Source organism: Tamandua tetradactyla, chromosome 6, assembly GCF_023851605.1.
Source record: "Tamandua tetradactyla isolate mTamTet1 chromosome 6, mTamTet1.pri, whole genome shotgun sequence".
Classification (NCBI taxonomy): Eukaryota; Metazoa; Chordata; class Mammalia; order Pilosa; family Myrmecophagidae; genus Tamandua; species Tamandua tetradactyla.
This window is the reverse complement of record NC_135332.1, coordinates 26136032-26208120: the sequence shown is the minus strand read 5'-3', so window position 1 is coordinate 26208120 and position 72089 is coordinate 26136032. Positions and strand designations below refer to the sequence as shown.

At 39.3% G+C, this 72089-nt stretch overlaps 1 non-coding gene across 1 annotated transcript; it reads right to left on the bottom strand.

The window, feature by feature from the left end:
* Positions 1-45301: 45301 nt before the first annotated feature.
* On the bottom strand, positions 45302-45420 carry LOC143689096 (U5 spliceosomal RNA). The gene has a single exon (XR_013178569.1). It is a non-coding gene; the product is annotated as a U5 spliceosomal RNA (small nuclear RNA).
* Between the last annotated feature and the right edge of the window lie 26669 nt (positions 45421-72089).

Genomic DNA, 72089 nt, shown 5'->3' with positions numbered 1-72089 from the left:
CGGGTTCGAGTCCCAGTGCCTGCCCATGCAAAATAAATAAATAAATAAGAATTTCAAATGCCTGGACTGGAAAGCCCAAATAAAGCTCTTTGTACATGTACACTCTACATTGGGTTAAGCATAAAAAATATATGCTTGGAAAAAACAAGGCAGGAAAAATTAAATAAAAAATCAATCAGGTACTATTTTTTTTTTTATCATAACCAGAGCTGTTGAGGATAACTGAACAGAAACTGAAACTGAAAAGTTTATTAATGTACAATGAGAGTACAAATTGATGCCATCTTTTTGGAAGGTGAGTTGGCAATACTTGTTAATGTTATAAAGGCATATCTGTGACTGAATAATCTCACCTTAAGATTCTAAAGTCTGTACTTTCCTATGTTCCTTTGATGTAGCTTCAATTCTCTTCACTTCTAAATGTTGAAATCTATGCTGGGTCTGTCCTTTGCCCTCTTTTCCCCTTTACTTACCTATACATTCTTCCTGTGTGGCCTTGGACAGCCCTGTAATTGTCAAGAATCCCACATTTATACCTCCATCCCCAACCTTTTCACTGAACTGGAGACTTCCTACTTGATATCTCCATTTGGGTGACAAATATACATATCCAGCTTGACATGGCCAAAACAACTCTTTGTCTCTCTCTTCCTCAGATTTATTCCTCCTTTAATCTTCCCTCATATCAGTAAATGGCGCTATACTAGAATTAATTTTTACTGCTTAGATGCTAGATGACCCACGATTACTCTCTTTCTCTCAGCCCCCATGTCTAGGCCATCAATAAGTGCTGTCCACTGTGTCTCCAAAACATTTCCCAATACATTCACTTCTCTCCACTCCATGACTGCTATTGTTATCACATCTCTTTTTTCCTTCACTCATCTATAATCTATTCCCCAGAATCAGCAACAGTTATGTTTTTAATGCACAAATCAAAACATGTCATTATTCCCCTTAAGATCTTTCAAGGGCTTACTTTGAATTCAGGAAATACGACCTCAAGTTCTCACCTTGACCTACAATGCCCACCTAAACCGGCCCCCACACTCCTCTCCAGGCTCATCACTTACAAGCCTGACCCTCACTCACACTGGTGGCCTTTTTGTCACTGGAACATGCCAAGGTTCTTCAAACCGTAGGGCGATAGCACCTGATGTTTCCTAATCCTAAAGGTATGGCCTCCGTATCATCACCCCTGGCTTCCCAGCATCACTCAAGTCTCGACTCAAATGTTTCTCTCAGAGAAGCTACCACCATCCTCTCGACCTCAAGAACCTCCCCAGACTCTCCCATAACATTGCACTTTTTGTTTTCCAATTGTTTACCTGACATCTTTATTTGAAATTGCCTTGTTCATTGAATTGTGTTTTTATTTGAAATTGCCTTGTTCATTCTTGTGTATTGCTTTCTAGAATGTAAACTCTTATTCGGTGCTGTATGCTCAGTTGTTTGAACGGTATATGATATATAGTAGGCACTCAATAAATACTTGAATAAAAGAATAGATGTGCCACATTATCCCATTTTGGAGGAGAAAAGTATGATGTGTTTGTATAAATATTTACACAGAGATGTATTTGTATAAGCCTAGGAAAAAGTCAGGACTGATATCCATCTAGGGATGGAAGGAAGGTCATCAGGAAGACTTTACTTCTTAATTTATATGAGTTTTTTAGTTGTTGGGATTATTGGAGAGTCTGGAATACAGCCTCGGGCAGGGCCTTAAGAGAAAAGGTATCTGCCACACTGTTGACTTCCCAGGCCCCTTAGTATATAGGTCAAATTCCTTAACATGACATCAGTACCCTTCACACAGCCTTTTCAAGCCCATCTCCTAACTCCCCCATCTCCCTCATCACACTAAGTTCTATGCTGTAGTTTCCAGGCACTGCCCACGGCAATTCTGTACAAATCCCTGGAGAACTATTCCTTAATTCTAGGTAGCAAAACCCCAGGTTTTGGGTGGGCCACAGTGACTCAGCAGGCGGAGTTCTCTCCTGCCATGCCGGAGACCCGGGTGATTCCTGGTTTCTGCCCACGCAAAAAAAAAAAAAAAAGTAACCAAAAAAACAAAAACCCCAGGTTTTGTCATTCTTTTAGTTCTCTTACTCCTTCAGAACACCTTGTAGGACACCTTATCTTACTCTTTCAAGAAGTTATTTGGTAGGAATGTAAAATGATGCAGCCACGATAGAAAGCACCATGGCAGTTCCTCATAAAGTTAAAAATAGAATTACCACATGACCCAGAAACTCCACTCCTAGGTACATACCCAACAGAAAACAGGAATTCAGGCAGATACTTGCACACCAATGTTCACAGCAGCATTATTCAAAGGAGCCAAAAGCTGGAAACAACCCAAGTGTCCATCAGCAGATGAACGGGTAAACAAAACCGTGGTATGTATACACGAGGGAAGACGTGTGTGGAATAGGAAGGAATGAAATTCTGAGACATGCTGCAGCATTATACTGAATGAAATAAGTCAGGTACATAAAGGCACATACTGTATGACTTCACTTATTTGAAATAGTAAATTCGGAAAAACAGAAAATAAATGAAAGGTTACCAGGGAATAAGAGGAAAGGGAAAGGGGGAGTTATTGCTCGGTGGGTATGGAGTGTTTGCATTACACTGAGCTTAAAAAAGAAGTTATTTGGCATAATTAAGACTCATAGCTTAAGAAAGTTCCTAAGTGTTGAGTTTCAAGACTTAGATTCAGAATGCTATGATTCACTTATAATTAATGCTAAGTTGATGCACATTGAGTTAAATATATCTTCTGTAATTATATTTACCATCTCAGTTTGCCTTACAGACAATTATTTTGTGGAACATGACAAATTTCACTTGAGTGCAGGCCAGGGAAAATTAGCTGCACATGTCCCCAGTGGGTCTGGTCCATGTTACTGAGATTAAATGGTGGTAACATCATAGGAAGAGCTTTAAGGGGGCATGGTGGTCATTCAGGCTGTTGTAATCCTCTTCTGGAGGTTCAGGTAATCTGTCAACCTAGAAGTGGATTATCGCCCCAACACTCAATATGCTGCAGAATATATAGTACCCTCAAAATCACTCTCTTGAGAGCAAAAGTGAGTCACTGATGCCACAGTTTTCACATTTGAGAACATACATAGGGTCATATGGAGGTTGATTTGGTGCCAAAAGACTCCTGAGTGACTCATAATTGGGATCACAATAGCAGACCCACGTGCGCAGACAAGCATTATATTGTTGAGGACTATTCTTCATGGAAGGCCTTTTTGGAATTGGGTAGAATAATAACACTGGAGTCCGATTGAGCTTTAGGGTGTCACTCATCCATTCAACAGCTGGTGGTTGAGAGCTCCCCTGTTCTGTCCCAGGCACTAGGCAGGAAGCTCCATACTAGCTCTCTGAGACTTAGGTACCATCACCTCCCGCATCATCCTTCCTCATACTCTCCTCTCAAACATCTCTCCCTGAGTTGGCCATCATCTCATATCCTGGGAGCATGCTCCTTATGTGCTTAATATTGTTTCTTCATTACTTTTCCAGAGCTCCTTAAGAAAAGGTACTAATGGGTCTTTCTTATTACCCCCGTGCTTGCTTAATGACATGGCTAACAGCTGGCTCTATATTCATGTTTGTTGAATGGATAATGTGGATAGTGTAGTTCCTATCCTTGAGAAACTCAGTGTGGGAAGGGAAAGAGATGAATAAGTAGAATATAAAGAAAAATTCTAACTAGAGAATTGAGGGCTGTGGACTCCCTAATGGTTGGAGGAATAACTATCTATCTGAAAGTGGTGCAGAAAATGGATGTTATACATAAGCCTTGAGAAACAAGAAGGGGACAGGTGTCGAAAGCAAATGCCCTCCAGAGAGACTGGCACACACACACAAAGGGACAGAAGCATGGAAGGGGTGGTATGGTCTTGGAGTGATCAGTGATTTTATAGAGCTGGAGTTTGCAGAGGTCCACTATAAAAGTTGTCTTTGGTAACTTTGTTATGATGCTAAACTCATGGCCTGACATTCAAAGATTGTGATGTAGAAAATCTTGGACAGGCCCCAGGAATTTGCATTTTAATAAAGGCCTCCAGATATTGCTTATGCTTATGGTGCCAGGACCTAGTTTAGGATTTATGTGGAAAGTGGTACCAGAAGGGTCAGATTGCGATGAGCTGTTTTTTAATTTTGTTTTATTTTTTTACAATGAGTTTTAATCCTCATTTCAGCTGAACTAAATGAAAACCCATAGACTTGGGAAGAATTGAGGATTTTTTTTCCATTTAGGTATACTCTTTGTACTGGCACATTAAATATAACATTTCTTGTCTACTTATTTTTTCCATTTTCACCCTTACATTTCATCTTTTTCTAGAATTTCTTTTCATTGGGTGGTAGACCTTCCAAATTGAGTTGCTATATCATTTTATTTTTTTTAATGTTGACCATTTCTTTGATTTCTCATTCTAGTTTATAGACCAAGGATTTTACTGAACATTTGTTTTTCTAATTTTATCTATCAAATTTTAAATCTCAGCATTTTGTTCTGATTCTTCAACTACTCCTTTTTCAGGGCATCATGCTCTTATTTCACAGGTGCAATTTCATAAACTCTTGGAGCATAGTATACATATTTTTTGTTTCTGTAAACTTTTTTGCTCTAGTCTGTTCTCTGTCATTTCTATTTCTGCCAAATTCATTTTTATCCTTTAGCTTGTTTTTGTTTGGTCTCAGTCTGTGAGGCTGGAGACATTTCTCAAATATCTACTACATATGTAAAAATAGGACACTAAAAAGCCAATGGGGAGTTTTGTGTGGACAGCAGAGCTTAGCAGTTGATGAACTTCACTAGTTGATCCCTCTATCTTCCCCTTTCTCCCTCCTCCAAAAGAAGTCAAGATTTACAGGCCTTCTCTTTGGGTTACTTCAGTTCCTTGTAAGAAGGATTTTTCAAAATCCTGTTTGGAAAGTTATGCCTGGCCATCAGAGTCCTGGATGCTGAGCACAATTTCAGGTTTTCACTTAATCACCTTGTTTTCAGTCTCATACTTTACCTTTGTCCTCTGCAGTGTCTCCCAAAATGAGAGCCTCTTATTGAATACATTAGAGAAAAACCTCTTGCCTTCTGATGGGAAGTGGGAGAGGGCTGTTGACCTGACTCTGCAGGGTGGAAGAGGTGTCCTGCGAAGCCAACAGCCTCTTGTCTTGCCCTGAGTTCGATATTCTCTGGTCCTTCTGGGTCCTGATCTTTTCTTAAGCCTCAGGACAAATCACCTTTATCCTCAGTGGCATTCTGCTTGTGTCCGCTCACGTGGTAGTTCCTTTTGCCCTGTTGTTAGTTACCACTTCTCTCTTCAACAATGTTTTCTCATTACTTATCTATTATTGCCTCCTGTCCTAAGAGAATAGAATTCATGTCTCTGGTTTTTCACCCTCCTCATTGTTTATTGGTGGTGAATTCTCCAAGGACAGGAGAACATAAACAGTTTATATCTGACATCTTAACAACCTACTACTTCTAAGCTTCTAAAGTAAAACTTAACCCTTCCATATATACACTCCTCCTTAAAGTTTTGTCTGCAGTTATGTATGCCCCCAGCTGCTAGTGAGAGTCTCTTTCTCTATTTCCGTAACATGTTAGATTGTAATGCATGGTAAATTTATTTTTTAAATGCTTTATTCACATCTAAAGTGTTTTGAAAGGAAAAGTGTGTGGTTCAATAATTTTAAATCCATACAATCTATTGGTCATGAATAAGGACAATGAAAGATGTGCAAAGACTTAAGACTTATAACCTTCCTTTAAAATTACTTTAAAAAGTACTCCAATCAACTGAGAAATAAATTAAAATAAAGAATTCCATTACAGAGTAGATGTGGTAGACAAAAAATGGTACAGAGAGAGATGAAGCTGGTAAAATTTAAAGAGATTTAAATATACTCTAAAGTTAGTAGAGGATAAAAGAACAGCAAAGAAAACTTAAATATGGATGTATGAGAGAAATTCAAAAGTGATAGAAAATGCAAAAACCAAAGCTGGGATAACAATATTTATATTTCATGGTGATAAAGGGGGAAATATTAAAATTAAGATAAAATATTCATAAATGTTTATGTGCCATATAATATAACATAGAAAGTAACAAGACAAAAGCAATTTTAAAATACAGAGATGATGCAGCAGACCTAATAGTTTGAGGCTCTAACACATTTCTCTCAGGTCTGGGCACTTGAGGAATTCTGAGGTAAGAAAGGCCCTTAGAATAAATCTAGGAGTGAAACCCAGTGCCAAGGGTATGATTCTTGCATCACATTACCATACTCATTTCTGAATATGTTTTAGTTTTAGGCTTCTTTATTTCCCCATTTATTTTCTGTGCCAACAATAAGTTTTGCCTAGAGCTAAAATGCTCTGGGCTTGAGCTTATTGATTTTATTTGGATATGGAAGGAAAATTCTTGAAAAGACATAGGAAATCCAACTTAAACCAAGCACCCAGAAAAAAAGAGAATTTCAAAGTGATAGAGCAAATATAGGCAGCTGGCTGACTTCATGCCCGCTCATTTTGAGTAGGACCCCAAATCTTTGCATGTGTCATAGTGGAAGTGCATACAAACTCTGCAACTGCAACTTTCTTTAATCGCACATGGGTGAATGTCATCAATGTGCCAACCAGACCCCTCAAAAATATAATTCAACCAGCATCTTCAACTTAACTTCCATATTTCTCTTCCTATAAGGATATGTTTCCCCCATCATACTCTGATTCTTCAAGGCATCTTTGCCTACTACCTGAAATCTGGCTCTTATCATCTCATAGGTTCCATCATAATTAGTCTTACTCCATTTATTAATCCTGAAATATCCCTTTCCTTCACTTAACAATGTTTTGTTGGGGACTTTATTAAATAATAATTACCTTCATAAGAGCATAAATACCTTGCGTCATTCGATCCCCTCCTTCACTTTGTCTTGTTTAATGCGTTTACGATCTATACATATTCCCCTGAATTTACAGACTTGGCACATTTTATTGTTACAAATCAGTCCTTATATGCTACTCTTCTCCAGTTGAATATTCCTCTTTTTTAACAATTTACTAATACACTTACCTAATATATTCCTTCCTCTTAAATCCAAGAGTTCTTGGTGAGTTAATGGAAGGGAACTGAGTCTCTTTCATCCTCCACAGCCCAAAAGTACAGGAATTTGCCAGGTGGTCTGTGGTAGTTAGATTCAGTTGTCAACTTGGCTAAGTGAACGTACCTAGTTCTGTTGCTGCGGACATGAGTCAATGGTACATGAACCTCATCTGTTGCTGATTACACCTGCAGTTGGCTAAGAGGTGTGCCTGCTGCAATGAATGATGTTTGACTTAATTGGCTGGTGCTTAAATGAGAGAGCGCAATGTAGCACAGCTGAAGCAGCTCAGCATACCTCATCTCAGCACTCGCAGCTCAGCCCAGGCCTTTGAGATGCAGAAAGAAGACACCCCAGGGAAAGTTGTTGGAACCCAAAGGCCTGGAGAGAGGGCCAGCAGAGACCATCCTATGCCTTCCCACATAAGAAAGAACCTCAGTGGAAAGTTGGCTGCCTTTCCTCTGAAGAACTAACAAAATAAACCCCCTTTTATTAAAAGCCAATCTGTCTCTGATGTGTTGCATGCCAGCAGCTAGCAAACTAGAATATGGTCCATAATTAAATTATGAATGCATTTAGTAATTTATAAATAAATAAATAAAACAACAAGATTCCTATTTTCTCTCAGTAAATTGATAGCAAGTATATTAGTTTCTTAAATGCTGCCAGAAAGCAGTATGACAGAATTGGAATGGCTTTTATAAAGGGAATTAAATAAGTTAGAAGTTTGCAGTTCTAAGTAAGTGAAAGTGTCCAAATTAAGGCACCAACAAGAGGTTACCTTCACTCAAGAAAGGCCGATTGGTCAGGAACACCTCTGTCAGCTGGGAAGTCACATGGCTGGCATCTGCTGGTCCCTTACTCCTGGGTTCCATTGCCTCACATCTCTCTTCCTATGGGGGTTCCTCACTTTGCTTCTATAAGGCTGGCTTTCATCTCTTGGCTTCCCTTGGCTCTCTCTAGGTTCTGGCTTGTTTAGCATCTCGTGGTGATGTCTTCCAGGCTCCAAGAATCTCCAAACATCTGTGTCTCTGTTCTCTGAAGCAACTGCTCTCCAAGTGTCTACATTTGCTCTCTCTGTCAGCTCTGAGGCTTCCCTCATTTCTGTAGACTCTGAATCTCTCCAAAATGTTTCCTTTTTAAAAGGATTCCAGTAAACTAATCAAGACCCACCTAGCATGGGTGGAGTCACATCTCCATCTAATCAGAAGGTCACACCCAGAATTGAGTGTGTCACATCTCTGTGAAGAGAATCTAATGAAAAGATTCCACTGTACATTATTGGATTAGGATTAAAATAAATGGCTGCCTCCACAAGATTGAATCAGGATTAGAACATGACTTTTCTGGGGCATGTAATATTTTCAAATCAGCGCAGCAAGTAAGCTGAGCAATATGGTTTGGGGAAAAATGAATTATTTGGTATTTTCCTGATTATAGGCTTTGGTTGATATTTGCAACTTTGTTTTCTTTGTTCATATGACAGAAACCCAAACTTGTCTTCAAATGAATAATCAACACAAAAAAATAATTAAGGACCACAAACGTTTCTGAATCCAAGAAAGTAAGTATTTATTGAGACATAGTTGCGATATTACACATAATTCATTGTGAAGGTCAAGCCATTCACAGCAATCATAGAATTAGGAAGCTATTCCAATTCAGTAGTGTAGACATTTGGCCATCCAGCTGAATGCCAGGGTAAAGGGGATATAATTTGGAGGTTTTGTGTGGCATTTAGGTTAAATTGTTGCCTTTTGAAATTGTTGCTTGGTGGCATGATCATGGGGATGGATAAACACAGTGACAGCTTAGAACAAGGTCAGGTTCTTTGGACAAATGAAATATGAATAACACTGATAAATTGGCATCAAGGTGGTAGACTTAGGGCTGGTAGCAAGGAAGGAGGCTCAACAAGAGGATCCACAGCAGTTTGGGCGACAGCATGTGGTTCGGCAGCAGGTAGTTTGGCAGCAGGTTGGACGGCAGCAGCTGGGGTGGCAGCAGCTAGAGATGCAGCAGCTGGGGCGACAGCAGGTGGTTCTGCAGCAGGTGGTCTGGCAGCAGCTGGGACGGCAGCAGCTGGACCCACAGCAGCTGGGGCGGCAGCAGCTGGAACCACCGCAGCTGGATCCACAGCAAGAGGGGCGGCAGCAGCTGGAGATGCAGCAGCTGGGGCGGCAGCAGGTGGTCTGGCAGCAGCTGGGACGGCAGCAGCTGGACCCACAGCAGCTGGACCCACAGCAGCTGGGGCGGCAGCAGGTGGTCCTGCAGCAGGTGGTCTGGCAGCAGCTGGGACGGCAGCAGCTGGAACCACCGCAGCTGGACCCACAGCAAGAGGGGCGGCAGCAGCTGGAGATGCAGCAGCTGGGGCGGCAGCAGCTGGGACCACAGCAGCTAGAACCACCACAGCTGGACCCACAGCAAGAGGGGCGGCAGCAGCTGGACACACAGCAGCTGGGGCGGCAGCAGGTGGTCCTGCAGCAGGTGGTCTGGCAGCAGCTGGGGCGGCAGCAGGTGTTCTGGCAGCAGCCTTGGCCACAGCCCTGGTCAGAGCAGATGGAACCACAACAGGAGTTGACCATGGTGTCAGAGGGTGGAGGTTCTGGGTTAATTTCCAAGAGAGTGAGTTTCCTGAGTTTGGGAATCTCCTTCTCCCAGGGCTCCTTTTATACCCTGCTGAGGGAATTTCTTCCTTATTATTGTTTATCACAATAGGTAAGCAATTATCAAATTAGATACTTGTAGGCATTTTTTGCAGAAATTAGATAGAATGCATTTTTTCTTTCAATGATGTATACTTTTTCCTTTCAGACTAATTCTTTCATTTCTTCCTGATGTGTATCATTTAATTTTCAAGACTGCCTCTGTGTCCTCCAATTAGCTGTCATCTGACTGACAAATTGTTACAAGATATCCATATGTCCCTCTTTCACTCATATGAGTCCCATAAGTCCAAGACAAATCAGATGGTATGGCAGTTGGGGAAAATCAATGGCAATGAAATGATTCCAACTTCAGAATGAAGGAATGATGGCCCAGGAAGAGGAGGGAAGTGCCATCACTGTGGGTCACTGTTCTAGTTTGCTAGCTGCCGGAATGCAACACACCAGAGACGGATTGGCTTTTAATAAAAGGGGATTTATTTTGTTGGTTCTTCAGAGGAAAGGCAGCTAACTTTCCACTGAGGTTCTTTCTTACGTGGAAGGCACAGGATGGTCTCTGCTGGTCTTCTCTCCAGGCCCCTGGGTTCCAACAACTTTCCCCGGGGCGACTTCTTTCTGCATCTCCAAAGGCCTGGGCTGAGCTGTGATTGCTGAGATGAGGAACGCCGAGCTGCTTAGCTGTGCTACGTTGGGATCTCTCATTTAAGCACCAGCCAATTAAGTCAAACATCACTCATTGCAGCAGACATGCCTCCTAGCCAACTGCAGATGTAATTGGCAACAGATGAGGTTCATGTACCATTGGCTTATGTCCGCAGCAACAAGATTAGGTATGCTCACCTGGCCAAGTTGAAAACTGAATCTAACTAACACAGTCACTCTTGAACAATGAGGAAAGGTGTGGCTCTGTGTGTGATCTGGTCATTAGTGAGTTGTGGAAAGAAATACCAAGCAGTGCATTGAGTGTATTTCCTCATGTCATTAGATTATTCTTATTGGCAGCATCACTCCTTTTTTTAGGAATCAAAATTAAATATGAAATTATCGCACCATTTTGTTTTAACTTTTTATTATTATTATTATTTTTAATAATTCACAATATCATCATATAGCTGTGCATTTATTATCCCAATTGACTTTTTTCTTTTTGTGTATGAAAAATAACATATACACAAAAAAGCAATGAATTTCAAAGCACATTGCTACAAATCAGTTGTAGAACAGATCTCAGAGTTTGATATAGGTCGCAATTCCACAATCTTAGGTTTTTATTTCCAGCTACTCTAAGACACTGGAGACTAAAAGAAACATAAATCTAATGATTCAGCAATCATGCTCATTTGTTAAATCTGAAATTCTCTGTGTTACTACACCATCCCCTTTGATCTTTCTCTCACTTTTTAGGGGTATTTGGGCTATGCCCATTCTAACTTTTTCATGTTGGAAGGGCTGTCGATAATATTGGATAGGGGGATGGAACTAATCAATGCTCTGGAGAGGCTGCCCCGCTGCATTTCAGGACTTATCTGGTCCAGGGAACCATCTGGAGGTTGTAACAACTCTTTGTTTTTGAAATAACCAATTGACACAGAATCCCCAGTAGGCAATCTAGAAATCTACATATTTTTTAAGCTATCTAGGACCTTCTGGGAAGGTGGCTAGAAGAGTCTATGGCTGTGACTTTTTCTTTTAATTCTTTGCTGGCACATTTCAACCAATAAGAACTGGGTGTAAAGTGAACTATACCTAAGACTGTTTTCTAAAGAAGATGGAACAGGAGTAGGGCATTAATAAGCCCTACAAGAGTGTGACATAAATAAGCCCTATAAATTGGGCATAAATAAGCCCTACAGAAGTGTGGCATAAATAAGCCGTTGTTGTTTTTTGTTTTTACAAGGGGGTAGGAAAGACCAAAGACTTAGTGACCTGGTTTCTGGTGGAGTTTGTGTGGGTCAAAGACCATTGACCTCGCAGTGAAATGAGGGTGTTTATTTACGTGAGCCACATGGAGACCCAGCATGTGGAGGGAAGTGATTTACCACTTGAAATCTGCAATCCTTGGAGATTTCACTGATTTAGACCACCCTTGAAGAGAAGTGCACTAATGGTTACATGGCTTCACTTCCATACAAATTAGGAAGGACTAAGTCTCCTTGATCACACTCAACAAAGCCTATCTTCTCTTTGTGAAAAAATCCTCACTTCTTTCGTTCTCTACCTTACACCACTTCCAGAGAGACCTCAGCATCAAGTCTTGGTGAGTGCTGAGGGAATCCACATTCACTGACATGAAAGACAATGAAGGAAATTAGGCCCATTGATGGGAGAGAAGCTGAATGCAAAAAGAAGTGTCTTTTACCAAGAAGATTCAAGGGAAGAAAATAGAAGTGAGTTTCAAGAAATGTTTCATGAGAATTCTTCAGGAAGTGCAAGAAGCAAATGGAAAGGAATATTTGCAGGGGGAATAAAGAATGTTAGAAATACAAGACATTTCTAAATTTAAGAACTCAAAACAGAGGGACTGAAGTATAATTTATCTTATATTACAAATTATAAATTCATACATACTCAATATAATTCATATTATAAATTTTGAGATATAATTTATCTTGAACTTAGTGATCTAGAAGAAAAACCAATAAAACTACTGTACAAGATGGAACAAAGGCCAAGTAATAGAAAATATGGGCAAGAACAAAAAAGCACGTTAATTAAATCTGGAGTTCTAATGTACTAATTATAACTTAGGAGAAGAGCATTAAACAAATGGTGGCATCCCAACAATAATAGAAATTATGGAAGAAAATGTTCTTGAGCTAAAGACAGACTTAGATTTCATGAAGCAATGGTTAGGATCAGTGAAAAAAGAGCTACACATTTAGCAAGGTCAAGATAAATTTTCTGAGGGGGTGCGAGATTAGTTCAGTGGTAGAATTCTCCCCTGCTATGCGGGAGACCTGGGCTCTATTTCTAGTCCCTGCTCTTCCCAAACAAACATACAAAGAAACCAACAAAAACAAGCAAACAAACGAAAAAAATATTCAATAAATAGTGCTGCAATAATGGGACATTCACACGGAAAAAAAGAGTGAAATGTGACCCTGCCATACAGCATACAAAAAAATGAATTTTCTGCACTTTAGGGGATAAATCCTACAACCTCCTAGGGAAAGAGAAGTATTTCTGAGAACAATGAGGGGAGGAGCAGACTTTGTTTGGACTTTTCTGGTAAAACACTAAGTTCTAAAATATAGACTTTTTGGCAAAAGGGAATGACTGCCAGGAGACAATTGACCAGAGGCGGGGAGAATACTAGTTCAAATTAGCTATAAGAAGGAATCTTCAAAATACCTAATGACTTGGGAAAAGTTAGAAAAGGGACAGGAGGGCGACTGAGGTGGCAATTTGGGAGTGTGGCTGACCTGGGAGAGCCTTCTGCACCACATGCGGCCACCCTGGTTGCAGAGGCTGAGGAACTGAGAGACAGGAAGTTGGAGCCTGGCGCGGAGGCGCAGAGGTATGGAGCCCACGGGAGTGCACGGATGGAGCCCAGGACTAGGAAGTACCCAGACAGCGTTCCTCGGGCCTGCTACCCTCAACAGTGCAGCCCCGTGACCGGGTGACACCCCAGACAGCTGATTCCTGTCACCTGCTCCCATTCCCTGCACTCCAGTTGCCCCCACCCCACCAGTCCCCTGTGTACGTACCTGCCTCATACCCCCACCCCAAGTGCAGCCCAACCTACTTCTCCTGCACCACCACCCCCAGACTACCTCCCCCTCTCTGTTCCCAGCAGGCTGTTGCCAGTGCAGAAAAGCTGTGGGCACTAACCTCCATTCCCAGGTTAACCCCACCCCCTGCCCATAGTGTCACACAGTCTCATGCTGCCCCCCACCAGTTCTGCACATCAGCATCCATTTAAGACACTCCCAGGCCCCCAATCACATCATTCAGCTCTGGGAACTGCACTTTACAAAAGTCCTAGAACCGCACAGGCATACAGCCCTCAGCCTTACTTGCCAGCTTGAGAAAGTGCTGACTTGTGCAGCTGAGTCACATCTGCCCGCAATCCACAAAGACATAATGCTAGCTGCTGCCACAGCTCTATGCATGTGATCAAAGTGCCCCATGCCTTAGACCAGCACACACCAGGGTTATGTACCCCAGACCAGTGAACCCACACAGCTACATTCTCCCTGGCCGCTAGGCTACCACACCCGCAAGCATCAGCATAACATCCCCAACCTGCACCTATGCCTGCCTTGAAATAAATCACCATACTGAGTGCTGCACTGCATGCCCTGCTTCCTGCTATACAATCATTCTGCAAACATAAGGCCTTACACTACTGAAAGAAATCAACTCCCAAAGTAAACCAATCAAGATATTCACATGTCACGAAGACAGCAGAATTCTAAGCATATCACAACGCAGACAGATATAGCCTGCTTAATGACCAAATGAAAATACTTGAGGAGACACAGACATTGGAACAACTAATCAAAGATGTTCATACAACTCTACTTAATAAATAAGTGGGATAGCAAAGACATAAAGGAGATCAAGAAGGCAGTAGAAGAGCATAAAGAGGAATTTGAAAGAATAAATAGAAAAAATAACAGATATCACAGAGATTAAAAATTCTGTTGACCTAATAAAAAACATGTAGAGGCACACAATACCAGATTTGAAGAGACAGAAGAAAGAATAAGTAATGTAGAGGATAGTATAATTGACTTTGAAGACTCAAAACAGCAAGTGGCAAAAAAAGATGGAAAAAATTGAATTGGAACTCAGAGAAATGATAGGCAAAACAAAGCATACAAATAGAAGAATCATTGGTGTCCCAGAAGGAGAAGAGAGGAGTAGAGGGCTAGGAAGAGTAGTTAAGGATATAATGGGGGAACACTTCCCAACCTTCATAAAGGACATAAATATACAAGTCAAAGAGACCCAATGAACTCCAAACAGAATAAATACAAATAGGCCTTCCCCAAGGCACATACTAATTAGTCTTTCAAATGTTGAAGATAAACAGAAAATCCTGAAAGTGGCAAGAGAAAAACAATTTATTACATACAAGGGCAACTAAAAAAGCCTGAGTTCAGACTATGCAACTAACACCCTGGAGGTGAGAAGGCAGTGGTATGATATATTCAAGATCCTGAAAGAGAAAGACTTACAAGAATTCTGTAACCAGCCAAACTGTCCTTCAAAATTGAGGGAGAGATTAAAGTTTTCACAGACAAACAAGTCTTGAAAGAATTTGTCAACAAATGACTGGCCCTACAAGAAATAGTAAAAGGAGTTCTGTAGGCTGAAAAAAGACAGGAGAAGGAGGTCTGGAGGAAGGCACAGAATTGAAGACTACCACTAAGGGTAATTTAAAGAATACAAAGAGAAAGAGGGAAAGGATATATAGATCTAACAAATAAAATGAAGAAGATAAGATGATGGAATCAAGAAATGCCTTTTCAGTAATAACTTTGAATGTTAAGAGACTAAATTTACCAATTGACTACACAGATTGGCAGAATGAATTAAAAAACATAATCCAGATATATGATGCTTACAAGAGACTCATCTTAGACACAAGGATGCAAATAGATTGAAAGTGAAAGAATGGAAAAAGATTTCCCACACAAGTTGTGACCAAGAGAAAGGAGCAGCAATACTAATATCGGACAAAATAGACTTTAAACACAAAGGCATCATAAGAGACAAAGAAGGACTATATACTAATTAAAGGGTAAATTCACCAAAAAGATATAGCAATCATAAATGTTTATGCTCCCAATCAAGAAGCTGCAAAATACATGAAACAGACATTGGCAAAACTGAAGGAAGTGATAAATGTTTCAACAATAGTAGAAGACTTCAATACACCACTCTCCTCTATAGGAAGAACTACCAGACAGAAGATCAATAAGGAAATAGAGAAGTTAAATAACTTGATAAATGAATTTGACTAACAGACATACATAGATTATTGCACCCCAAAGCACAAGCATGTACATTCTTCTCTAATGCTCATGGAACATTCTCCAGGACAGATCATATGTTGGGACCCAAAACAGGTTTTTATAAATTTAAAAACATTGAAATTATTCAAAGCACATTCTCTGATCACAATGGGATGAAGCTGGATCTCAATAACCACCAAAGAATGAGAACATTCACCAATATATGGAGATTAAATAGCACACTCTTAAACAACCAGTGGGTCAAAGAAGAAATTACTAGAGAAATCAATAACTATCTGGAGATGAAGGAAAATGAGATTTCAACTTATCAGAATTTATGGGATGCAGCAAAGGCTGTGCTGAGAGGAATATTTGTTGCCCTAAATGCCTATACTAAAAAGCAAGAAAAAGCCAAAATTGAAGGCTTAGAAGCACACCTGGAGGAACTTGAGAAAGAACAACAAACTAATCCCAAAGGAAATAGAAGAAGGGAAATAACAAAGATTAAAGCAAAGATAAATGTATGGAAGAACAAAAGAATAATACAGTCAATAAAACCAAAAGTTGGTTCTTTGCGAAAATCAATAAAATTGATGGGCCACTAGCAAGACTGACAAAGAAAAAAAAAGAGAGAAGATGCAAATAAACGAAATCAGAAATGAGAAAGCATTTGTTACCAGAGACCTTGAAGAAATAAAAGAAATTCTAAGAAGATGCTATGAACAACTATACGCCAACAAACTAGACAACTTAGATAAAATGGAAAAATTCCTGGAGACACAAAAACAAGCTACACTGACTCAGGAAGAAATAGAAGATCTCAGCAAACCAATCACAAGTAAAGAGATTCAATCAGTCATAAAAACTCTTCCTAGAAAGAAAAGCCCAGGGTCAGATGGCTTCACAGGGGAATTTTATCAAACATTCCAGAAAGAACTAACACCAATCCTGCTCAAACTTTTCCAAAAAAACTGAGGAAAAAGGAACTCTCACTAACTGATTTTATGAAGGTAATATCAGTTTAATCCCAAAACTGGGTAAAGATGCTATAAGAAAGGAAAACTACAGGCCAATCTCCCTAATAAACATAGATGTAAAAATTCTAACAAAATATTAGCAAATCAAATCTAACAGCACATTAAAAGAATCATACACCATGACCAAGTGGGGTTTATACCTGGAATGCAAGGATGGTTCAACACAAGAAAATCAAGTAATGTAATATAGCACATTAACAAATTGAATGGGAAAAAAATCACATGATCATCTCAATTGATGCTGTAAAATCATTCAACAAAATACAGCACCCTTTTCTGATAAAAACACTCCAAAAGACAGGGATCAAAGGTAACTACCTCAATATGATAATGAGAATATATGAAAAAACAACAGCCAACATTGTACTCAATGGAGAGAGACTGAAAACTTTCCCCCTAAGATCAGGTACAAGGTAAGGGTGCCCACTGACACCACTATTATTCAACATTGTGCTAGAAGTTCTAACTAGAGCAATCAGACTGCACAAAGAAATAAAAGCCATCCAAATTGAAAAGGAAGAAGCAAAACTCTCATTATTTGTGGATGATATGATACTATACTTGGAAGATCCTGAGAAATATACAGCAAAGTTACATGAGCTAATAAACTCATCAAGGTAGCAGGATATAAAATTAATGTGCAAAAATTGGTAACATTTCTATACACAGCAATTACCTAGCTGAGGAGTCAGTTAAGGAAAAAAATCATTCAAAATAGCAACTAAAAGAATCAAGTGCTTAGGAATGAACTTGACTAGGGATGTAAAGGACTTGTAAACAGAAAACTACATAAGGTTGGTAAAAGAAATCAAAGGAGATCTAAATAGGTAGAAAGACATTCCCTGCTCATAGATAGGAAGGCTAACTATAGATAAGATGTCAATTCTACCCAAATTGATGAACAGTTTCAACACAGTACCAATCAAAATTCCAACAACCTACTTTGCAGATTTGGAAAAGCTAGTTACCAAATTCATCTGGAAGAGAAAGAGACCCTAAATAGCTAAAAGCATCGTAAAAAACAAGAATGAAGTGGGAAGATTAACACTCCCTAATTTTAAAACGTATTATAAAGCTACAGGTCAAAACAGCATGATACTGATACAAAGAAAGAAGCATTGACCAATGGAATCGAATTGAGAGTGCAGAAATAGACCACCAAATCTATGGTCAACTGATTTTTGACAAGGCCCCCAAATCCTCTGAACTGGGACAAAATAGTTTTTTCAATAATTGGGCATGGAAGAACTGGATATCAATACCAAAAGAATGAAAGAGGACCCCTATCTTATCCCCTACACAAAACTTAACTCAAAGTGGATCTAACATGTGAATATAAGAACTAACACCATAAAACTTCTAGAAGAAAATTTAAGGAAACATCTTCAAGACCTAGTAGTAGGAGGTAGCTTCCTAAAATTCACACCCAAGGCACAAGCAACAAAAGAAAAAATAGATAAATGGTAACTCCTAAAATCAAATGCTTCTGCAGCTCAAAAGACTTAGTCAAAAAGGTGAAGAGGCAGCCAATTCAATGGGAGCAAATATCTGGAAATCACATATTGGACAAAGGTTTGATTTCCTGTATATAAAGAGAAATCATATAACTCAACAGCAAAAGAGCAAACAATCCAATTATAAAATGTGCTAGAGATATGAATAAGCATTTTCCTGAAGAGCTAATGCAGATGGCTCAAAAACACATGAAGAGATGCTCATTTTCATTGGCTATAAGGGAAATGCAGATCAAGAATACAATGAGATACCACCTCATACCTATAAGGATGGCTGCTGTTAAACAAACAGGAAACTATAAATGTTGGAGAAAATGTGGAGAAACTGGGTCACTTATGCACTGCTGGTGGGAATGTATAATGGTGCAGCCACTATGGAAGACTGTTTGGCGGTTTCTTAGGTAACTAAATATACAGTTGCCCTATGACCCAGTAAGAGCACTATTTGGTATATACCCAGAAGAGCTGAAAGCAGTGAAACAAACAGACATTTGCACACCGATGTTCAAAGCAGCATTACTCACAATTGCCAAAAGATGGAAACAAACCTAATGCCCATCAACAGATGAGTAGATCAACAAAATGTGGTATATACATATGGTGGACTATTATGCAGCAGTAAGACAAAATGATGTCCTGAAGCACATGACAAGATGGATGAGCCTTGAGGACATAACACTGAGTGAAATTAGCCAGACACAAAAGGATAGAAACTGTATGATTCCACTTTTATGACAAGCATAAAGGTATAATCAAAGGCTTATAATATAGAATGTGGGGGACTTAGAGATACATAGAAGCCAGAGATGGGTGAACTTTAGCTAATGAGGTTCAGCTCCCAATGTAAGGGAATAGATAGGAGTGTAGGTGATTCTCTAGTGGGTCTAAAAGAAATATTACCATATTGAAGATGAACACGATTGAAAGGCACTGTATAGACGTACATGTCCCACTGATCAACATTAGATATATGAACTAGGTCTCACAAGAATTATTTCAAATATATGATGCTTGTATAAAGAGTGTTTAAGTCCAGGATACAGGGGGAAGACTTCTATTCCATGCTATGAGCTATGTTCAAAAGGATACCATCAGCACTACCACAGCAACATCAGAGGTAAATAATGGGCGGAGGGACAAGAGTTAGGAGGAGGTTTCGATTTCCTATTGGGCGAGGGTGTGTTTATTGGGGACAATGAAATTATCTAAGATAGAGAATGTTGATGGGCGGTGGACTTTGGGCCCTCTACATGATGCCCATGAATGCAGGTGGCCGAAGGATTCACTGATGGAGAAGTAGATTGGTGAATGATGGTGTATACTTATGTTTGAAGTTTGGGCTGCTACGTAAAGGAACAAAGTTGTGAGGCATGCAACAATGTGAATGAACGGGTGAGACATTTGGCAAGACAAAATAAGCCAGAAACAAAAGAACAAGAATGGTATGGTTCTTTCACCTTTAGAAATGCTTATAAGAAAACGGGCCTAGATTGGAAGCTTTTAGAGCAGACACATTAAGTCCAGAGTGGTGACTATTATTTCTGAATTTTGAGAGGTTTCATATATATATATATATATATATATATAACCTGATATTTGGAGATAAGAATGAAGCTGAATAGATCGGGGTTAAACTAATTGAGAATACATGGTTAAGTATGACAGTGTCTATATTTTAGAACCACACACACCCTTTGAGACCAATGGAAGAAAGGTTTATTTGGTCTGGAACTGAAATCTGCTGTAGTGCATAATTTAATTCACCCTATCTGTATAGCTCATTTGAACAATCGAAACATAGGGAGCACAGAATAAGAAAGAGGTCCTTTAATCCTGTATAGATTATTGTAATGCCTGGATAAATTCTAGGGTATATTAAGCAGATAGTAAAAAAGTATTGACAAAGTCCCCTGAGGGATGGGAGAAAAATATGGAACTATTAAACTGTACCATGAGGGAACTCCCTGATACTGTGTCAAACTTGAGGAACACCCAAAACAATGGTTCATGCCCTCGATCAGGAGATTTACTCTTGTGAAGCTTATGTAGGCTGCAAGAAGTTCTGGGAAAAGAAGTCCCTGCCCGTAAGCTACTTCCCAGGGGTAATTCTACACAAAGAAGGAGAAGCAGTAATTTTTTGGAATACAATTAGCCATTTCTGCCACAAGCAGGCAAATTATTCATATGGAAGGGCTGAAGAAAGGTTTTTCCGAGTATGTAAAAACCCCTTGTGTAACCTATGTACGTACTTTTTCTGTAAAATTCCTTGAAGTACCCTAGTCATATGAAAAGTAAAAAATAAAATTATCTCAAGAAATTACTAGAAATAGTGTATCCCTATCCATGCAATTCTTATTCTAAAACAAAATCTTAAAAATGGCTATATTTGATTGAGATCTGGGTTCAGAGGGCACGGCTTTAGGGGAACTATTCTCCAAGGCACACCTTTCAACAGCAAGTTCAGCTTTTTGCCTTCAAACTCTTTCCTTCCTCCCTGCAAGCAGTCCAGCCTTACTCCCCTTTTTTATGTGTAAATAGATGTTTAAGGCATATCATATTTTAATTCAGGACTATTTTTTTCTTGGGAGCCATTCTCTCCCTTTAAATGGTTTTGCATTTCTCTTCTTATCCTAGAAGAGTTACTTATTTTAGAAAATAAAAATAAGATCCTCTTTTTTTTCGTAGATTCTCTCCAATTTTGCCCCCTGTTGGTACCTATAAGAAATATTATTTCAGGTTGCCTTTGTGCCGTCTCTATGCAATAGTCTTAAAGGATGGTTCCTGAACACCCTTCTAGAAGCCAGTTCTAGCTTGTGACAAAATTTTCATAAATGTGCTGTAAAATGAGAAAAAGAATAAGGTAGTATGTTTTATATAAGTAAATGTAATCATTTCATGAGTACCCTGTATTCTAATATACATTGTCTTTTTGTTGTGTTTTAATGTATTTTCTTTTATGACTTCTTTTATGTTTAATTCATTTTGTGGTATTTTTGTGGTATACCGTTTTGACTCCCTTCTGACTTTCTTTTCCATATATATATATGGAAAATAAATATATATGTTTGTTTATCTTCCTCCTTTTCCTTATGTATATATGGAAAATAAATATACATATATATATATTTTATTTTCTTACTGGTTATTTTAGGAGATTACAATTAGCATCTTAGACTTCTAACAATGTACTTTGAGTCAACCCCAGCCTAGCTTCAAAAGTATATAAAATCCCTGCTGCTATACAGCTCCCCCTTTTCCTCTTTATGTTGTTATTGCCACAAATTACATCTTTATACATTGCATGCTCATCTACACACATATTTATAACTATTGCTTTATGTATTTGTATTTAAAACCATATAGGAAAAAGTAGAGTACTTAAAATAAAAATGGAATAATTCTGGCTTTTATATTTGCCTGTGTAGGTTTACCAGTATTTTTACTAATCTATATAGCTTCAAGTTACTGTCTGCTGTCCTTTCATTTCAGCTGGGGGGACTCCATTTTGCATGTGTTGTAGGTCTACTACCAACAGGTCTACCGTGTACAATGTCTCAATTTCTCTTTTATTTTTGAAGGATCCTTTTGCCAAATACAGAGATCTTAGGTTTTTTTTTCTTCTATCAGCACTTTAAATGTCATCCCGCTGCCTTTGGCTTCCTTGGTTTCTTACTAGAAATAGACTTTCAATCTTGTTGAAGATCCCTTGGATATGATTCTAAGTCACTTATCTCTTGTTGCTTTCAGGATTCTTTTATATTTTTTGGCAATTTGGTTATAATGTGTAGATCTCATTGCATTTGTACTGTTGGAATTCATTGAGCATCTTGGATGTATAGATTCATGTCTTTTATGAAATTTGAGAAGTGCTTGGTCATTATTTCTTAGAACATGATTTGTGCTCCTTTCTCTCCCCCTCTTTTAGGATGTTCACTGCATGTATGTTGGTCTGTTTGATGGTCTCAGGCAGCTCTCTTAGGCTCTGCTCATTTTTCTTCTTTCTTTTTTCTTTCTGCTGCTCAGATTGGATAATTTCAACTGACCTATTTTCCAGTTCACAGATTCTTTCTTCTGCCTCCCCGAATCTGCAATTGAAACCCTCTAGTGAATTTCTTCATTTCATTTACTGTCACTTTCAGCTGTGAAATGTATTAGATTATTTTTTTTATGATTTCTATCCCTAGTCTATTAATATTTTCTAGTTGTTGAGACATCATGATCTCATTTCCTTTAGTTCTTTGCCCATGGTTTCCTTTACTCTGTGAGCATACTTAAGACAATTTGATTAAATTTTTTATGTGGTAAGTTCAACATCTGTGCTTTTCACAGACAGTTTCTCCTAAATTGTTTTTTTTTTCCTGTGAATGGGCTAAATTGTTTCTTGCATGTCTGATAGGTTTTATTGAAAACTGGGCATTTTGCATATTATAAGGCAGTAACTGGAAATCAGAATCTTCCCCCTCCTCAGTGTTTATTATTGTAGTTTGCTGTGGGTTTTTGTTCTTATTTTCTATTTTTATCATGGTAACATTTATGGGATGCAAACTTTATTTTAAAAGCTTTCATGTGTGCAATTCAGTGATATTAATTACACTCACAATATTTGCTGCCATCACCACAATCCATTGATGAAACTTTTTCATCACCCCAGATAGAAACCCCGTACTTATTAAGCAATAACACTCCAGTACCTGGAAACAATACAGACATCTTCAATGGGTGTCTGTTTCAAGAAACTGCAGTACAACCATACTATGGGATATTCCTCAGCAATAAAGGGAGCAAACTATAGACACATGTTACAGTTGGGATGACTCAGCAGAGAATTATGTTGAGAGAAAAATCAATTCCAAAAGGTTATATGCTATGTGTTTCCATATGTGTGGCATCTTGAAATGACAAAATTGTAGAAATAGATAATACAGAAGTGGTTGCAGGGGGATAAGGAGGAGGTGGTGTGGGTGGGAAGTGGGTGTGGCTTTAAAAGGGTCACATGAGGGATGATGTGGTGACGGAAAAGTTCTGCCTCTTTATTGTAGTAACTGGTATAAAGGGTAATAGAATTAACTTTAAAAGTAAACATAGTAAGTGAGAATAGTTTTATATACTATGATATTGTTGGAGATACAAGGACAAAATCACAGTCACACTAAGATCACTTTAACAGATTGTTCTGTTGTTCTTCCCACGTGAGACAGATGTGTGTTTGTGTTGGGTGTGTGTGTCTTGTGTGTCTCTGTGTGTATGTTTGTTTGTGTTAAGTGGAGAGTAATGCTAACATGAGAACCTTAATAAGACGGCAATTACCGTCTTGAGATAAATGACTAATAACAAAATACTGAGTTTAAGGATGTGGTCTTCTTTATGATACTAATGTCATATTTTTCTATTGATAGCCAAAGTGTGGGTTTTTCTCCTTTTTCCACTAAACATTTCGTAGAACTAAAATTCTCAACTCTGGGGCCTATTGATGTTGTTGGCTATTCTCTCAAAGACATGGGAAACCATGATTAGCTTTTACTTCTGAAGGGAAAAGCAATTGCTAAAGAACAGAGGAGAAAAACAGATTGCTGCCTTAGGGCCAGGCTGCATTGGTTGAGAGCACAAATCTTAAAATCAACTTGTCGTTGATGTAAGCACTGCTTCTTGGGGTTAATGGAGCCAGAAGAAAAACATGTCATGACTATTTGCTTTGCTTAAAAAAACTGGTTTGGCAAATTTTGGCACTTATTGGTATCTAAATATAAACTTATTACTAATGGCAAGCTCATCAATATGAGAAATCTGCTACTATTTGAAGTTTTAATGTCCTACTTCCCTCCCCTTAAAGTCCTGGCTCACCAATCTTTCTGTTTTCCACTGTATTTCTGCTTCAAATTGACATACCTGGCATCACTATCTATTGTACAAGTCAAACATTCTGATCCTTTATAATGAAGCCCATAGCTAAAAAGGATATGATTTTCCCGTTTCAGAATGTCTATAGCGTGTTCTTGGTTCCTCTCTTATGATAATTGCTTTATTCTGTTGACTCATTTATTTTGCTCCTATTCAAACATCTTCTTTCCATGTGGAAGTACACCAGATAGGACAAGTGAGGCCATGGAGCTGCAGGAAACTGTTGGTCTACTTATCTGAATATGACGAAGTTTTATAACAAAAGTTATGAATGAAAGCGCGTTTAGTACAAGATAGGGAACAAAATCAAAGACCTGTTGTCTTAATATTACAGTTGACATCGTGATGGCTGACTCTTGGTTCACAGGTTACAATGAAGTTCAGCAGCAGAAGGGTCCACAGCAGATGGGGCATAAGCAATGTCATGGCCATGGGTGGCCAGGTGGATGCTGAAGATGCAGCAGGAGAGGCAGCAATAGACCATTCTACAGTAGATGGCCTAAGAGCAGCCAGTGTGGCAACGGTTGCAAGTGTATTAGAAGGGACGGCAGCAGCTGGACACAGAGCAGCTGAGGTGGGAGCAGGTAGAGCCACAGCAGGTAGTTAGACGGCAGCTGGGGGAACAGTAGATCTCTTGGCAGAGATCTTGGCCACAGCCCTGGTCAGAGATGACTGAGCCATAGTAGAGGTTGCCCATATTGTCAGTGGTGGGAGGTTCTGGGTATGATTCCCAGAGAAGGTGTTTTGAATTTGAAAGTCTCCTTCCTTTCCCCATGTCTTCTAGTACACGCTACTGAGGAACAGCTATTACCAGTTGCAGGCCTCTTATTTTGTCAATTTATCTTCAATTATGGGTAATTACAAATGGGTTGTTCTTATAAAAATATTACAAATATAGTGGAAGGAAATATATTCTGTCCCTAATACATTTTTAATCTATTTTTTTGCTTTTTGTCTAAAAAAAATGAGAAAGTGCCCTCCTCCCCATTTTGCAGTGTGTGGAAGAGAGGTGTTGGCAATCTTATGTCTGGTGCTTGATTATTGGGACCATGGTGGAGGGAGAATGGATATTTGGAAAATTAGACTCAAGTCAAAAGACTCTTCATGCTCAAGATTGCTGTTTATAAATGCTTGTAGTAACTATTCTCTTCATTTTGAGAAAGAAGGCATCAGTGAGGAATATTTTGATGACAAACTGGTGTGTGTCATGTAGGACACTCACAGCAAGAACCACCACAACCCTCCCAGGGAAAATCACTGCCCTCCCCACAACGGGAGACACGGCTCCCAGGATGAGCTGGGACCCTGCATCAAGGGAGAGAGAAAGCCTTCTTGACCAAAAGGGGGAACAGAGAAATGAGAGAAAATAAACTCTTGGTGGCTGAGAGATTTCAAACAGAATCAAGAGGTTATCCTGGATGTTATTCTTAAACATTATATTGATAACCCGTTTTAGTTCATGGTGTGTTGGAGTGGCTAGAGGGAAGTACCTGAAACTGTTAAACTGTGCTCCAGTAGCCTTGATTCTTAAAGAAGACTGTATAACTCTATAGCTTTTACAATTGTGCCTGTGTAATTGTGAAACCTTATGTCTCATGCTCCTTTTATCCAGGGTATGGACAGATGAGTAAAAAAATAAGGATAATAAATAAATAATAGGGGGAGAAAAAGGGTAAAAAATTGGGTAGATTAAAGTACTGCAGGTTGATGAGCACCAGCAAAATCTTTGGCTCGACAATCACCCCACCATACTTGTGAATTATGAAAAAACTAAAATGTAGATTGCAATGGGCTGGGTTTAATGCCTCTGTTTAACTTGTTCACATTTAATTTGTTCAAAATGGAATTGGTCATTGTGTCACTTTTCCAAACGAATACCTCAATTCTCCGATCCTATTACAATTTACTGTTAAATCAGATTTTCAAACTAGCAAACCTAGTTGTCTGTTATTCAGTATTTATTGGTTCCCTCTATGTCCCAGCCTCATTCTCAGGATGGACACACAGAAGCAAAAATAGCCAGTCCAACACTTTTTCATCCATGACAATGAACGGCACAGGATTATTTGGTAAGATGAATTGGTAATTCCTTTACGTAGGCAGGATTTGTCAACAGGAACTTTATCCGCCTGTGTAGCCATGATCAGGAACGTTCCAGCAGCAGAGGCACCAGAAATCGTAGTCACAACTTAAGCCCGAGCAAATGAAGCTTTCTCAGGACCCACTTTACTCCTAGATCCAGGCTCTTTCAAAGGATTAGCCATATATGGAAACAGGGTCTTATGCACCTTATTTTGTCTTTGCTACACTGATGCACAAGATGGAGGTGTCATTCTTTTTTCTCCACATTTAATACACTTATTGGCCTTTGTATTTTTAAATTGCTCTTCAAGGCAAATGCTTTAATTGTCAGAAAACCTGCATTTCAACCTTTCCCTCCACCATTAAATGGCAAATACGGTGTGTGGCGGTGGGTCTGTTATCAGATCTGTCAACAGATTTGGAGCCCAGCTTGGAATAGATTAGGTCAATTGTAATCAAACTCAGTCCCCTGTCCTAAGAAATGAGATACCCAAGTGAAGTTGCTGACTAATGATAGAATTACCTATCTTGACTGGATTTTTTGTGGCACAGGTAGAATCCTTATTAATATAAGGTAGTGATTCAAAATGGAGTCAAAAGTAGCCTGCATTAATCACTGCCTTGGTATCAATACATGCTTAACTTCAGAGTGCATCCCAAATGAAGTAGCGCCACCAGCAGCCAAACAAAAAAGTAGGTGGTGACAATGGTTCTGACTTCTTCCCCAAACTAGCTTGAACTGTCAAGTGACCAGATGATTACTTTGTCTTAAAAAAAAAAATAATGGTTTGGGGCGGGCAATGGTGCTTCAGTGGCAGAGTTCTCACCTGCCATGCCAGAGATTCAGGTTCGATTCAGGGTGCCTGCTCACATTAAAGAAGTAAATAAATAAAAATGATGGTTCATAATTACATGATGCAATTGATGTCGATTGTCTCTCTTAATTCTGGAAATCATTCTTATGGGATGTCTATTAATTAGGAAAACAACCTTATCATTTATTTTCAAAAGATTCATGACACTTAGGGAACAACTTCCTCTTTGGCCATTTCCCCATGAACAATGGAAAACAACGTAAACAACGAGGAAAAGTTCTGCTCATTGGCCCCAACGTTGGGGATCCAATGCATAAAAGCTCCAGAAGAGAAGGAGGTGTCAAAATCTGGAAAACTCACCTTTGAATAGGAACCCGCTCTCCACACCTGACACCATGTGCCACTCGTGCTGCTCCTCTTGCTGCCAGCCTACCTGCTGCAGAACCACCTGCTGCAGGACCACCTGCTGCCAACCCACTGGCTGTGGGTCCAGCTGCTGCCAGCCTTGCTGCCACCCAACCTGTTGTCACACCACCTGCTGTAGGACCACCTGCTGCCAGCCCACATGTGGGACCAGCTGCTGCCAACCTTCTTGTTGCAGCACACCCTGCTGCCAGCCCACTTGCTGTGGGTCCAGCTCTTGTGGGTCCAGCTGCTGCCAGCCTTGCTGCCGCCCAACCTGTTGTCACACCACCTGCTGCCAGCCCACCTGTGAGACCAACTGTTGCCAACCTTCCTGTTGCAGCACACCCTGCTGCCAACCTAGCTGCTGTGGGTCCAGTTCTTGTGGCCAAAACTGCTGTGGGTCCAGCTGCTGCCAGCCTTGCTGCCGCCCAACCTGCTGTCAGACCACCTGCTGTAGGACCACCTGCTGCCGCCCCACTTGCTGCTGTAGCCCTTGCTGTGTTTCCAGCTGCTGCCAACCTTCCTGCTGCTGAAGCCCTCACCCATCCCCACCACTCACCATGGACCATCTTTCCTCAACCATTTTGCCAAAGTTCCTGTTCTGTAATAAATATGCTCCCCATGCTTTGCTGACAAGCAACCTGCTGGCATGGAACATTGTTGGCCTCTTCTTCCTGTAGAGGTTGTGAGTCAGCTGGGGAACGAGTCTACTTCACCTTGATCTTCCTCTTCTTCATTTCCTCCTGATTGCTGCACCTGATGCTAGTCAGTGTCATCTCAATTTGTCATGGATTCATGATCTCAGCCTTGGGAAAGTGATCATCAGTTGGTGTCTCGGAATAAACACTTTCTTTTTACCCTTATGACTGTGTATTTAGCCTTCTACAATGATGAACGTTGATTACTCATTTTACATATATGCAATATTTTGTGTCTTCTTTTCACCCTTAATGATAACTGAATTGCCTTCCCCGCTGGTCTTTCCTAATAAAATCTGTATTTTTCCTTCATCTGAGGGTATATATTGTGCTTGTTTTTTTTTTTCAATACTACTTCTTTATAAATCCTCACTTTTGAATTACATGATGTATCTATTACCTCACATGAGTCTCACAACGGTCTTACTCGTAGGATAGAGCAAAGATTAGCCTTTCCATTTCATGGATGATAAAATGAATTTCCATACATCTTGCAAACTATACAAGCAGGTCAAATGCCCATGTTCTCTGTTTCCAAGTTTAACATTCTTATTTGTGTCTTTCCGGAAATAGAAATAACATTGGTAATTGGGCACAGAAAATATGCTCATTTTGAATTTCTTCTCTTACAATAGGAGTAATTATCCTCTCCATCTGTGGAACCCTTCTCTATCTACAAGGCTGTTTCCAAATACCAAATACCAAAGCAGTCCCCACATCTGTGACAAACAGAGACTACTTTTAGGAGTTCCAGTCTACAAAGAGAGGCCTTACATTTTCTCAGCTTTCAGCTCAACCACTCTGTCACCAGAAACAAAGTGACCCCAACCCTCATGTAAAGGAATATGTTCTTTGATGTCATGGAAATGATGTTCTGGTATCATCGAATTCATCTCAGCAGAAATTGGGATTAAGAATCACCGCTGAGAAGCACACAGCTCGGGCCACATTTACTGGGCTCCCAAATTTTTAGAAAATTTGGTCTCCTGAGCTAACATTATGAAGCAAAATAAATTTGTACCAAGTCCTCAGATTTGAGGTAGCCATTAAATAAGATAATAACCCTTTGATCTAATTATAATCTCTGGACAATAAAAGGGAATTAAGATCAGAGTATACAGGAAAAAAAGAGAAGTGATAGGAAGATAAAAAGGAGAAGGAAGAGTGCATGACTAAAATGTCAAGATGGGCATTAGGTCAGTTTTCAAGTTGGAGGAACCTGGATGTTCTCATGAAAAGCTGAATGAAAAGGACAACTAAAACACTCAGTGGCACATGGGCTAATGCAGCTCCTAGAGGAAAATAAAAGATTTTGATGGGGTGCCCTGCTTAAGAGACATAAAGGTGCTTTGATCGAGTTAACGGGATAAATGTGCAAGAGATGTGTTATCTTTCTAAGGATGTATCTGGAATTCTTTCTCCGGTTAGCAAGCTTTCCAATAGAGGAAATGATTGGATTGAATTACTATGATTTAATGAATGGTTGCTAAGTACTAGGTAGCACACTAGATGCATTATCCATACTAATTCTCATACAATCTTGAAAGGTGGGTTATTGCCCCATTTTACAGCTGAGGAAATCAGAAATGAGGGAGATAGAGTGACTTGCACAAAGTTGCATGAATACCACATGACTATATGGCTTCAAAAACAAAGTCATTTTTGTGTTTATTGGTGAAACCATAGTCATAGACATCAATGCAACAGAATTGAGAGCCCAGAAATAAATCCACACATAAATTATTCTTTAACTTTAGACAAAGATACCAAGAAATTTATGGAGTTATTTAGTCTTATAAACATATGGGGCTGAAACAATTAAGCATCCCCATGAAAAAATGAACTTTGATTCATGTTTCAAATCATATATGAAAAATCAACTTCAAATATATCACAGACCTAACTGTAAAAGCTTAAAACTACAAAACTTTGAGTAGGAAGTATATTTAGAAAGGGTTCTCTAGGAAAACAGAACCAACAGGAGATAACTGTAAATATGAGATTTTGTAGAACTGTCTCATGCAACTGTGGGAATGCAGAGTCCAAACTCTGTAGAGATTCTTAAGTGGTGTTATTGAGGTAGGTGGAACACGGCAGTTTAGAGAGGAGACACAGCAATGCAAGGGTCAACAGCACCTGGCCAAGTATTGCACAGGGGATAAAGAGAGCCAGTTAGTGCACTTTGAGTTTTCAGATTCATTGGCAGACATATTTTTGAACATACATATGAGATGCCATTCAATAATCTTCTCCAAAAGCTCTGTTATGAATCCTTGCTCCAAAAGTAACCTGGTTATGATTTAACTCTTCATGCAAGTACGCTTATCAGAAAGAATATGCTAGTGAAAATGACCTATGAAATCTCCAGTTTCTCTTTATTTAGAATGTAAATTAGTAGTATATTGTCATACTAAATTTTACTGAATAGATTACTGTGAGTTGCCCTGAGGTAGTTTTGTCTTTAAAATATAAGTCAAAAACACCCCTTTCCAGCACGAAGAACTTAAAATGGTCATTGCAATGATATCCCTGAAGATTGAGAGAATGATCAAATGACAGGAGGAAGCATAACAGAGAAGTTAGAATTTAGCAAATGATTGTGACAATGCACTCATTATGTAGATACTGTTCTTAGTTTCTCTAGTGTATTAGAATAGCCAGAAAGAAAGACCTGAAAAAGTTGAACTATAATCCAGTAGCCTTGATCCTTGATAATGATTGTGTAACTTTATAGCTTTTTGTGTGACCAGTGTTTAATAAAAGCCTTGTGATTGATATTCCTTTTCTCTGGTGTATGGGCAGATGAGTAATAAAATAAAGACACGCTTGGAAAAATAATAGGCTGGGAAGGTTGGGAAAATACTCCCATGTATACTATAGGCAATAGTTATAATACTACTTTAATAGTCTTTCATCAATTGTAACAAATGCAATTGCTGTTAAAAAATAGGAAAATTAGAAAATAAGTGTTATCAGCTGTAACAAATTTCCCCAACAATGCGAGAGTTGGTGGTGTGGGGGTGCATGGGAACCCTCTACTTTATGTGTGATTGCTTTGGAAATCTGCATGTTCTCTAATAAAAATGGTTTTAATTAGAAAATGTAAGCCAAAGTGCTGTTTTCTCATGCTTCCTACTGAATGTATTATAATTTTAAGTTTTCACATTGGGGTCTTTGATCCATTTTGTATTGATTTCTGCATATGACATGACACATGAATCAAGGTTCCCTTCTATTTCATAAGAATATTCAATCTTTCAGCACCATGTCTTCCAAAGACTAAACTTTCTCCATAAATATCTTGACACCTTTGTGTAAACTCAATGGAAAATACACGTGTGGATCTTTACCTGGACTCTCAGTCTGGTTGCATTGATGATTATGACTGTCGCTTCACCAACCCCACGTAAAAATGAGAGTTTATGAAGCTATACCATGGTGTGCTAGTCGTGCAACTTAGTGCAAGTTACTCTACCTCCCTCATTTCTCATTTCCTCAGTTCTAACTGGGGGCAATAAACCCACCCCTAGGATTGTATGCAAATCAGAGTGTGAATAAAGCACTAGGCACACTATGTAGTACATTGCAGGCATTCATTAAATCACAGGAATTCAACCCAATCCTTCCTTCTCCTGGAAACTCAGTAACCAGGGACACAATTCCAGATACAACCTTAGGACAATAACAAACCTCTTGGACATCTGTCCCAATATCTGAATCACAGTACCTTTATGTCTTTTAAGGAGGGAGCCCCATCCAAACCTCTTATTTTCCTCTCAGAGCCACATTAGCCTGTGCACCACTGAGTGCTTTGCTGTTCTTTCTATTTATTTTTTTAGCATTTCATAAGAAGATACAGGTTCACCCCTCTTGAGAACTGACCTGAGGCCCATTTTGTCTTTTGGTAATGCATGCTTCCCCCTCTGTATTAGTTAGGGTTCTCTAGAGAAACAGAATCTACAGGGAACACTTGCAAATATAAAATTTATAGAAGTGTCTCATGTGACCGCAGGAACGCAGAGTCCAAATCCACAGGGCAGGCTGTAAAGTCGACGACTCCGATGGAGGGTCTGGATGAACTCCACAGGAGAGGCTCACCAGTCGAAGCAGGAATGGGGCCTGTCTCCTCTGAGTCCTCCTTAAAAGGCTTCCCTGATAAGATTTAGCATCACTGATTGTAGAAGACACTCCCCTTTGCTGATTACAAATGAAATCAGCTGTGGATGCAGCTGACGTGATCACGACCTAATCTTATGAAATGTCCTCATTGCAACAGACAGGCCAGTACTTGCCCAATCAGATAAACAGCTAGCACAACTTGGCCACGTCGACACATGTCCCTAACCGTGACACCCTCCTTATCATCTTCCTACTCTTTGTCTCTTTTTCCTATAGAACATTATTTTAGTTTCCTTTAGCGGCTTTATCTTTTTACATAAAGCCCAGGAAACCACCTCTTATTGTCCAGAGATTATGATTGATCGAAGGGTTATATACCTATTTCCTAACTACATCAATTGTCAAGACTCCATACAAATTTATTTTCCTTCAAAAAGTTTAGGTCAGGAGACTTAATTTACCCAAAATTTGGGGGCCAATAAATGTGGCCAGAGCTTGTTTGCTTTGCAGGGGTAATACCTAATACCAACTTCTGCTGAATGAATAGATGATACAGAATACCATTTCCATGAGATCAAAGAACACATTCCTTTAGGTGAGGGTGGGGCTCACTATGTTTTGGTGACAGAGGGCACCAGTGGTTGACCAGAACCCCGAGAAAAGTAAAGCCTCCCTTCATTGCCTGGACTCCTAGAGGGAGTCCACATTGATCAAAGAGGTGGGAAGGGTGTTTAGGAACAGCTTTGTAGGTAGAGAAGGATTCCACAGATGAAGAGTCTAATTGGTTCCAAGGTTAGAGAAGAAACTCAAAATGATCATATTTCTTGTGCCTGTTACCAGTGTTATTTCTACTTGTAGGAAGATACAAATAAAAATGGGTTAAGCCTGGACTCAGAGGACAGGGCCATTGGATCTGCATCTATCACTTACTAGATATGTGGAAATTAGTTTCCTCATCACCAAAATGGAAATGTTAATCTTTGCTGCATCCTACTTGAAGGACATTTTAAGGCCCGAATGAGATGATAGATATTTAATGCAATTCAAAAGTGAGGACTTAAACAGGAAATGGTATATGAAAAAACCAGCACAAAATAGCATTGGATTGAAAATATATATTTTATTGGAAAAGAATAGCAAGATAATTGAGTTTTCATTAAAAGTGAAAAAGGATGAAAAATACTGTACTTATAAAAATGTTAATCAATAGTGATCATTGTACAGAGTTAACTACCCAATCATGAGATTAAAAAATATTTTTTTCTAGTCAGAGACAACAACTGATGATCACTTTCCCAAGGTGAGACCATGAATCCATGACAAATTGGGATGACACTGACCAGCATCGGGTACAGCGATCAGGAGGAAATGAAGGAGAAGAAGATCAAGTTGAAGTAGACTCATTCCCCAGCTGACTCATAAACATTGAAGGAAGAAGAGTCTGCAATGTTGGGAGTCAGTTTATTGTTTGTCTGCAAAGCATGGGGAGCACATTTATTGTAGGAGTAGGAACTTTGGCAAAATTGACACCTTCATTCACCACCAGAAGTCCTTGGTAAAATAACTTAATATATTCAAGCCCTTTAATAGCTGATTTATTTTATAAATGTTTGCCTATCCTCCGTTCTTTTCTTCTTCTTCTTCTTTTTTTTTTTTTTGCATGGGCAGGCACCAGCAAACAAACCTCAGTTCATTTTGTCCTAAATGTTGTATGTAGAAATTGGATCCATGGGCTTAGTCTGGAAGTGTTTTCTTTATTTGTTTTCTCTCTACAGTGTCATACCATAAGCTGAAATCTAGTTTACGGTGCCCACTCCTGGGGAAGTAGAGTTTCTTTTTATGCTCATCCCTGGAAAACTTAATAAGTATCAGTCTCTTGGGCATCTTGTTTATTTCTGTGGCCTCATATGAACACAGTAACTGGTCCACAACTAGGAACACAATACCTAGTTAAATCTACAAAGGTAAGCCTCTCAGTCCTTATTCTTTGTCCCCATATTCCAATCGAACTAAAATGAGACAAATAGGTAAATATCCAAGTCATTTGCTTTCATGTACAAAATTTGTTGGCCAGAGAATAACGTCCCTATGTCTTCTGGTAGCATCACAAATAAAACAGTGTAAGAGAAACAGACTAGGTTTTGAGAAGACTGTCAAGCCGTTTACCAGTTGTACAGCTGTACAAGTGGTTGCCTGTTAGTTTACCTCCGTGAGAGTCATTTAATCTACTTTAAGATAGGTGCAGTAAGATGTCCTTGGCTGTCTTCTGAGTAAATATCAATAAATCATTTCAAGCTCTTTTCTGCTTTGAAGTATGTGGAGTGCTAGTGGAGAGAAAATTGGATGCCTTGGCAGGCTCTTCAGAGAGATGGATATGCAGGCCAAGAGGATGGTGCTTCTCATCTCTTGTTAACTTGACCTTGTTAACTTGTGCCCTGGTCCTACAACCCTCTCCTCCACCTGGAGGTAGCACCAGCCCTCAAAGTCCAAATGTTTGAGTGCTCTCTTCATTGGTCATTTCTTCAGAATATCTGGATTCCCCCTCTTTTACTGTCACCATCGTGCCTGTCATAGAATCTGGTGGAGCACAGTTCCCCTTCATTTCTTGTTCTCACATTCCTCTACATAGAGTGCTTTGTGTGTGAAAGCATAAGATTTCCAGTGCTAGAGGAGCCAGAACCAGGCAGTGTGTACGTCTTCCAGGTACTCAGATACTGTTGTTTCCCACTTGCAGTAAGAATTAAATGACAGCACCTTCAAGTTAGACTAAGAAGATCTAGGTATTGGACCTGAGGACACTAAAGCAATTAAATTTTCTCATGTATTCAAAGATTACTGCAAAAGACACTCTTGGCTGTGACCACCTTGTTAGGTTATTGTGAGACTAGGAAGGGGTGATAGAGTGAAATGCAATATGAATGTCTGCTCTTTTAAAGACCATACTGTAGGGAAAAAATACAAGGCAGGAAAAGATGCAAAGTAGTAAGGATTTTATTAGGAAATAAACAGAACGATGCTCTGTAATAATGAAGTCAATTCAAACTGAACATAAAATGAAGGCAGACCACAGGAACAATGAGTACATTTAGAAATATTTATTATTTATCATTGAGGAGAGTTGAGAAGAGAACTTATAAGGTTATTGTTTGTGCATGGTTTTTGGTTGCTAAGACGGTGACGATTACATTTCCATGTCTGAGAACATGACTCAAGGTCAAGAAAAGATAAAGCAGAATAGGAGTTTGAATACTGATCGAACAAGAAAGAGAAGAAAATCAGAATAAAGTAGTCTACACCCCACCAAGAAGACTCCAAGACATTTTACAAGATGACTAAGAAAAATTGATGGTGGCTAAAGTTGGGTAGTAATTCTATCGCAAGACCAGGGATGGTTGGTGGAAAGTAAGAATGTGGTAGGTGGTAGGTCTTCAGAAGAATATCAGCGGCAGGAAGGCTGGCAGTAAGTGGACACACAGCAAGGGCTTCTGCAGCATCTGGGGTGGCAGCAGGTGGTCTAATGTCAGACAGGGCGGGAGCAAGACTGGCAGCAGCTAGACACACAACAGGATGGAAGGAAATAAGATTAGCAGCAGCTGGAGCCGCAGCCCTGGGCTAGGTAACCAGGCACACAGCAGCATGTTGGGTGGTAGCAGGTTCTCCGGCAGTACACGGGGCCACTGCAAGCTGGCTGGCAGCAGGTTGTGTAGCAGCAACAGGGGTGGCAGCAAGGCTGGCAGCAGCTGGCCCCACACGTGGGCTGGCAGCAGGTGGTCCTACAGCAGGTGGTCTGACAGCAGGTTGGACGGCAGCAAGGCTGGCAGCAGCTGGACCCGCAAGGGCTGGACTCACAGCAAGTGGGCTGGCAGCAGGGTGTGCTGCAACAGCAAGGCTGGCAGCAGCTGGACCCACAGTAGGTGGGTTGGCAGCAAGTGGTCCTGCAGCAGGTGGTTCTGCAGCAGGTGGGCTGGCAGCAAGGGGAGCAGCACGAGTGGCACATGGTGTCAGTTGTGGAGGGTGGGTTCCCGTTCAAGGTGACTTTCCCAGATTCTGACACCTTCTTCTCTTCTGGGGCTTTTATGCATTGGATCCCCAATGTTGGGGCCAATGAGCAGAACTTTACCTTGTTGTTGTGTGCTTTGTTTTCCATGTCCCATGGGAGAAATGGCCCAAGGAGGAAATTATTCCTGAAGCATTAAGAATTTTCTCAGGGAAATTGATTTGTTTGTTTTCCTAATTGATAGCAAAAACAAGACTATTTTTTATAAATGAGAAATACAGTCATTAAGCACTGTGACGCCAGTTGGATGTCACCGGTGTCAGTCTGCATCTGTTTTCCCTTTTGATACTTACTTTGAAAAGCACCTCTGAAGAGAGGGTGATGATGATGAGTCATGATGATGAGTTTAAACCAAGTTCAGAGAGCCTTCTGATTCCACCGTAATGTGCAACCTAGTATAGAATTTACCCTTTGCTGTGAACAATAATGAAATTGTGGAATTTTAAAAAACAACTATTTGCAGGACAGCAATCAACTCTGGGCTAAGATCCTTGGACAAGGGGCACATGAGGTGAAGCCCACGTTTTCCCCAGGTATTTCCCTTTTTTCACTGTTCTTGTCCTAGTCAAGAGATGTTTCCCCACATCAACATCAAAAGTCATTCACATATATTATCTAATAATAGTTTTAAAGTTTTGTTATTTAATGTTAGGTCATTAATACTCCTAGAATTGACTCTTCGTACATATGTGTGTTTGGAATCCAATTTTATCTGTCCCATGTAGATAGCTTGCTGCCAGCTTTAATCAATGAACATTTTATGCTTCATTCTTAGATACGGCCCCATTTCACACATGATGTTATTTAACTCTGTCTTCTCTCTTTTTCTTGATCACTTCTGACAGTATTTTATTAATTTTTTAGTTAAAAATTTGACTATAATTTTCAGGAACTTTTCGCTTTGTTAGTGTTCACTACTGTACCTTTGGTAATTATTTCATTAATTTACACTGTAATTAATTTATGATTTTTTTGGTAATGCTACTTTTATTTTTCTAACTCCATAAGGTGGGTACTCAATTATTTTAAGGTTTACCCTTAACTGTTTAAATTTATGAATTTCATTAAAACATCAATTTTACAGCCTCCCAAAATTTTGATATGTAATATTTTCATTGTCACTCAGTTAATATCTTCTATACATTATGAGTTATTCAAGTTTAGTCTTCTATGTCAGTATATCTTCCATAATTTATCCCATCTTTTGTACCTTCTAATGTCTATATGCTCTGCTGTTTGTACCTAATATTATGCTTGGTTCTCTCTGCCCATACCATGAATTCATTTTTACTTACTCTTCATTTGGAAAAATTTCAGACCTATAGAAAGCTTTCGAAAATATTACAGAGGATTCCCATTGCCTTCATCCAGATTTCCCAAATGTTAACATTTTACTATGCTTTCCTTAACATATTACTACTAGGTTTTCCTGAATCATTTGAGAGTAAGTTGCAGTTTTACTCTCTATCACAAAATTCACCTTTATCCCTAAGTACTTCAGCATGTATTTATTTAATCACATAGTTCAATTATAAGAACCAGGATATTAAAAGTATTCTTATTTCTGATTTGTTCTCATTTCTATTTTCATATTCTTGTTTATATTGCTAATAGCCTTCAATAGATTCTCTTTCAATATATTTATGAGGTTTAGTTAAAATACAAATAAACGTTTCCAAACTTAGAAGAAAGAGAATTTTTTTTCTATAAAATTCCTGAAAATTGTACGTAATACAAACATAACAAGACGCGCATGGTGGCTAGGTTCAGGTGTCAACTTGGTTAGGTGATGGTGCCTACTTCTGTTGCTGTGGACTGAATCATTAGCATGTGAAATTCATTTATAGTTGATTGTATCTGCAGTCAGCTAAAGGGAGTGCCTTCCACAATGAGTGATGTTTAAGTTAATTAGCTGGAGGCTTAAAGAAGAGAGGTTAGAAGAGAGCTCAACACAGCAGAGTCCAAGCAGTTCAGCTATACCTCATCTCAGCACTCATTGCTTAGCCTGGACATTTGGAGATGCAGAAAGGAATTGTCCCAGGGAAGGTCATTGGAATCCAGAAGCCAGAAGATAAGGCCAGCAGAAGTTGCATTGTGCCTTCCCATGTAACAGAGAACCTCAAATGAAAGTTAGCTGCCTTTCCTCTGAAGAACTATGAATTTTTAACTAAATAAATTCCCTTTTATTAAAGACTGATTCACCTCTGGTGTGTTGCATTCTGGAAGCTTTAGAAAACTAGAACAACTTTAAAAGGTGTAAAGAAATAGGTAGAGAGGGATCTCAGGACCTGAAGAATGACATGGTGTAAGTTTTCTGGACTTTTTTTTCCTTTGTACAGTCCATACTTTGAGCTGAAGAAGCCAGCTACCCAGAATCTTAACAGAAAAAGAGTAAAAATGTCCCAACAGAAGCCTGCTCTGCCAAAAGGACCAGGAAAGGGGAAACCTAACAAGAAGGAAAACTGTTAGAAATAACTATTCTACTCTAACCAAACACCACAGAAAAAATTGTGGCCCCACCCTCACCCATGTCAGCAAAGGCCAAGTGGGGAGGCTAGATGTACATCACTGTGGAGCTGTAATGAGGTCCCCTATGACCCCTGCTATGGTGTTGTCAGAAAAGGTCTAATGAAAAGTCAGGACTTTCAACATCACCCAGTGGTAAAAACGCCACTCCTCTGAAATCACTTGAAAACTTGTGTGAAGCCAGAACTCCCACTTCTATCCAGCAGTACTAAGGAACTTCCCTGCTTTGGGTATCAATGAAGGCTGAGTTGGGAAACTGTAATTTGGTGCCGTACTCCCCCATTTTGATGCTGGAATGGAATTAGAGAAAACCAGCTAAAACAAACATTTAAATAAGAGCCAGAGCCTTATAACATAATATAAAAATATCCAGATATTAATTAAAAAATAACTCAACATACAAAACCCACAAATGTTTGAAATGGAATGAAATAAATACAATAAATGGCAACACCAAGTTGACAGAGATGTTAGAATTATTTGACAAAGATTTTTAAAGGCCATGATAAAAATGCTTCAATGTGCAATTACAAATACTCTTGAAATGAATGAAAAAAATAGAAAATCTCAACAAAGAAATAATAAATAGAAGGAAGAACCAGATGTAAAGATTGGAATTGAAAAATACAATAACCAAAATAAAAAGCTCCGTGAATGGGCTCAAAAGTAGAATGGTGGTGACAAAGGAAAGTACCGGTGAACGGGAAGAGAGAACAATAGAACTTACCCAGACTGAACAACACAGAGAAAATTGACTGAAACAAATGAACAGAGCCTCAGGTACATGTGAGGATGTGACAAAGATCTAATATTTATGTAATCAGAGTTCCAGAAAGAGAGGAGAAAGAGGGTAGGTCTGAAAAAAATACTAAAAAATAATGGTTGAAAATGTCCCAAGTTTGGCAAGACATACATTTTGTGTGCTAATGCTGCCAGAAAGCAATATACCAGAAACGGATTCATTTTTACAAAGAGATTTATTAGGCTACAAATTTATATTTCTAAGGCATGAAAATGTCCAAATTAAAGCATCAACATGAGTACACCATCACTCAAGAAAGGCTGATCATGTCTGGGGTTTCTTTGTCACATAAGAAGGCACATAGCAAAGTCTGCTGGCCCTTCTCTCCTGGGTTGGTTTCAAAATAGCTCTCTTAGTGCCTGTGGGTCCTTCTGGCAACTCCTGGGGTGATTTCTTTCTCTGAGCATTTGTGGGTTTTCTCTTAGCTTCTCTGGGGCAAACTCTGGATTTCATCTCTTAGTTTAGTATCTCCTGGGGCATTTTCACTCTCCAAAATCTTTGTTTTTTCCACTTGGTTTCATCTCCATCCTCTCTGTGTTGGCTCTGAGCTCTCTCTATGTTTTCTCTATTTTATTCTCTTCAAAGAAGACTCCAGTAAGTGGATTAAGACCCACCTTGAATTGGGTGGGTCACAACTCTGTGAAAACAACCTTATCAAAAGGCCCCACCCAACAACAGTTCTGTCACCACAAGATTGGATTAGAAGAGTGTGGCTTTTCTTGAGGGTAACTAACAGTGTCAAACCAGCACAATATATAAAACTGCAAATTCAAGGAACTGGGCAAAACCTAAACAGGATAAGTCCAAATACATTCATGCCAAGACACATCATTATGAAAGTTCTGAAAACTAAAGAGAAAGAAAAAAATCTTGAAAGCAGCCAGAAAAAAGACACTCTACTGGTACAGAAAAGCGATGAGAATGGTGGCAAATTTCTCATGAAGAATCATGGAGCCTAGAAGGAAGTGACCAAAAGTTTGTTGAGTGCTAAAAGAAAAGATCTATCAGCTCAGAATTCTTTACCCAGTGAAAATATCCTTTAGGAATGAAGCAAAAATCATTCTCAGATGAAAAAAAAAAAATTAAGAGAATTTGTTACCATCAGATTTGACCAAAATAGCTAAAAGGAGGTCTCTAAACAGAAAGGAAATGATAAAATAAGGAAACTTGGAACATAAGAAAGGAAGAATAAAATACAATAAGCAAAAAATAGGGAAAAATACAATAGGATTACCTTCTTCTTAGAATTATTAATTATGTTTGAAGTCAACATGAAAATTATAATACTGTCTACTGTGTTTCTAAATGTATGTAGAGAAAATACTTAAGATTATTAAATAAATGGGAGAGGGCAAAGGGAAATAAATGGAAGTAAAGGTTCTATATTTCACTCAAACTGGTAAAATGACCACACGGTAGACTGTGATGTTATGTATATTTAAGGTAACACCTAGAGAAGCCACTAGAGATACATTCAAAAACACTATTGATAAATAAAAATGATATTCTAAAAATGTTCGACTAATACAGAAACAAAAAATAGAAAAAAAATAAAAAATAAGATGTCATACTTAAACCCTGTTTTATCTAGGGTTCTCTAGAGAAACAGAACCAACAGGAGATATTCATACATATAAAATTTATGAAAATGTCTCATGTAACCATGGGAATGTAGAGTCCAAGGTTGGTAGGCCAGGCCACAAGCTGGTAACTCTGATGAAGTTCCTCAGTGAACTCTCAGGAGAGGCTGGCTGAACAACCATGCAGATAAAAGAGTCCAAATCTATAGGGCAGGCTGTGCAGCTGGCAACTCCAGTGAAGGGTCTGGATGAACTCCACAGGAGAGGCTCACTGGCCGAAGCAGGAAGAGTCACCATCTCTTCTGAATCCTCCTTAAAAGCCTTCTGGTGATTAGATTAAGCATCTCTCATTGAAGAAGAAACTCCCCTTAGCTGATTACAAATGCAATCAGCCATGGATGCAGCATACATAATCATGATTTCAGTCCATGAAATGTCCTCATAGCAACAGACAGGCCAGTGCTTGCCCGATCAAATGACTGGGCACCACCACCTGGCCAAGTTGACCCATGAACCTGACCTTGACAAGCCCTAACATATCAATAGTTATATTAAATGTAAATGGTTTAAAAAACATTAATCAAAAGAGAGAAATTGGCAGAGTAGATTAAAAAAACATGCCCCAACTCTATGCTTTCTATAAGGAACATACTTCAAATATAGTAAGATAGGTAGGTTGAAAGCAAAAAGATGGAAAAAGAAAGACCCTGCAAACATTAATCAAAGGAAAGTAAAAATGGCTATATTAATATCAGACAAAGTAGATATCTGAGCAAAGAAAATTTCAGAGACAGAGATGGACATTTTATAATGATGAAACAGTCAATCCATCAAGAAAATAAAGTTATCCCAAGAATATCTCAATATTCTTCTCTCAACAATTGATAAAAGACTAGATAGAAAGTCAACAAAGATATGTAAGAACTCCACACTACCATCAACCACCAGGATATAATTGACATTATAGAACACTACACATAATAATAGCAGAATACACATTCTTAAGTGCACGTGTCAGATTCTCCAGGACAGACCATCTGCTAGCCTAGAACTAAAAAATGAGTTCAGCAAATTTGCAAGAAAACACAAAGGAATTGTTGTATTTCTATAGACTATCAATGAATGTGTAGAAACAGAGACATAAAATACCATTTACAATCTTTCTCTCTCTCTCAAAACAAATAGTTGTGAATTTAACAAAACATGTACAGGACTTCTGTGGTAAAAACTATACAATGCTGATGAAGGAAGAAAGGAAGATTGCTATGAACAGAGAAACATCATGTTATGGATTGGAAGACTCAATGTAGTGAAGATGTCAATGCTTGTCTAATTGATAAAGAAATTTAACAGTAAGTATCAAAATCCCTGAAAAAATTTTTAAACATAGATGAGGTTTCTTTAAAATTTGCTTGTAAAGGTAAAGGAACTAGAATAGTTAAAACAATTCTGAAAAAATTAAAATGGTAAGAATCAGTCTACCCAATTCAAGATTCACAACATAAGTACAGTAACCAAATCCATATGGTGTTGGAGGATGGAGAGACACATAAATCAATGGTTTATTTATAGAATCCAGAAAAAGATCCATGCAAATATTTCCAGTGGATTTCTGACAAAGGTGCAAAAGCAATTCCATAAAAGAAAGATTGACTTTTCAACAAATTGTGCTGGTGCAATGGCACATCCATAAGCAAAAAAAAAAAAAAGAAAAAGAAAAAAGAACCTCGACCTTAGTCTCAACTTCTGTACAAAAATTAATTAAGAATGGATCATGGACTTAAATGTAAAATGTAACTATTAATTTTTAGGAAAAGAAATTAGGTGAGGAAGGTGATGTAGGTGGGAAGGACGTGGGTGTGGCTTACAAGGGCTACGAGAGGGACCCTTGTGGTGATGGAAATGTATCTATAAAAAGCAAAAAGAATGAGGAGGTTGGAGATTAGTCAAGCGTTTGATCACCTCTGTTATAGCCATAAAGATCATCTATCAAAGGGAGGTAAGTCGCTCCTTAAATAAGAACCTCACTTCCTGTTGAATCTGGAGTCAAAATATCCATATTGCATTCTCAAGGAATGTCTAAAATTTTACCATTCAGCCTTTATACTAACTAGAGAGGTACAGGAGAAATCTCACACTGGGTAGATTGTGACATCAATTTGTGAAGCATTTTAACATACTGGTTTTCACCACTAGAAGATATATATACATTTGAAGTAAAAATTAATTATATTTCAATATATATATTTGAAGGTAAAAGCTCATTATATTTCATTAAGTCTTTGGATTTGGCTGCCAATTTACAGGGACAGCAAAATAACACTACTTTAAAAATCTACTAAATCCAGACTGAGACATTAATGATTGCACATGCCTTTCTAGATAGTTGTCCATTTCATCTACATTGTCTAGTTTATTAGCATAAAATTGTTCATAGTATCCTCTCATTACCTCCTTTATTTCTGCAGGGTCAGTGGTTATGTCTCATCTTCCATTTCTGACTTTATTTATTTACATTCTCTTCTTGTTTTTGTCAGCCTTGCTAAGGGTTCATCAATTTTATTGATTTTCTCACAGAACCAACTTCTGGTTTTGTTGATTTTCTCAATTGTTTTCATGCTCTCAATTTCATTTATTTCTGCTCTAATCTTCATTATTTCTTTCCTTTCGCTTGCTTTGGGGTTAGTTTGCTGTTCTTTCTCTAGTTCTTCCCAGTGAACAATTAATTCCTCGACTTTTGCTCTTTCGCCTTTTTTGATATAGCCATTTAGAACAATAAATTTCTGTCTTAGTACTGCCTTTGCTGCATCCCATAAATTTTGATATGTTGTGTTTTCATTTTCATTTACCTCAATACTTTTATTGATTTCTCTTGTAATTTCTTCCATGATCCTTGTTTAAGAATGTGTTGTTGAGCCTCCATATATTTGTGAATTTTCTGACCCTCTACCTGTTCTTGATTTCCAACTTCATTCCTTTATGATCCAAGAAAACATTTTGTATGATTTCAATCTTTTTAAATTTATTGAGACTTCTTTGTGACCCAGTATATGGTCTAATCTTGGGAATAACCCTGGAGCACTTGAGAAAAAGGTGTACCCTGCTGTTTTTGTGTGTAATCCCGTTAAGTCTAGCTCATTTATTGTATTATTCAAATTCTCTGTTTCTTTACTGATCCTCTATCTAGATGTTCTGTCTATTGGTGATAGATGGGAATTGAAGTCTCCAACTATTATGGTAGATGTGTCTATTTCTCTTTTCAGTGTTTGCCTCATGTATTTTGGAGTACTCTGGCTTGGTGCATGAATATTTATGATTGTTATGTCTTGTTCTTTAATTGTTCCTTTTATTAATACATAGTGTCCATTTGGGTCTCTTTTGTTTTACATTTGAAGCGTAATTTATTGAATATTATTATAGCTACTCTTGCCCTTTTCTTATTGTTGTTTGCATGAAATATCTTTTCCCAGCCTTTCACTTTCAACCTATGTTTATCTTTGGGTCTAAAATGTTTCTCCTGTAGACAGAATATAGATGGGTCCTGTTTTCTAATCCATCCTGCCAGTCTATGTCTTTTGATTGGGGAGTTTAACCCATTAACATTTAGTATTATTACTGTATGGGCAGTACTTTCTTCTACCATTTCACCTTTTGGATTGTATATGTCATATCTAATTTTTGTCTCTTTTTACCTTTACTGAGAGTCTATTTCTACACTATTCCGCACACCTCTCTCTCCTGTCTTTTCCAATCTGCCTGTAGTGCTCCCTTTAGTATTTCTTGCTGAGCTGGTCTCTTGGCCACAAATTCTCTCAGTGATTTTTCTGTCTGAAAATGTTTTAATTTCCCCCTCGTTTTTTTTTTAACGCAATTTCTTACACATCTATGTCATTTATTATATTAACTCTGTGGTTTTTGATGAAGAAAGCCCACAACTGCTGTCACTACGAGTAACTACTAAAGGACCTTAAATGCAATTGCTGCTTTTTTTTAATGCATACATGGGGCCTTGATAAAAACCAAGGCCTTCAAAAAGTTGATCAATGACTCATAACCGTTTCTCTCCACGGAAATCTTTAGTAAAAGGTGAAAGATTTATACGATTTGAAGAGAAACTAGAGTATACCCCTCGTTTTTGAGGGACAATTTTCTGGATATAAAATTCGTGATTGGCAGTTTTTCTCTTTTAGAATCTTAAATATATCATACCATTGTCTTCTGGCCTCCATGGTTTCTGCTAAGAAATCTACACATAGTCTTATTGGGCTTCCCTTCTATGTGATGGATTGCTTTTCTCTTGCTGCTTTCAAAATCCTCTCTTTCTCGTTGACATCTGACGTTCTGAGTAGTAAATGTCTTAGAGTATGTCTATTTGGATCTATTCTGTTTGGGGTACGCTGCACTCCTTGGATCTGTAATCTTAAGTCCTTCATAAGAGTTGGGAAATTTCCAGGGGGAATTTCATCCATTAGTCTTTCTCCTCCTTTTCCCTACTCTTCTCCTTCTGGGACATCCACAACATGTATACGCTTCATGTTGTCATCCAGTTCCCTGAGTCCCTGATCATATTTTTTCATTCTTTTCCTTATATTTTGTTTTGCTTATTGGATTTCAGATGTCCCGTTCTCCAGTTCGCTAATTCTATATTTTGCCTTTTGAAATCTGACATTTTAGGTTTCCAATGCTTTTTTTCCCATCTCTTCTACTGTGCCTTTCAATCCCATAAGTTCTGTGATTTGTTTTTTCAGACTTTCAATTTCTTCTTTTTGGTCACCCATTGCCTTCTTTATATCCTTCCTCAATTCATTGATTTGATTTTGGATGAGATTTTTCATGCCTGTTTGACCATCCCGAATTACTTGTTTCAACTCCTGTATCTCAGTTGAATTCTTGGTTTGTTCCTTTGACTGGGCCATATCTTCAATTTTCCTAGTATGACCCATTACTTTTTGCTGGCATCCAGCAAATAAATAAATAAATAAATAAATAAATAAATTTATCCTGGAGATTGTTTTCACTCTTTTACCTAGGATTTTCTAGCTGGATGGCTTTGTTTTCTATCTATTCCTTGACATTCAGTTCAGCTTATTCTAGACCTCTAGGACAGGTTTTGTTTAATGGATCAGAATTCTTCAGTTCTCATTTTCTTGTTTTTAGTCCTGCCTATATAGAACCTTTTTTTTTTTACCCCTCTATAAGTGTCTACTTAGATATTATAGACCCCAGTCAGATTTTCCCAGACTAGAATGGCCTCCTTTCAGGAGGAAAGAGTCCCCTGCTTCAGTTTTCCCTGAGGGTGAGACCCAGCAGGTTGAAAGTCTTTCCTATGAAGCCTCTAGACTCTGTGTTTTTCCTATCCTGCCCAGTATGTGCTACTTGTCTGCCTGTAGCTTCCCACCAGCATAAAGTGATGGAGAGCCTTTAACTTCAGCAGACTCTCCCTACTGTGGGCATGGTTGAGACAGAGGAGTTTGTAGGATGGCTTTAATGGCTTAACTTTTCCAGACCCTGGGGTCTGAATTCGTTAAAGGAGGGATTCCACTTGAGCTGGGCCCCACCCCTCTCCTGGGGAAGGCACAGCCTCCAGAAAATTAATTCCTTTCACCTGACCAGCCTCTTGCTCTCTCAGACAAGCTTAATTCCACCCTTGCCTGGGGCATTTTGAGCCTGAGAAGCCTTGCAGTTATACCTAATGAGCAGTAAGTAGTAGAAACAAAACAAAACAACAAATTTCTTTTCAGAGCAGGACCTCTGTTCCTCCGTTTCTTAGTCAATTGCATAAGTAGGTACGTTGCTGTATGTATCTCCAGGTCCTATGTGCACCCTCTTTTTTTTTTTTTTTTTAGGGTCCAGACCTTTTCCAGTATTTTTTTTGTCTGATCAAACTTTTCCCCCCATCAGCCCTGCCCCCTCTGCGCTGGGGCAAAAAAAGTAACTTTAGCTCTGATTTGAGGTTGATCTGAGCTGGGGCCTATTTTCAGTAGTCAAAATTTCTTAATTAATTCCACAATTGGAGCATGGTTGTGCTCAGTCCCTGCTGGTAGTAAAGTCTCTTTCCTTTCCCCTCCAGAAACCAGCCTGTGGGGGAGGGGCACCGGCCTCTGCACCTTGGGGGACTCACAGTTCTGGGTGGGATTGCAGCTGGTCCAGCTTGTCCAGACTGGTGTACACTGTGTGTGTGGTCACTGATGTGGTCCCAGCAATTGACCTGTGGTGTTCCTGGCTATTTAGTAGCTCCTGTGGAGGAGGAACGACATCCCACACCTCATTAAGCCACCACCTTGGAAAGTCTCCTGGAACTGTGGAGCTGTGTTCCAGGAGCCTTGTTTCTTGAAGATGATCATATGATGATATAGTTTTTACAATGTGACTGTGTGTTTGTGACAACTGTGTGTCTGATGCTTCTTTTATCTACCTTTTAGATAGATGATTAAAACATATGGATTAAAAATAAATAAATAATAGGGGAGCAAATGTTAAAATAAATTTAGTAGATTGAAATGCTAGTGATCAATGAAAGGACCCCATAAGGGGTATGGTATGTATGAATTTTTTTCTGTTTTCCTTTTATTGCTTTTTCTGAATTGATGCAAATGTTCTAAGAAATGATCATGATGATGAATATACAACTATGTGATGAAGAAAAAAGAATGTTCATATTCTATGTTGATTGGTTTTATTAATAAAAATTTTAAAAAATCAATGGATAATATATGTGTGGATCTATTTCTGGACTCTCAATTCTGTTCCACTGATATATATGACTATTGTTACACCAATACCATACAAAATGGCTTTGTTTTTGAAGCCATATAATAGTGTGCTAGTCATGCAATTTGTGCAAGTTACACTACCTCATCATTACTAATTTCCTGAACTCTGATATGGGGGCAAAAGTACCCGTCTTTTAGGATTGTATGAGAATAAGAGTGTCGATAAAGCACCTAGTGCACTGCACAGTATATAGTAGACACTCATTAAATCATAATAATTCATTATAAAGCATCCCCTCTGATGCAAAGCTTAGTAACCAAGCAAATAAATTTAGGTATCTCCTCTAGGAGATAACACATCTCTTGTACAACTATCCCATTAACCAACCAAAGCCTCTTTATGTCTTTTAAGAAGGTGACCCGACATAACTTCTAATTTTCCTCCCAGAGCTGCATGAGACTTAGTATCACCGGATGCTTTGGCTGTTCATTTTATTCAGATTTTCATGAGAAGATCCAGGTTATCTGCACTTGGCACCGAACTAATGCCCTTCTTCACTTTTAGTAATGTATCCTTCCCAGTCCTTATCATCTTCCTACTCCTTGTCTTTTTGTTGTCCTGTAAACTCTGATTTTAATTTCTCTTAGGTTCTTTATTATCTTTTTTCAAAGAAAGCACAGGAAACAACATTTTATTGTCCAAACATTGTGATTAGATGAAAGTGTCATTTGCTTCCTGAATGGCTACCTCAAATATCAGGACTTGGTACAAATTTATTTTCCTTCAAAATGTTTAGGTCAGGAGACCAAATTTATTCAAAATTTGGGAGCCAGGTAAATGGGGCCAAAGCTTGCTTGCTTTGCAGGGGTCATACCTAATACCAATTTTGGCTGAGATGAATAGATGATACCAGAACACCATTTCCATGACATCAAGGAACACACTCCTTTAGGTGAGGGTGGGGCTCACTATGTTTTTGGTGACAGAGGGCACCAGTGGTTGACCAGAACCCTGAGAAAATGTAAAGCCTCCCTTGGTTGACTGGACTCCTAGGGGCAGTCTATGTTGGTCGAAGAGGTGGGAAGGGTATTTGGGAACAACTTTGCAGACGGAGAAGGACTCCACAGATGAATATAATTCATGTATATAATTTATAATTGTTTCCATTGTTAGAGAAGAAACTCAAAATGAACACATTTCCAGTGTGTGTTACCACCAGTGTTGCTTCTACTTATAGAAAGATGCAAATAAAAGTGGGCTAAACCTGGAATCAGAGGACAGGGCCATTGGATCTCCTTCTATCATTTACAAATATGTGGAAATTCATTTTCTCATTACAAAAATTGGAAATGCTAATTTTTCCTCTACCCTACTTGTAGGACATTTTGAGGCTCGAATGAGATGATAGGCATTTAATGCATTTCAAAGTGAGGACGTAAAAAGGAAGTGATATATGAAAAAAGAAACAGCACAAAATACCATTAGATGCAAAAAATATATTTTATTGGAAAAGAACAGCTAGGAAGATATAATTGAGTTATCACTAAAAATGAAAACAGGAAAAAATACGGCATTTATGAAAAATGCTAATCAATATCCATCATTGTAGAGCATTAACTACACAATCACGAGATTAAAAAATATTCTTTTCTAGTCAGAGACAACAACTGATGATCACTTTCCCAAGGCTGAGACCAAGAATCCATGAGAAATTGAGATGACACTGACCAGCATCAGGTACAGTGATCAGGAGGAAATGAAGGAGAATCAAGGCAACGTAGACTCATTCCCCAGCAGACTCATAAACATTGGAGGAAGAAGAGTCCAAGAATGTTGCCTGTCAGTATGTTCTTGGTCAACAAAGCATGGGGAGCACAGTTATTGCAACAGTAGGCACTCTAGTGAGGAAAGATGGTCGATGGTGAGTGTTGGGTCTAGATGAGTAGTTCAGTAACAAGAAGTTCAACAGCTGGAAACACAGCAAGGGCTGCAGCAGCAGATGGGGCGGCAGCAGGTGGTCCTACAGCAGGTGGTCCGACAGCAGACTGGACGGCAGCAAGGCTGGCAGCAGCTGGACCCACAGCAAGTGGGCTGGCAGCAGGGTGTGCTGCAACAGGAAGGTTGGCAGCAGCTCGTCCCACACGTGGGCTGGCAGCAGGTGGTCCTACAGCAGGTGGTCTGACAGCAGGTTGGGCGGCAGCAAGGCTGGCAGCAGCTGGACCCCCAAGGGCTGCACTCACAGCAAGTGGTCTGGCAGCAGGGTGTGCTGCAACAGGAAGGTTGGCAGCAGTTGGTCCCACACGTGGGCTGGCAGCAGCTGGATCCACAGCAGGTGGGTTGGCAGCAGGTGGTTCTGCAGCAGGTGGTCTGACAGCAGGTTGGACGGCAGCAAGGCTGGCAGCAGCTGGACCCACAGCAGGTGGGTTGGCAGCAGGTGGTCCTGCAGCAGGTGGTTCTGCAGCAGGTGGGCTGGCAGCAAGGGGAGCAGCACGAGTGGCACATGGTGTCAGGTGTGGAGGGTGGGTTCCTATTCAAAGGTGAGTTTCCAGATTCTGACACCTCCTTCTCTTCTGAGCCTTTTATACACTGGGCCCCCAATATTGGGCCCAATCAGAAGAACTTTTCCTTGTTGGGGTTTACGTTGTTTTCCATGTTCCATGGGGGAAATGATCCAAGAAGGAAATTATTCCTGAAGCATTAAGAAGTTTTTCAAGGTAATTGATTTGTTTGTTTTCCTTATTGATACATAAACACAAGACTACATTCAAGAAATGAGAAATGCAGTCAGTCAGCACAGTTAAGCCTGTTGGATGTCAGAGGTATCCATCTGCACCTGTTTTCTCTTGGTAATAGTTACACTGGGAAGCACTCTGAAGAGAGGGTGATGATGATGGGTAAATATATGAACTTTTGCATTATTCCCCAACTCTTCCCTTTCCCATGGGCTCTAGAGAATAGATGTTCCCGTATCAGTAAAAGATTAACTGTTACTTTGAGGAAAACATAAAAGGTTTTAACAGCTTGACAGGCCAACTCTAACCATTAATTTGAATTCATACAAGGCTAACCTCTCCGTGCCAGTCCCTTGACCCCACCCTACTTTGTTCAGGTCTTAAAAAACATCACCCTGTCCTCTCGTCAGTTCAGACCATCATAGCAAAGACTTGCTGTCTCTTTTCCCGCCGCCGAGGACAAGGATCCTGTGTAAGCCCCTAATAAATGCTCTTTCTTACTCACCAACCTGGGTTTGACTGAGTCGTTCTTTGATCTGGCGTACCCTTGCAATTTGGTGGAAGGTTGTCTTACCGCATAGCTGCTCGCCTTACTTGAAACAGGATGAGTCCTGGTGATAGATGAGTTAAACCCAGGTTGAGGGATGCTGCTGATTCCACCCGTAATGTGGAATCTAGTTTAGAATTTCTCCTCCTGCTTTAAACAATAAGGAAAGCTGTGGAATATGTAAAACAGCTATTTGCAGGACAACAATCAACTCTAAGCTAAGATCAAGGAAACACTTAAGGTAAGCTCTGCATTTTCTCCAATTTTTTCTCTTTTTTCACGATTTTGGTCTTGGTCAAGAGATATTACCCCACCTCAAGATCAAAAGTCTTCATGTATATTACCTATATGGGTTTTAAGGTTTTGTTTTTATCTTTAGTTCATTAATCCTCCTACAATTGACCTTTGTACATCATGTGTGATTGGAATCCAGTTTTATCTCTCCCATGTGAATAGTTTGTCTCTAGCTTGATCAATGAACAATTGATGCTTTGTGTATAATATTATCTATTTCTCTCTTCTCTCTTTTTTCTTCTGACACTAGTTTACCAATTTTTTAGTTAAAAAAAAGCACGCACAAAACTCCACCAAATTTTGATTTTGTTGGTCCTCTCTACTGTATCTTTGTTATTTAATTAATTTACAATTTAATTAATTTATGACTTCTTCGTTGACTCTGTTTTTATTTTTCTAACTCCTTAAGTGGATATTTAATTAATTTTGAGGTTTTATTCTCATCAAAGTAATGAAGTCTATAAATTACAATGAAGTATCAATTTAACTGCATCTCAGAGTTTTGATACATATTTTTACTCTATTCCTTTACATCATCTATACTTCACTTTCTGAGCTATCCTCCATGTTAGTGCATCTTTTACACTATCTCATCTATTGTGCCCTCTAATGATTTCAGGCTCTATAGTTGGTTTTGTGTCTAATATTATGGTTGGTTCTCTCTGCCTCTACCATAAATTTATTTTTATTAACTCTTCATTTGGAATTATTTCAGACTTACAGAAACGTTTCAGAAATATTGCAAAGAATTCACTTATGTCTCAAACAGTATACAAAAATTAATTAGAAGTGAATCATAGACTTAAATATAAATTGTAAAACTATAAAACATTTAGAGGAACACAGTGGAAAACCTGGTTTAAGGAGGTAATGTCGTGGGAAGGATATGGGAGGGTTGACAGAGTCCACCTGAGGGATCCTTATGGTGATGGAAATGTTCTACATCATGGCTGTATCAATGTCAATTCATGGTTGTGACATTCTGTAGTTTTGAAAGATATTGCTAAAAAGCAGGTCAAGGTTCCGGATACTTCTCTGTTTAAAATAAGAAGTTTACACTAAAAATGCAATTGAAGAAAGGAAGGAAAAGTTTTAAAATGCCATGCGTCTTGAAAAAGCAAAAGAATGAGGAGGTAGGGGGGTAGTCAGCCCTTTGATCACCTCCAGTATGGCCATGGAGATGATCTGTCAGAGGGAGGTGAGTCACTTCTTCAATAAAGACCTCACCTCCTCTTGAATCTGGAATCACAACATCCATGCTGCCTTCCCAGAGATCATCTAAGATTTTGCACTCAAGCTGTTTTACTAACTGGAGAGCTCCAGGGGAAATCCCAGTCTGGGTAGACCTTGACACCAATCTGTGAAGCATTTTAGCATACTGGTCTTCACCACCAGAAGATACTAAGCCATCAGGCCAATTCTGCAGGCATCCCTTTGAACAATTCAGAAAATCATGTTATCAGTCTTCAGCATTTGGCAAATCCAGGAAACCCTTTAAATCTGAATAAAACTACACTGTTTATTCCAGTGGAAGTCATTATACATCTCAATTTAAATTTTTTTCCATTTTCTCTACCTTTTGTGCAACAGGAAACATTGAACCCTAGAACCTTCTCAATCCTCCTGTGAATCAATTAAACATTGACATGACTTCCATTCTTGACATTTCTAAGGATTTTGCCTTATGCCTTAAACTCTCAGTGAAATCACAGAGGTAGGGTATGGAGACTGACCTTCCTTTTCCTTTCAAATATATCTCAAAATTATTCTGGCAAATATGCCATGTGGAGCGAATTCTGAGTAGACATTCTTTAGTAGAAAAAGAGGTGAACAATGTTATATACTTTGCACACAGGCAAAGAATTGCAGTAGTTCCTGAAAATATTGCCCTGTTTTTCCCTATTAATATATTTTAAGAGGGCAGAAATACGGAATTGTTTTTTATGCTCAGCTGGAGTCATGAGAACAGGACATTGCTGAAGATCATGTGTCACCACTCATGGTGGGAATCCTGCTTGTGATGGATAGGTTCCATACAAGTTGATGATGTTATATTATTCCCTAATGAAAGTAAGGAGGCAATGCCAGTTTCTGAGGACAAGCCTGCATGGTTGAATTTTACATATTTATTTGAAGAAAGAAAAAGTGGATGAAAAAATAAAACTGAGTCGATGACCTAAAATGTCGAAAATAGTCAATAAATGTTATTACAAAAATGAAGAGAAGAAAAACAAAATTACATTGTGGATACTTATGAGACTGAGGCACGAGAAGGTTTTGTCAGAAGTCAGAGACCTGACTGTATAATTTCCACTAAGTCAATTGAGGGTACTTTTAAAATATATCCTGCAACTCTTAAATGGTGGTGTTGACATAGGTGAACCACGGCAACCTAGAGAGGAGAGACAGCAATGCAAGTGTCAGCAGTGCCTGGCCAAGTATTGCACAGGGGATAAAGAGAGTGAGCTAGGGCACTTTGAGTCTTCAGATTCATTTTGGAACATATATATGAGATGCCATTCAATAATCTTCTCCCAAAGCTCTGTTATGAATCTTTGCTCCAAAAGTAACCTTCTGGTTAATATTTAAGTTTTCATGCAAGTATGCTTATCAGAAAGAATATGCTAGTGAAAATGACCTATGAAATCTGCAGTTTTTCTTTACTTAGCATGTAAATTAGTAGTAAATTGACATACTGAATATTACTGACTAGATTACAGTGAGTTGACCTGAGGTAGTTTCATCTTTAAAATATAAGTCAAAAGTACCCCTTTCCAGCATGAAGAATTTAAAATGGTCATTGGCCTGATATCCCTCAAGATTGAGAGAATGATTGAATGAGTGAGAGGAGGAGGCATAACAGAGAAGTAAGAAGTTAGCAAATGATTGTGAGGATGCACTCATTATAGAGACACTGTTCTTAGTTTCTAGTGTATTAGAATAGCCAGAAAGAAACACCTAGAAAGAAATAGTTGAACTATAATCCAGTAGCCTTGATCCTTGATAATGATTGTATAACTTTATAGCTTTTTGCGTGACCAGGGTTTGATAATAACCTTGACTGACACTCCTCTTCTCCGGTGTACGGGCAGATGAGTAATAAAATAAAGACACGCTTGGAAAAATAATAGGCTGGGAAGTTTAGGAAAATACACCCAAGAATACTATGGGCAATAGTGATAATACGACTTTAATAATCTTCCATCAATTGCAAGAAATGCAATTACTGCTAACACAAAGGAGGATTAGAAAATAAGTGTTATCAAGTGTAACAAATTTCACCACCAATGCGAGAGTTGGTGGTGTGGGGGTGCATGGAAGCCCTCTACTTTGTGTGTGATTGCTTTGATAACCTGCAAATTCTCTAATAAAAAACGGTTTTAATTAAAAAATGTAAGCCTTGTGTGGTTTTCCTATGCTTCCTTCTGAATGTATTGTAATTTTAAATTTTCACACTTGGGTCTATGATCCATTTTGTGTTGATTTCTGCATATGACTTGACGCATGAGTCAAGGCTCCCTTTTATCTCATAAGGATATTTAACATTTCAGAACCATGTCTTCCAAAGACTAAACTTTTCCATAAATATCTTGACACCTTTGTGTAAAATAAATGGAAAATACGTGTGTGAATCTTTATCTGGACTCTCGGTTCTGTTGCGTTGATGATTATGACTGCTGCTTAACCAACTCCACATAAAAACAACAGCTTATGAAGCTATATCATGGTGTGCTAGTCGTGCAACTTTGTGCAAGTTCATCTACCTCCCTCATTTCTCATTTCCTCAGTTCTAATATGGGGGCAAAAAACCTACCCCTAGGATTGTATGCGAATTAAAATGTGAATAAAGCACCAGGCACACTACGTAGTACACTGCAGGCATTCGTTACATCATAGGAATTCAACCCAATCCATCCTTCTGTTGGAAAGCTTAGTAACCAGGGAAACAATTCCAGATACACCCTTAAGAAGATAACACATCTCTTGGACATCTGTCCCAATATCCGAATCACAGTACCTTTATGTCTTTTATGGAGGGGGCTCCAGCAAAACCTCTTATTTTCCCTCAGAGCCATGTTAACCTGTGCACGACTGAGTGCTTTATTTTTTCTTTTTATTATTATTTATTTTAGCATTCCATGCAAAGGTCCAGGTTCACCCCTCTTGAGAACTGACCTAAGGCCCATTTTGACTTTTGGTAATGCATGTTTACCCCTTCTTATCATCTTCCTACTCTTTGTCTCTTTTTCCTATAAAATATAATTTTAGTTTCCTGTAGCTGCTTTATCTTTTCCACATAAAGTCCAGGAAACCAATGCTTATTGTCCAGAGATTATGATTAGATCGAAGGGTTATAAACCTATTTCCTAACTACATCAATTGTCAAGACTCCATACCAGTTTATTTTCCTTCAAAATGTTTAGGTCAAGAGACTTAATTTACCCAAGATTTGGGGGCCAGTAAATGTGGTTAGAGCTTGTTTGCTTTGCAGGGGTAATACCTAATACCCATTTCTGCTGAATGAATAGATGATGCAGAATACCATTTCCATGAGATCAAAGAACACATTGCTTTAGGCGAGGGTGGGGCTCACTATGCTTTGGTGATAGAGGGCACCAGTGGTTGACCAGAATCCCGAGAAAAGTAAAGCCTCCCATCATTGCCTGGACTCCTAGAGGGAGTCCACATTGATCAAAGAGGTGGGAAGGGTGTTTAGGAACAGCTTTGTATGTAGAGAAGGATTCCACAGATGAAGAGTCTAATTGGTTCCACTGTTGGAGAAGAAAATCAAAATGATCGTATTTCCTGTGCCTGTGACCAGTGTTATTTCTACTCGTAGGAAGATACAAATAAAAGTGGGTTAAGCCTGGTCTTAGAGGACAGGGCCATTGGATCTGCATCTATCACTTACTAGATATGTGGAAATTCATTACCTCATCACCAAATGGAAATGCTAATCTTTGCTCCATCCTACGTGAAGGACATTTTGAGGCCCGAATGAGATGATAGATATTTAATGCAATTCAAAAGTGAAGACTTAAACAGGAAGTGGTATATGAAAAAAACAGCACAAATTCCATTGGATGCAAAAAATATATTTTATTGGAAAACCACAGCTAGGAAGACAATTGAGTTATCATTAAAAGTGAAAAAGATGGGAAATATTGCACTTATAAAAATGTTAATCAATAGTGATCATTGTACAGAGTTAACTAAAGAAACATGAGATTAAGGCTTTTTATTTCTGGTCAAAGACAACAACTGATGATCACTTTCCCAAGGTGAAACCATGAATCTATGACAAATTGGGATGACACCGACCAACATCAGGTGCAGCGATCAGGAGGAAATGACGGAGAATAAGATCAAGGTGAAGTAGACTCATTCCCCAGCTGACTCACAAACTTGAAGGAAGAAGAGTCTGCAACGTTGGGCGTCAGTTTATTGTTTGTCAGCAAAGCATGGGGAGCACATTTATTGCAGGAGTAGGAACTTTGGCCAAATGGCTGAGGAAAGATGGTCTACGGTGAGTGGTGGGGATGGGTGAGGGCTTCAGCAACAGGAGGGTCGGCAACAGCTGGAAACACAGCAAGGGCTGCAGCAGCAGGTGGGGCGGCAGCAGGTGGTCCTACAGCAGGTGGTCTGACAACAGACTGGGCGGCAGCAAGGCTGGCAGCAGCTGGACCCACAGCAGGTTGGGCAGCAGCAAGGCTGGCAGCAGCTGGACCCACAGCCGCTTTGGCCACAAGAGCTGGAAGCACAGCAGCTGGGGCGGCAGCAGGTGGTCCTACAGCAGGTGGTCTGACAGCAGGTTGGACGGCAGCAAGGCTGGCAGCAGGGTGTGCTGCAACAGCAAGGCTGGCAGCAGCTGGTCCCACAGGTGGGCTGACAGCAGGTGGTCCTGCAGCAGGTGGTCTGACAGCAGGTTGGACGGCAGCAAGGCTGGCAGCAGCTGGACCCGCAAGGGCTGGACTCACAGCAAGTGGGCTGGCAGCAGGGTGTGCTGCAACAGCAAGGCTGGCAGCAGCTGGACCCACAGCAGGTGGGTTGGCAGCAGGTGGTCCTGCAGCAGGTGGGCTGGCAGCAGGTGGGCTGGCAGCAAGGGGAGCAGCACGAGTGGCACATGGTGTCAGGTGTGGAGGGCGAGTTCCTGTTCAAGGTGATTTTCCCAGATTCTGACACCTCCTTCTCTTCTGGAGCTTTTATACAGTGGGACCCCAACGTTGGGACCAATGAGCAGAACTTTTCCCTGTTGTTTACGTTGTTTTCCATGTTCATTGGGAAATGGCCCAAGGAGGAAATTACTCCTGAAGTGTGAAGAATTTTTCCAGGGTAATTGATGTGTTTGTTTTCCTCATTGATGCTTAAAAACAAGACTATTTTCCAGAAATGAGAAATGCAGTCAGTAAGCACTGTTACACCTATTGGAAGTCACAAGTGTCCATCTGCATCTGCTTCCCTCGGGGACACATAGGGAAGCACCTCTGAAGAGAGGGTGATGACTGCTGTGTAACATACGCGAAATTCTGCATCTTTCCCCAGCTCTCCCCTTCCCACCGTCTCTGAAGCATGGATGCTGCCCTGACCTTAAAACATTAACTCTTACTTTGAGGAAAGCGTAAGAATATTTTGTAACAGTCTGATAGGCCAGCTCTAATCATTAATATGAATTCATACCAACCTCTCGGTGTCAGTCCCTCGAATCGACCCTACTTTGTTCCGACCTTACGAAACATCTTCTTGTCCTCTGGTCAGTGCGGACCATCATAGCCAGGACTTTCTGTCTCTTTCCCCACTGCCGAGAACTAGGATCCTGTGCAAGCCCCTAATAAATGTTCTTTTTTCCCTGACAACCTGAGTTTCTCCGAGTCATTCTTTGGTCTGTCGTACCCTTGCAGTTAGCTGGAAGGCGGTCTTACTGCATAGCTCCTCGCCTTACTTGAAACATGGTGAGCCCTGGTGATAGATGAGTTATCTAGGGTGCTGATTCCATCTGTAATGTGGACGCTAGTTTAGGATTTTCCCTCCTGCTCTAAACAATGAGAAAAGCCGTGGAATGTGTAAAACGGCTATTTGCAGGACAGCAATCAACTCTGAGCTAAGATCCTTAAATGAGGGAAACACATGAGGTTAACCATGCATTTCCCCCCTGGTTTTTCTCTATTTTCAAGATTTTGGTCCTGGTCAATAGATAAATCCCCACCTCACGATCAAAAGTCTTTCATGTATATTATCTATATGAATTTACGGTTTCATTTTTATCTTTTGTTCATTAATCCTCCTAGAATTGACCTTTGTATACTGTATGTGTTTAGGATACAGTTTTATCAGTCCCATGGGGATAGTTTGTTTCTAGCTTGATCAGTGAACATCCTATCCTACTTCTATAATATTATCAACTTCAGTCTTCTCTTTTTTCTTCTGACACTCCTTTATTAAATTTCTAGTTAGATAAAACCCACCAGATTTGGTTTTGTTAGTCCTCTCTCTTGTGTCCTTGTGACTATTGTGTTAACTTAAAATTTAATTAATTTATGATTTCCTGGTTAACTCTATTTTCCTTTTTTTAACTCATTAGGTGGACATTTAATTAATCTTGAGGTCTTATTCTCATTAAAGTAGTGAAGTCTATAATTACATTGAAGTATCAATTTAACAGCATCTCAGGGTTTTGATACATATTTTCACTCTTTTCGTTTATACAATCTACACTTCACATTATGAACTATTGAGGTGGGTCCTCCCTGTTAGTGCATCTTCTACAATTTATCCCATCTGTTGTGCCCTCTAAAGACTGCATGCTCACCTCTTTGTTTTGTACCCAATATTATGGTTGGTTCTCTCTGCCTCTACCTTAAATTTATATTAACTCTTCATTTTGGAATTACTTCAGACTTATAGGAAAGCTTCAGAAATATTATAAAGGATTCCCTTATGTCTCAAACAGTATACAAAATTAATTAAAAATGAATCACAAAAATGAAAAACAAAAATAATGAATCATAGACTTATATGTTGAGAATAAAGATATAAAATGTTTAGAGAAACACAGGTTTACACATGGTTTAAGGTGGTGGTGTGGCCGGAAAGAAAGTGGGGATGGCTGACCAGGGCTCCAAGAGGGATCCTTGAGGTGGTGCAGACGTGCTACAGCTTAACTGCGTCAATGTCAAGTCCTGGCTGTGAAGATCGGTCCTTTTCAAAGATATTGTTGGAAAGTGGGTCAAGGCTACATGGTATCTCTGTTTCAAAACAAGAAGTTTGCTCTAAAAATCCAATTGAAGAAAGGAAGGGAAAGTTTAAACTGCAATGTGTCTTTAAAAAGCAACAGAATGAGGAGCTGGGAGCGTTGTCAGCCCTTTCATCACCTCCAGTATGGCCATGGAGATCCTCTGTCAGAGGGAGGTGAGTCTCTGCTTCAATAAAGACCTCACTTCCTCTTGAATCGGAAGTCACAGCATCCGTGCTGCCTTCCCAAAGATCTAAAGTTTCCATTCAAGCCTTTGTACTGACTAGAGAGGTCCAGGAGAAACCCCAGACTGGGTAGGTCTTGATACCGATTTGTGAAGCATTTGGTGGGAATCCTGCTTGGGATGCATGGTCACATTCCTGCTGATGATGTCGTAGTAGTACTAATGAAAGTCAAAAGACAATGCCAGTTTCTGAGGACAGAACTTTATGGTTGTGCTTTACATATTTGGTGGCAAGAGAAAGTGGATGAAAGCCCAATCACCTAAAACGTAATTAAGCCAATCACCTAAAACTTCAAAAATACTCAATAAATGCTATGACAAAAATGAACAGAAGGAAAACATAAAATTCCATTGTGGATACTCATGAGGCAGAGAAGTGAGTGAGGTTGTATCAGAAGACAGGGACCACTAGAGTTGCAGCATCGAGGCTTCAGAATACACACTGAGTCAATTCAAGGTGTTTTTTTTTTAAAAAAGAACATGCAACTCTTAAGAACAGCCACTTAGAGAGGAGAGGCATCAGTGCAAGGCTCAGCAGAGCCTGGCTGACGATTGCACGGGCGATAGAGACAGCCACTCAGGGCACCTTGGATCTTCAGATTCATTGGCAAACCTATTTTGGAACATATTCATGAGATGCCATTCGACATTCTTCTCCAAGAGCCCTGCGATGAATCTTTGCTCAAAAAATAACCTTCTGGTTATGATTTAACTTTTCATGGTAATATGCCTATAGGAAAGGATATTCTGAAATTGTGAAAATGACCTATGAAATGACCAGTTCCTCTTTAAGTTATTTATCATGTAAATTAATAGTAAATTGGCATACTGAATTTACGGGCTTGACTAAAGTGAGGTACCCTGAGGTGGTTTCGCCCTTAAAATGTAAGTCAAGAGCACCCCTTTCAGGCCTGAAGAAGTTAAAATGGTCATTGCCCTGATATCCCCGAAGATTGAGAGAATGATGAAGTGAGAGGAGGAGGTGCAACCGAGAAGTTAAAATTTAACAAATGATTATGACAATGTACTCATTACATAGATATTCCTTTTTAGTGTCTAGGTTATTAGAATAACCCAAAGAAAGACCTGAAATAGGTGAACTGTAATCTAGTGGCCTTCATCCTTGGTAATGATTGTATAACTGTAGAGCTTTTACGGTGCGAACGTACTTTTGTATAAACCTTGTGACTGACACTCCCTTTATTTAGTGTATCTATAGATGAGTAATAAAATGACACGTATGAGAAAATAATAGGATGGGAATGTGGGAAAAACACTGCTACGTAAGCTATGATATTACTTTAATAATCTTTCCTCAATTGTAACAAGTACAATTACTGTTAAAAAATAGTAGAATTAGAAAATAAGGGTTATCAGTTGCAACACAATTCCATTCCAATTCACAGGTTTGTAGTGTGGTTGTGTACACGAGAGAATTTCTCGGTGGGCATTCTCTATTTCATGCACGACTGTTTTGGAAATTCACAAATTCTCTAATAAAAAACAGCTTGTAATAAAAAATTTTAAGTCAAAATGCTGTTTTCCTGTGCTCCCTTCTGTACTGGATGTATTGGAATGTTAAATTTTATACCTAGATCTATGAGCCATTCTTAGCTGATTTTTGCACCGACATGACACTGGAGTCAAGGTTCAATTTTTTTTTGCACAGAGATATTTAATGTTTCAGCACCATTTCTTCAAAAGACTAAATTTTCTCCATGATTCTCTTGACACCTTGGTCTAAAATTAAAGGATGATATATGTGTGGATCTATTTCTGGTCTCTCAGGCATGTTACATTGATGATTCTGCTCTCATTTCACCAATAGACGCACAATGAGATTGTATTAGAGACCATATAATTTGTGCTATTCATGCAACTCTGGGCAAGTGAATCAACCTCCCCCATTTCTGATATCCTCAGTTCTAATATGGGGGCAATAAACCCACCTTTGAGGATTGTTTAGGAATTAGAGTGTGAATAAAGCATCTATCACACTACCTAGTACGTAGCAGGCACTCATTAAATCATGGTAATTCAACCCAAGCATTCCTTCTGTTGGAAGCTTACTAACTAGGGAAAGGATTCCAGATACATCCTTAGGAGGGTAACACATTCCTTGCACGTCTATCCCAATAACCCAATCACAGCCCCTTTATGTCTCTTAAGGAAGGACCCCATCAGAACCTCTTATTTTCCTCTCAGAGCTGCATTAGCCTGTGTACCACTGAGTGCTTTAGCTGTTCTGTTTTTTTTCAGCTTTTCGTGAGAACATCCAGGTACATGCCATTTGGAAACAGACCTGAGGCCCATCTTGACTTTTGGTAATGCATGCTTCCCCGTCCTTATCATCTTCCTACCCCTTCTCTCTCTTTCTATACACTCTGATTTTAACTTACTTTAGCTGCTTTATGTTTTCCATATAAAGCACAGGATACAACCTCTTATTTTCCTGAGATTATGATTAGACCAAAAGGTTATGTGTCTATTTCATAACTATGTCAATTGTCAAGATTCAGTGCAAACGTATTTTCCTTCAAAATGTTTAGGTCAGGAGACTAAATTTATTCAAAATTTGTGAGCTGAGTAAATGTGGCCCAAGATTGTTTGCTTTGCAGGGGTAATACCTAATGCCAATTTTGGCTGAGATGCTTAGATGATACTAGAGTACCATTTCCATGATGTCAAGGAAAACATTCCCTTAGGTGAGGCTGGGGCTCACTGTGCTGTTGGTGACAGAGTGCACCAGTGGTTGACCAGAACCCTGAGAAAATGTAAGGCCTCCCTTGGTTGACTGGACTCCTAGGGGTAGTCTACGTTGGTCGAAGAGGTGGGAAGGAGATTTGTGAACGATTTGTAGATAGAGAAGGAATCCACAGATGAAGAGTAGAATTGTTTCCATTGTTAGAGAAGAAACTCAAAATGATCATATTTCCTGTGCTTGGTTTCCAGTGTTATTTCCACTTGTAGAAAAGTGCAAATAAAAGTGGGCTAAGCTTGGACTCAGAGGATGGTGCCATTGGATCTGCATCTATCACTTACTAGATATGTGGAAATTCATTTCCTCATCGCCAAAATGGAAATGCTAATCTTTGCTCCATCCTACGTGAAGGACATTTTGAGGCCCGAATGAGATGATAGATATTTAATGCAATTCAAAAGTGAAGACTAAAAAAGGAAACGGTATATGAAATAAACAGCACAAAATACCATTGGAGGCAAAATACATATTTTATTGGAAAACAACAGCTAGGAAGACAATTGAGTTATCATTAAAAGTGAAAAAAGATGGGAAATATTGCACTTATAAAAATGTTAATCTATAGTGATCACTGTACAGAGTTAACTAAAGAAACATGAGACTAAGCCTTTTTATTTCTGGTCAAAGACAACAACTGATGATCACTTTCCCAAGGTGAAACCATGAATCTATGACAAATTGGGATGACACCGACCAACATCAGGTGCAGCGATCAGGAGGAAATGACGGAGAATAAGATCAAGGTGAAGTAGACTCATTCCCCAGCTGACTCACAAACTTGAAGGAAGAAGAGTCTGCAACGTTGGGCGTCAGTTTATTGTTTGTCAGCAAAGCATGGGGAGCACATTTATTGCAGGAGTAGGAACTTTGGCCAAATGGCTGAGGAAAGATGGTCTACGGTGAGTGGTGGGGATGGGTGAGGGCTTCAGCAACAGGAGGGTCGGCAACAGCTGGAAACACAGCAAGGGCTGCAGCAGCAGGTGGGGCGGCAGCAGGTGGTCCTACAGCAGGTGGTCTGACAACAGACTGGGCGGCAGCAAGGCTGGCAGCAGCTGGACCCACAGCAGGTTGGGCAGCAGCAAGGCTGGCAGCAGCTGGACCCACAGCCGCTTTGGCCACAAGAGCTGGAAGCACAGCAGCTGGGGCGGCAGCAGGTGGTCCTACAGCAGGTGGTCTGACAGCAGGTTGGACGGCAGCAAGGCTGGCAGCAGGAGCCACAAGAGTTGGACCCACAGCAAGTGGGCTGGCAGCAGGGTATGCTGCAACAGCAAGGCTGGCAGCAGCTGGTCCCACAGGTGGGCTGACAGCAGGTGGTCCTGCAGCAGGTGGTCTGACAGCAGGTTGGACGGCAGCAAGGCTGGCAGCAGCTGGACCCGCAAGGGCTGGACTCACAGCAAGTGGGCTGGCAGCAGGGTGTGCTGCAACAGCAAGGCTGGCAGCAGCTGGACCCACAGCAGGTGGGTTGGCAGCAGGTGGTCCTGCAGCAGGTGGGCTGGCAGCAAGGGGAGCAGCACGAGTGGCACATGGTGTCAGGTGTGGAGGGCGAGTTCCTGCTCAAGGTGCTTTTCCCAGATTCTGACACCTCCTTCTCTTCTGGAGCTTTTATACAGTGGGACCCCAACGTTGGGGACAATGAGCAGAACTTTTCCTTGTTGTTTACGTTGTTTTCCATGTTCCATGGGGAAATGGCCCAAGGAGGAAATTATTCCTGAAGTGTGATGAATTTTTCCAAGGTAATTGATGTGTTTGTTTTCCTTATTGATACTTAAACACAAGTCTATTTTCCAGAAATGAGAAACGCAGTCAGTAAGCACATTTAAAGCTATTGGAGGTCACAAGTGTCCATCTGCATCTGCTTCCCTCGGGGACACATTGGGAAGCATCTCTGAAGACAGGGTGATGACTGCTGTGTAACATACGCGAAATTCTGCATCTTTCCCCAGCTCTCCCCTTCCCACCGTCTCTGAAGCATGGATGCTGCCCTGACCTTAAAACATTAACTTTTACTTTGAGGAAAGCGTAAGAATATTTTGTAACAGTCTGATAGGCCAGCTCTAATCATTAATATGAATTCATACCAACCTCTCGGTGTCAGTCCCTTGAACCGACCCTACTTTGTTCCGACCTTACAAAACATCTCCCTGTCCTCCGGTCAGTGCGGACCATCATAGCCAGGACTTGCTGTCTCTTTCCCCACTGCCGAGAACTAGGATCCTGTGCAAGCCCCTAATAAATGTTCTTTTTTCCCTGTCAACTTGAGTTTCTCCGAGTCATTCTTTGGTCTGTCGTACTCTTGCAGTTAGCTTGAAGGCGGTCTTACTGCATTGTTCCTCTCTTTACTTGAAACATGGTGGGCCCTGGTGATAGATGAGTTATCTAGGGTGCTGATTCCACCTGTAATGTGGACGCTAGTTTAGGATTTCCCCTCCTACTCTAAACAATGAGAAAAGCTGTGGAATGTGTAAAACAGCTATTTGCAGAACAACAATCAACTCTGAGCTAAGATCCTTAAATGATCATTAGGAAACACATGAGTTAAACCCTGTATTTTCCCTGATTTTTCTCTTTTTACAAGATTTTGGTTCGGGTCAGGAGATATATCCCCACCTCAAGTTCAAGAGTCTTCATGTATATTACCTATATGAGTTTTAAGGTTTTGTTTTTATCTTTAGTTCATTAATCCTCCTAGAATTGACCTTTGTACATTATATGTGTTTAGAATACAGTTTTATCAGTTCCATGGGGATAGTTTGTTTCTAGCTTGATCAGTGAACATCCTATCCTACTTCTATAATATTATCTATTTCAGTGTTCTCATTTTTTTTCTGACACTAGTTTATCACATTTCTATTAGAAAAAAACCCACCAGATTTTGGTTTTGTTAGTCTTCTCTCCTGTATCCTTGTGACTATTGTGTTAACTTAAAATTTAATTAATTTATGATTTCCTGGGTAACTCTATTTTCCTTTTTTTAACTCATTAAGTGGATGTTTAATTAATTTTGAGGTCTTATTCTCATTAAAGTAGTGAAGTGTATAAATTACTTTGAAGTATCAATTTAACAGCATCTCAGAGTTTTGATACATATTTTCACTCTTTTCGTTTACACAATCTACACTTCACATTATGAACTGTTGAGGGGGGTCCTCCCTGTTAGTGCATCTTCTACAATTTATCCCATCTATTGTGCCCTCTGAAGACTACATGCTCACCTCTTTGTTTTGTACCCAATATTATGGTTGTTTCTCTCTGCCTCTACCTTAAATTCATATTATCTCTTCATTTTGGAATTATTTCAGACTTATAGGAAAGCTTCAGAAAAATTATAAAGGATTCCCTTATGTCTCAAACGGTATACAAAATTAATTAAAAATGAATCACAAAAATAAAAAAACAAAAAATAAAAGGAATCATGGACTTTAATTTTCAGAATAGACATAAAGGTTTAGAGAAACACATGGTTTAAGGAGGTGGTGTGGCCGGGAAGGAAGTGGGGGTGGCTGACCAGTGCTCCAGGAGGGATCCTTGAGGTGGTGCAGACGTTCTACAGCTTAACTGTGTCAATGTCAAGTCCTGGCTGTGACGGTCGGTCCTTTTCAAAGATATTGTTGGAAAGTGGGTCAAGGCTACACGGTATCTCTGTTTCAAAACAAGAAGTTTGTTCTAAAAATTCAATTGAAGAAAGGAAGGGAAAGTTTAAAATGCAATGTGTCTTTAAAAAGCAAAAGAATGAGGAGCTGGGAGCACAGGCAGTTTTGATCACCTCCAGTATGGCCATGGAGATCCTCTGTCAGAGGGAGGTAAGTCTCTGCTTCAATAAAGACCTGACTTCCCCTTGAATCGGAAGTCACAGCATCCGTGCTGCCTTCCCAAAGACCTAAATGTTTCCATTCAAGTCTTTGTCCTGACTAGAGGGGTCCAGGAGAAATCTCAGGCTGGGTAGGTCTTGACATCGATTTGTGAAGCATAAAGGCTGTGGGCCCTAATGTCCATTCCTAGGCTACCCCTACCCCCCGCCCATAGTGTCGCCCCGTCTCACACTGCCGCCCACCAGCTCTGCACATCCGCCTCCATTTAAAACACTCCCAGGCACCCAATCACATCATTCAGCTCTGGGAGCTGCACTTTAGAGCAGTTCTAGAACCGCACATGCACACAGCCCTCAGCCTTACTTCCTAGCTTGAGAAAGTGCTGACCTGTGGAGCCGAGTCACAATGCCCCCAATCCACAAAGGCATAATGCTACCTGCTGCCACAGTTCTATGCATGTGAGCAAAGGGCCCCATGCCTTAGATCAGCACACACCAGGGTTATGTTCCCCAGACCAGTGCACCCGCACAGCTACATTCTCCCTGGCTGCTGGGCTACCACATGCACAAGCATCAGCATAACATCTCCAACCTGCATCTATACCTGCCTTGAAACAAATCACCATACTGAGTGCCCCACTGCATGCACTGATTCCTGCTGGACAATCGTCCCACAAACACAAGGCCTTAGACTACTAAAAGAAATCAACTCCCAAAGCAAATCAGTCAAGATATTCACATGCCACAAAAACAGCAGAATTCTAAGCATATCACAACGCAGACAGATATAGCCTGCCTAATGACCAAATGAAAATACTTGAGGAGATGCAGACATTGGAACAACTAATCAAAGATGTTCATACAACTCTACTTAATAAATAAGTGGGATAGCAAATGACATAAAGGAGACCAAAAAGACAGTAGAAGAGCAGAAAAAGGAACCTGAAAGAATAAATAGAAAAATAGCAGGTATCATAGAGACTAAAGATTCTGTTGACCAAATAAAAAACATGTAGAACCACACAACACCGGATTTGAAGAGATAGAAGAAAGAATAAGTGATGTAGATGATAGTATAATTGACTTTGAAGACTCAAAACAGCAAGTGGCAAAAAAAATTGAATTGGAACTCAGGGAAATGATAGGCAAAACAAAGCACGCAAATAGAAAATCATTGGTGTCCCAGAAGGAGAAGAGAGGAGTAAAGGGCTAGGAAAAGTAGTTGAGGATATAATGGGGGAACACTTCCCAACCTTCATAAAGGACATAAATATACAAGTCAAAGAAGCCCAATGAACTCCAAACAGAATAAATCCAAATAGGCCTTCCCCAAGGCACATACTAATTAGTCTTTCAAATGTTGAAGATAAACAGAAAATCCTGAAAGTAGCAAGAGAAAAACAATGTACTACATACAAGGGCAACCAAATAAGCCTCAGTTCAGACTATGAAACTAACACCCTGGAGGTGAGAAGGCAGTGGTATGATATATTCAAGATCCTGAAAGAGAAAGTCTTACAGACAAGAATTCTGTAACCAGTCAAATTGTCGTTCAAAATTAAGGGAGAGATTAAAGTTTTCACAGAAAAACAACTCCTGAAAGAATTTGTCAACAAGAGACTGGCCCTACAAGAAATAGTAAAAGGAGTACTGTAGGCTGAAAAAAAAAAGACAGGAGAAGGAGGTCTGGAGAAGGGCACAGAATTGAAGAGAACCCCTAAGGGTAATTTAAAGAATACAAAGGGAAGGAGGGAAAGAATATATGGATCTAACAAATAAAATTAGAAAGATAAGATGATCGAATCAAGAAATGCCTTTTCAGTAATAACTTTGAATGTTAACAGACTAAATTTACCAATTAACTATACAGATTGGCAGAATGAATTTAAAAACATAATCCAGATATATGATGCTTACAAGAGACTCATCTTAGACACAAGGATGCAAAAAGATTGAAAGTGAAAGAATGGAAAAAGATTTCCCACACAAGTTGTGACCAAAAGAAAGGAGTAGCTATACTAATATCAGACAAAATAGACTTTAAATGTAAAGACATCATAAGAGACAAAGAAGGACTATATACTAATTAAAGCATAAATTCAGCAAGAAGGTATAACAATCATAAATGTTTATGCTCCCAATCAAGTAGCTCCAAAATACATGAGACAGACATTGGCAAAACTGAAGGAAGTGATAGATGTCTCAACAATAGTAGTAGACTTCAATACACCCCTCATCCATAGAAAGAACAACCAGACAGAAGATCAATAAGGATATAGAGAAGTTAAATAACTTGATAAATGAATTTGACTAACAGGCATATATAGGTTATTGCACCCCAGAGCACAAGGATGTACATTCTTCTCTAGTGCTCATGGAACATTCTGCAGGACAGATCATATGCTGGCACCCAAAACAGGTTTTTATAAATTTATAAACATTGAAATTATTCAAAACACTTTCTCTGATCACAATGGGATGAAGCTGGTTCTCAATAACCACCAAAGAATGAGAACATTCACCAATATATGGAGATTAAATAGCACACTCTTAAACATCCAGTGGGTCAAAGAAGAAATTGCTAGAGAAATCAACAGCTATCTGGAGATGAATGAAAATGAGAATTCAACTTATCAGAGCTTAGGGGTTGCAGCAAAGGCTGTGCTGAGAGGGAAATTTATATTGCCCTAAATGCCTATATTAAAAACCCAGAAAAAGCCAGAATTGAGGGCTTAGATGCACTCCTGGAGGAACTTGAGAAAGAACAACAAACTAACACCAAAGCAAATAGAAGAAGGGAAATAATAAAGATTAAAGCAGAGATAAGTGACTGGGAGAACAAAAGAATAGTAGAAAGAGTCAATAAAACCAAAAGTTGGTTCTTTGAGAAAATCAATAAAATTGATGGGCCACTAGCAAGACTGACAAAGAAAAAAAGAGAGAAAATGCAAATAAAGAAAATCAGAAGTGAGAAACGGTTTGTTACCAGAGACCTTGAAGAAAAAAAAAAAAAAGAAATACTAAGAGGATGCTATGAACAACTATTCGCCAAAAAACCAGACAGCTTAGATGAAATGGAAAAATTCCTGGAGACACAAAACAAGCTACACTGACTCAGGAAGAAATAGAAGATCTCAGCAAACCAATCACAAGTAAAGAGATTCAATCAGTCATCAAATCTCTTCCTAGAAAGAAAACCCCAGGGTCAGATGACTTCACAGGGGAATTTTATCAAACATTCCAGAAAGAACTAACACTGATCCTGCTCAAACTTTTCCAAAACCTGAGGAAAAAGGAACTCTCACTAACTGATTTTATGAAGGTAATATCATTTTAATCCCAAAACCAGGTAAGGATGCTATAAGAAAGGAAAACTACAGGCCAATCTCCCTAATGAAAATAGACACAAAAAATCTCAACAAAATATTAGCAAATCAAATTTAACAGTACATTAAAAGAATCATACACCATGAATAAGTGGGGTTTATACCAGGAATGCAAGGATGGTTCAACACAAGAAAATCATGTAATGTAATATAGCACATTAACAAATTGAAAGGGAAAAAAATCACACAATCATCTCAATCGATGTTGAAGAAGCATTCAGTAAAATACAGCACCCTTTTCTGATAAAAAACACTCCAAAAGATAGGGATCAAAGGTAACTACCTCAATACGATAATGGGAATAATGAAAAAACGACAGCCAGCATTGTACTCAATGGAGAGAGACTGAAAGCTTATCCCCTAAGATCAGATACAAGGCAAGGGTGCCCACTGTCACTACTATCATTCAACATTGTGCTAGAAGTTCTAACTAGAGCAATCAGGCTGCACAAATAAAAGGCATCCAAATTGAAAAGGAAGAAGTAAAATTCTCATTATTTGAAGATGATATGATATTATACTTGGAAGATCTTGAGAAATAAACAGCAAAGTTACTTGAGCTAATAAATTCAGCAAGGTGACAGGATATAAAATTAATGTGCAAAAATTGGTAACATTTCTATACACAAGCAATGACCTAGTGAGGAGCCAGTTAAGGAAAAAAATCATTCAAAATAGCAACTAAAAGAATCAAGTACTTAGGAATGAACTTGACTAGGGATGTAAAGGACTAGTAAACAGAAAACTGCATAAGGTTGGTAAAAGAAATCAAAGGAGATCTAAATAGGTGGAAAGACATTCTCTGCTCTTGAATAGGAAGGCTAAATATAGTTAAGATGTCAATTCTCCCGAAATTGACCAACAGTTTCAGCATAGTTCCAATCAAAATTCCAACAACCTACTTTGCAGATTTGGAAAAGCTAGTTACCAAATTCATCTGGAAGGGAAAGAGACCCTGAATAGCTAAAAGCATCCTAAAAAACAAGAATGTACTGTGAAGATTAACGCTCCCTAACTTTAAAATGTATTATAAAGCCACAGGTGAAAACAACATGATACTGATACAAAGACAGAAGCATTGACGAATGGAATTGAACTGAGAGTGCAGAAATAGACCACCAAATCTATGGTCAGCTGATTTTTGACAAGGCCCCCAAATCCTCTGAACTGGGACAAAATAGTCTTTTCAATAATTGGGCACGGAAGAACTGGATATCAATACCAAAAGAATGAAAGAAGACCCCTATCTTACCCCCTACACAAAGCTTAACTCAAAGTGGATCAAACATGTGAATATAAGAACTAACACCATAAAACTTCTAGAAGAAAGTGTAAGGAAACATCTTCGAGACTTAGTAGTAGAAGGTAGCTTCCTAAACTTCACACCCAAAGCACAAGCAACAAAAGGAAAAAAAGATAAATGGAAACTCCTCAAAATCAAATGCTTCTGCACCTTGAACGACTTAGTCAAAAAGGTGAAGAGGCTACAAATTCAATGGGAGTAAACATTTGGAAATCACATATTGGACAAAGGATTGATTTCTTGTATATACAGAGAAATCATATAACTCAACAACAAAAGAACAAACAACACAATTATAAAATGGGCTAGAGATATGAATAAGCATTTTCCTGAAGAGCAAATACAGATGGCTCAAAAATACATGAAGAGATGCTCATTTTCATTGGCTATAAGGAAAATGCAGATCAAGACTACAATGAGATACCATCTCATACCTATAAAAATGGCTGCTATTAAACAAACAGGAAACTGTAAATGTTGGAAAGAATGTGGAGAAACTGGGTCACTTATGCACTGCTGGCGGGAATGTATAATGGTGCAGCCACTATGGAAGACTGTTCGGCGGTTCCTTAGGAAACTAAATATCGAGTTGCCCAATGACCCGATAATAGCACTATTTGGTATATACCCAGAAGAGCTGAAAGCAGTGAAACAAACAGACTTGCACACCAATGTTCATAGCAGCATTATTCACAATCACCAAACGATGGAAAGAAACCTAATGCCCATCAACAGATGAGTAGATCAATAAAATGTGGTATATACAGATTGTGG